At 40.5% G+C, this 52,046-nt stretch overlaps 3 protein-coding genes across 17 annotated transcripts; 1 reads left to right on the forward strand and 2 right to left on the reverse strand.

Annotated features, from left to right (window-relative positions):
• Positions 1-354: 354 nt before the first annotated feature.
• Positions 355-14,158, forward strand: fhl1a (four and a half LIM domains 1a). Of its 2 annotated transcripts, none has more exons than XM_069171737.1 (6): positions 355-451; positions 10,006-10,187; positions 11,169-11,346; positions 11,897-12,066; positions 12,274-12,460; positions 13,316-14,158. In XM_069171737.1, the coding sequence occupies exons 2-6, from the start codon at positions 10,032-10,034 to the stop codon at positions 13,468-13,470; spliced, it is 846 nt and encodes a 281-aa protein (XP_069027838.1). In that variant the 5' UTR covers positions 355-451; positions 10,006-10,031; the 3' UTR covers positions 13,471-14,158. The 2 variants fall into 2 exon arrangements, with proteins under 2 accessions (XP_069027838.1, XP_069027837.1); XM_069171736.1 differs by lacking the exon at positions 355-451 and adding an exon at positions 6,540-6,683.
• Positions 14,159-14,203: 45 nt separating this feature from the next.
• On the reverse strand, positions 14,204-41,184 carry map7d3 (MAP7 domain containing 3). Of its 14 annotated transcripts, none has more exons than XM_069171734.1 (20): positions 41,057-41,184; positions 32,966-33,067; positions 32,548-32,628; positions 31,797-31,960; positions 31,470-31,581; positions 30,803-30,886; positions 29,171-29,278; positions 28,602-28,697; positions 28,096-28,194; positions 26,175-26,300; positions 24,063-24,202; positions 21,791-21,921; positions 21,441-21,661; positions 20,042-20,171; positions 19,332-19,617; positions 19,059-19,112; positions 18,904-18,973; positions 18,552-18,720; positions 17,212-17,504; positions 14,204-17,126 (listed from the first exon to the last, which is right to left on the reverse strand). In XM_069171734.1, exons 1-20 carry the CDS (start codon positions 41,100-41,102, stop codon positions 17,119-17,121), a joined length of 2,520 nt encoding a protein of 839 aa, XP_069027835.1. In that variant the 5' UTR covers positions 41,103-41,184; the 3' UTR covers positions 14,204-17,118. The 14 variants fall into 14 exon arrangements, with proteins under 14 accessions (XP_069027835.1, XP_069027822.1, XP_069027836.1 ...); XM_069171721.1 differs by having other exon boundaries at positions 24,063-24,178; positions 41,057-41,159; XM_069171735.1 differs by lacking the exon at positions 41,057-41,184 and adding an exon at positions 34,336-34,354.
• Positions 41,185-43,590: 2,406 nt separating this feature from the next.
• On the reverse strand, positions 43,591-46,440 carry LOC138211597 (uncharacterized). The gene is given in 10 exon segments (XM_069171566.1): positions 43,591-43,818; positions 43,985-44,056; positions 44,960-45,050; positions 45,052-45,093; positions 45,202-45,340; positions 45,439-45,549; positions 45,628-45,678; positions 45,831-45,898; positions 45,993-46,109; positions 46,358-46,440. Coding segments are annotated over 10 exon segments (1,002 nt in total).
• Between the last annotated feature and the right edge of the window lie 5,606 nt (positions 46,441-52,046).

The raw sequence follows: 52,046 nt of genomic DNA on the forward strand, positions 1-52,046 counted from the left end.
TAATTCTTCCATTCGTTACCAAAGAAGGAGAGGAGTGAGGCCAGAACAGAAGTAGGACTAAAATGTGTCCAGTTCACAAGTCAGTCACTCTTTAGTAAACTGCTGACATAAAGGATAAATAATATTATTTTCAGGGATTTCTGCACAGCAGTCTTACACAAACTGTTCATTGTTGTCTCCATGCTCGTTGATGCAGAAAAATTATGACTTTATTATTCTCACGAATGAGAAGTTAACAAAGAGAGCTTGCAAATTCCTGGCTGAGGTCATTGTTTATGAGATCTTACAGGGGTTTGGCTCATGTCCTGCAATCTTTTTTCTTTTTTTTCCCCCCTCTGCTCAGTCTGTCTTTTAAAGCTGGGTTGCCTCCGCAGATTTTACTTCTCGGCCAAACCCACCGGACACACTGCCGGTGTCGAGTGAAAGGCGCTCATCTTTACGTTCCTCAGAGGTGAGTCCAAACCACAGCTGTGTTTAACCGGGATTATCAAGCAGCTGGTCACTAGAAGTTTATCAAACGGAAGTCGTTTGCTCCATTTAACACCGGTTATGTCAGATGCATAATTGCAGCTCTTCTCCGATCTGATGGACATAATTTGGATTGATTGCAGAGAGGGTCGAAACGAAAACGTATGCGAGACAAGTATGCTTCACCTGACACAGTTTGACTGACCAGTTTAGGCACGCTGGTGTGACCGCGCAACAGGTGATGGCGAGTTTGGCGCGGCAGCATACAGCTCTGTATTTTAGTCCCGTATGTTAAGGATTTGTATATGAACTAAGTTAAGTTTTCAGTTTGTAATATTTTAGCAGTAAGATCGCTTCAGGGAGGGATTCTTATTACCAGAAAATTAAAACACCGGTGTAAATAAGCACATTCACTACCTGGAGTAGCCTACAGTTTTAGGGTGTTTGTACTTTTCAAGAGAACATGAACAAAAGGAAAAAGAAGAAAGTGAAAATGAAACATGTCAAGGAACACTCTCTTTACGTTTGACATACCTGTCCTGTCTGTAATGTAGCCTATATTAATATAGGAAGTATGAGTTGTTGAGTATAAGTTGAACAGTATAAGTACTTTTAATGTTCAGTTTAGTTTACAGTTTATCAGCGAGGTGTTCATGAACCCCAATGTTATTTCTGAGGACATATGAGTAGATGATTGAATTGTGCCTTATATTGAACTGTACCTAGTATTTTGACAACCTCCCACTTATACATGACATAATGTCTGGAGGTAACCCACACAAAGCACTCCAGTACAAACAGTTAATAATAGCTCCAGGACTGTTTAATTTAATTGCCTCAGATTGGTTATTTATCTTGTATATGGTGTGGTCTGGTGTTAAGATGTTTTTGTCTGCATAATGAACAGTAGAGTTCAAAGATGTGTAACTGTAATCTGTTAAAACATACATCTTAAAACAAACTTAGAATCTCCTCCCTTCTGGTTTGTGCAGCTGCCAAACCAAATGCATGATGTCATTATTAGAGACCTGAACATTACGTTTTTTTGTTTTGTTTCTCTCTCTCTGGCACACTGGTCCTCTTTGTGGCTCCACTATGACTTCACCACCCTTCAAAAGTCATAAAAACTTTTTACTGTGCTGAGTAATAAAGTAACCCACTTTTAACTTGGAACAGCTTTTTCATAAGAGTTTTTTTACAGTAATTTATAAATCACTTTTTAGACTATAATATGTATCTCATGTATAAGTTCTTTTACTTTAAAATTCAAATGTAATGTCACCACAAAAGCAGTGTACGAATCCAACTGAACAGTTACAGATTATTAATTCTTAAAGGCTGGTATATGGTGTATTATTTATATCCCTCTTCAGTGGAGTTGTTTTATGTCAGTGTGTGAGGTTGCCTCTCCATGAGGCCAGCAGCAGGACATCTGCCACACTGAGGAGCTTTGGTGCCAGCAGTTTATTCAGGCAGAGCTTTTGTTGAAAGGACAGTTTCATCATGTCTTTTATTGTTGCAAATGGAGCAGAGAGACCCAGAAAAAGGAAGAGAGGAAGAGGGTGTGCCTGAGTGCAGATGAACAAGTTGATGAAATACATGAAACAGCGCTCTCACCAGCTCACCACAAGACTCCAAAATAGGCAATGCTGCATGTTTGTCTGTGTGGGCAATATCCTCCGGATGTATCGCCGTCCTTCTTCTTTCCCCTCTTCAGCCACAGAAAAACCTGTCTTTGAATAGCACATGATTACTTTGTGAATAAAAGAGGGAGAATGTGTCAAAGAAATGAGGAAAAAAAAAAAGAAGAAACACAATAAAAGAAAGAAAATGGGATGTAAGATGTTTTAAAAGAGAAGAAAGCAGTGTGTTCATGATTTTATGCAGTGGTGGAAGAAGTAGCCAGATCCTTTACTTAAGTAAAACACTAATAACTACTAATGTCTCTGCTATCCTTCATTATGTAGCTGGCTGAGCTCATTTTAACTACTTCATAAATGAAATAAAAAGTTCAATATTTCCTTATGAAATAGGAGTATGATTCTATTCCATATTCAAACTGGCCAAGCCCATAGTCTAACACGGATAATGGTTATGCAACCAAGGCTCGATGCCATCTTTTGGCCTGCAGTGGGAGGATAAAGGCAGTGAAATAAAAAAAAAAAAAGAATGGTTTTCCTCTGCCTTTTGCCTATAGCTTAATGAATGTAAACTTTGTGTGTGCTTTGACTCCCTGATGGTTTAGGAAAAACATCATGTGACAGGCACTTTAATACTGTTTTCTGTGGATCATTATTGAAATATTCAAGTTCACAACTGGATTTCTTCTTCTCTAAGCTCTATAGCCTATAGGTCAGCAGAGGGAACTGACTCTTCCTATGTTTAGAGGCTTCAGTCATGTGAAACCAAAGAGAGCTGAAGCACTCACCGATCTACAGTGAGGGCTTTATCTGTAAATTCTTGTTTGTGACTGTGGATCTGTGTCTAAGCAACACTCCTCTCCAAGCCACATCCATTGGACAGGAGTGTTACTGAGTTGATAAGAGCTTCCCTCGTGTCCTTTTGTCCACACACGTTTGGCCTCAGCGTGTCTGGGTCTTGCTGCCACATCGTGACCTTATGTCCGTGTTGTAATGCAGCTCTGTGTGTGTGTACAAATGAGCGGTGTGCCTTGTCGCTGTGTTTTTCTGTATGAGGATGGTGAGTCAACTTTCCCCTGATGGAGATAGTGTGGCTCACTCTGGTCTGTCTGCCCGCTAAACTGATTTGGAGGATGACTGAGACGCATGGATGTCCAGGGCAAGAGGTCAGGTTGAGAAATGAGCTCTCAGACACACAGACAAGGCTTTTGTTGCTGTTGGTAACAGCACAATGAGGGTGGCTCTTTATTTCTGTCACCCTAGAGTGATTTGCTCTTATTTATTCAGGAAGCACAGGCCAGATTTCCTGTTTCTCACTGCTGCCAAGCCCCAGGGGTGATAGGTAATGGGCTCTAAAAACTAATGATATGCATTCATAACACAAAGAGTATGCATCATGTATGAGATAGCTTACTACTGTCTTTTTTTTTCATTTATGGTGAGGACAACTTTAAAGGCCTTATGGTCCTTTTTTTCTCCAAATATAGAAATTTAAAAAAAAATGGTTATCACATCACCAGCTACGTATTTAACCAGGATTCTCTTATTTGGAAGAATATATTTATAGTTTTGTTTATTGTTCCAGATGATCAGGAGTTATTTGTGTTCCGTAATAAGCGGGGCTTTGCAGTTGGCAGGTGGAGAAGTGGGCTCTGCATTCCTGCTTTCATTGTCTATCAGGACAGCAGACTGAGGGTAGAGTTAACATGATCACTGCAGAAGAGACTCAGTGTGAATGTGTGAATATACTTTACAATAGCGCTGTCAGAAATATCCAAGCAGGAAGACAAACATTAAACAAACATGTCCTGCTCCTTAAAAAATGAATTTAACAAATTTGATTTAAATATGTGTTAGTTAAAGTAGGCAGTCTGGCAAACACGTGATAAATACTGTGTGTACAATGCGATTCGTTATCCTCGTTGTATAAAGAAAGTTGGAAAAAGTATCATCAAAAGTTGTTGTTTTTTTTCACTTCATGATGCCTTCACTGGACTTTTGATGGGGTTTAAATTTTAAAAAATGAGCCTTTTTCTGGCAAAGACAGGACCCTGACATGTTTCCCTATTTTTATATTTCATATGTATGATGTTTACAATATGTTTCACCTCACATTTCCTCAGAAAACACTTGAGAAAACACCCTCAGTAATTGTTGTCAAAAATATGGCCATACTGTACACATAATGTTTTTTCAGATTCAATGGCATGGGGTTTTAACAAGCCATTTCTGTTGTTAATGCTAATTAGGCCATTGGTTCCAACTGTACTTTGTCAATTTACATTACATACAATTGTTAAGGATGGAATTATGATAGAATTTATGTTCTTCATGCTGCATTATACACTCTTTATTTATTTGCTGAATGTTGCTGCGCAGTAATATTGGAACTCTGTCATGCTGGCAAGATGTGCACCCATTTTTTCATAATTATCCTCATCATAATTTTTCTGTTCACCCCCACCATCATCATTATTCCATTTGTCAACTATTAGATGAGAAGAACTCTGTGAGCCATTATGTTTTTCCACAGAGTACTTCACCCCATCTCTTACTGTAAAAATAACCCAATTAAGTCCTGCAAATAATAGAACCAGAGAGCAATGCATCGTGGAGAAGGTCCAGAGATGAAGAGATTAGGAGAGAATAGTAAAAAAAAAATGGTTATAGATAAAAAAAAAAAAAAAAAAAAAAAAAAAAAAAAAAAATTCAAACAAGAATAATTCAAATTTTAATGTGGAAATAAACTGAGGAGGAAGAACAGATTTCCTGATGTGACAGAGAGTAGATGATCTACTCAGGAGAGATTTTTGCCATAGACTGGGAGTTGTGGCGCCTCCCTGCACATTAATTAGACTTTGTGGGTTTAAGGTAATTGGGTGACAGATTATAAAAAGGGACAAACGTAATGTTGTGTTCTTTTGGTAATGGAGCAAATCAAATCTGTAATTACAGCCAGATGCCCTTTAAACCACGGAGCACAAACACACAGACGCACACATACACAAGCAGCTCACTGCTTTGATGTGTTTTGTCTCTAATATATGAAGAAGGTTATTTAAGAAATTAGTCTTTTCTTTTTAAATGGAAAGTAGTGTGGTTCCTAACCAAGATCTGTGAGCTCATCACAAGTCTTTATTTCTCCGAGTAGGGCTCTCAGTCTCCTCTCATTCTCATTATGGTGCTATATTTCTGTATTTAAGCTGGTCTGACTGTAAAAGCCCAAACACATCAGAGTTAAAAGCCATCTGTGGTGCTACATTTTCAATGCTGCACAGTAGATGATGATTGTGATGGTCATGGTGCTTTTGATCATTGATTGTTGTTGGCAGATGTAGAAATAGTAATATTAAAATGTATTTAAAGCAGCTGTAATCCTGATTGGGTCTGCCACTCGTTACACATATGCAGCTTGTTTCATCTCATTGTTTAAATTTTTCTGCCCCACATCTTTTTCATTCACTCTCACTGCTCTTACGGCATCATTTTTAGGCTGCAGCCAACCCAGTGTCATGCCAAAGCGTCAGCCCACACTAAAGGATAGCATTTGGGTGTCACATTTTGCCTCAACAAGGCGTGAAAATTAAGGTGCCTTACATTTAGGCACCAAAAACCACGTGGTTAGGTTTAGGAAAAGATCATAGTCGGAGTTACATGTGACACAATTGCAATTTGGTCAGCTTTAGGCTCCAAATCTTCTAGGTTAGGGTCAGAAAAAGATCAGGGTTTGGGTTACGTAAGTAATGTTACGTACATCACGTAAAATAATGATGTTACTTTGAGTAAGTAATATACTTGTTATCGAAAAGAAATCCAAATGGATTTCTTCAGGCGACGGTCTTGTGTTTGTTCATCCAACCACCCCCATCCTCCCTACGTGGACCTTATCACTCTTTGTCACATGACCTCCTTCTTCGACCCGGACAGAGGCTGTTTCTTATGAATTTAAATAAAATAGTCTATCTTGAAATTTTAATCTGAAAGATAACAGAGAACAATTCAACACTGACAGTATTTACACAGACAGTCCTGAAGATACAAGAAGGGAAGCTTATAAAACACTTCAGCACATATTGTCTCGCCTCACCTCAGTCAACAATATAAACTTGCTCCTCCTGTGAGTCATCCCTTTGAGTTATGATGTGAAGTGATCCAACACGTCATCTGTACATGTTCTGAACATTGTGAAAAAACATTTATGTCCAGGCTGTGGGAGTATCTGTTCTCCCTCATGGCCTCCAGGCTGTGTTTTCTCTTTTTTTACCTTCTAATGTTACAGCAGTGGAATCCAATCTGGATCACCTAATCTATCCTCGCTGATTCATACTCACTCATCCGCTCTATTCTCTAATGCATACCCTAAAAAGGACTGGAGGGGTGAAGGTTGGATTTGGGTCGGGGGTCGGGGGTGTGTGTGGGTCACAGAGGAGTATATACAGCCCCCCATAACATAAAGAGGCACATGGTCTCTGGGTTTGACCCTCTGTGGATGCTGCTGTGCCCGTGTTGTCTTTCTTTTCTCCTTCTTCCTCTCTACCCGACTGGAATCAAACATGACTTTCTACAAACACTCAGGTAAAATTAAAAAAAAAAAAAAAAAAAAAAAAAAACCGTCTCAGTACTGGATGCTAAACACGTTTTTGAATGTATGACTTTTTGTAGTCAGGTGAAAAATGTAAAACCAATTGACAAGCTTTCAAAGAGTCAGCTTTTTAAGAGCTGTGAAAAACAGGCCTGTTTTCAGCATTGTGATGATGCATTTTCAGATAATTGCGTTGGATTTTAAATCGTTTATGTGGCTTGAGGAATAGGAGAATTTTCCATATCCATAAAGCAACCCTTTATCCTTCAGTTAATTTATTACAGAATCATTCAATTTTAAAGATGTTTTCCACTGACAGCAAAGGTCCACTACATTGTTCAAACAACTGTCCCTGCAAAACAAACAGGTGGAAATCTGTCAATGCATAATTTTAATATCTAAAATCATCCCTTTTAGGTAAACCTATTAAATCATTGTATCTTAAATTATATTTAATCATACTGTTTGACAATGGAGTTTTGATACAGATGATCACTTTTTCATTAACCAAAAACTAATTTTGTTTCTCAGATGAAGGTCTTCATCACGAAGGTGGAATTTTTCATTTTAGAAGGTGCAAAATTTAATTAACAATAATTTAATAATCTAAGATCAAAAGTCCCATCATCTTTTGTTTGACTTTTAGTGAAGTGTAAACAACAATGGGAGCAACGCTTGACTGTCCAAGTCTAAAATCTAAAATCTTCCCCTCCTCTGGTGGTGCAGAATTATTAAATTACTGAATTCATTTTCATTCATTGTATTGTGTTATAGCTAGCTCGCTGAAACAATGCAACGGTCCTGCTTTAAATCTTACCCTGAAGTAGGTTCTAATGTTCAGTCTTTGTTGAAACTGTTTTAGAGAGGCCTCGATCAAAATGATCTCTGAACATTTTGGAGAGTGTAGGTTATATTGCTATTGAACTGCATTGCATATGCAGAGAGGTGTTTCTAATATTTAGACTCTATTAAATAAATCAATTGAAAGTTATTATAATGTAATACAATTCAACAGCTCCAGGACTGTATTAAACTCCATTATGAACTTGGATTTTGGACTGCATTATGAATTGGTAACTGCAAGTGCTGCACTGAAACACTAACTAACAATAACTACACAGTGGTATTTTATCAGATTTTTCCTTTTTGATATTATTAATATTTAAACATGTAGAGCCTAAAAGTTCATGAATGCCCTTTTAAGTCATGCAGTGTATGATGAATTGTGAAATGATGTCAATATGGGCAATTTTTACTTTTTTCTGTAGTCAAATGAATTATATTGAACCAATGATTTGTAATTACATTGTATCATCATAAAAGGACCACTGTGTGGTAAAAAATGTTGCTTTGATTGGAAGTAGGAGGGATTTTTTTTGTTTTTTTTAGAGCTCTCATTGTATTTTGAAAAGTGTAAGATCAGTCTGTTCCAGGGTTTGTGTCGTACCTTTTTGAAAATGTATTTTTTTTCTGTACAGCGCAATGATATCAAGGTCAAGATGTGATTATGTTGAGGAGGTCATCTCTCAAGAGTATCATCATCATCCAAGGAGTCAGAGAACAAAGTTTCAGTAATGTAGCTGTTGATTTGGCTGTTATGCCGTCTGGGTCAGGCTGTTTTTGAACGGCTATTTCCAGTCTTTGAGTCACCTCTCAAACTCGTGGCAGTGTGACCTTTCCCACTAAACAGGAATTCTCCCCAAAGGGGCCACAGTGGTACTCCTCTTCCACCACAGTTGCCTGTCAGTGCATACCATGCCTGTTTGACGGGTGGGGGGTGGGGGGGGGGGGGGGCAGCAGCTGTCACACTGTCTGCAAGAAAAGATTAAAGTACTGGACATGTTTCAGCCGGCACCACAATAGCTGCACAGTCCCAGTAGTCATCACTCTGCATCCCTCTCCATTTGTCCCCTCAGGAAGGTCAACACACTTTAAATAGATAATTCAAGTCAAAAAATAGATCTCTGGGCTGGCTGGGCTCCGTAATAAGTACTCTGTGTGTGTGTGTGTGTGATTTGACAAGGTTGACAGTGTTGGACTGGTTGGGTTTTTATCTATTCCACTGCTCTGTGATGTTACAAGGGGGAGAGTATAGGTGGGCGTGTCACTGCTCAATCCTCAGTCCGGTCTTTATCCCTGGAGCACAGCTGCAGAAAACCCCCTCGCTCCAAACCCTCTCCCATCTGTTCAACCCACATACACACACACCAGGGGTACATACCACACTCTCCTCTCTTTCACGTGTCTGTTTACCACATCCCACTTAAATAGCTACAGTCCCCCTTCATAAATATTTCCCCTGTTCCTATGGTTACCAGGACAATTGCCATTCCTCCCATTGTTTGCTCCATAGCTCCTGTTGTACTGGATTAAAATGATACCTGCTGCGCCGAATAAATCAATTTTGCTAAAGTTCACGCGGTGATCTGTTACCCTGCGTGAGAGAAGACATTTAAGTGATGTAGATAAACCTTCTACTGATGTCCAGACTCTACTCCCACCCACCCACGGTTATTACAGGAAACTATTCCCAGTGGCCTCTGATGAGAGGGAATGCAGGAGTGTTGATGAGTGAAGAAGCAAGGCAAACTTGAGTTTAATTTGTTTACACCCGTATCTAATAAAACAACCTGGCCCAAACTCAGACAAAAGGGAGTGTGTGGACCGGGCTCAGGGGAGGTGAGTTTCAAGGTGGGAGGTGCAGAGGAATGAGCCAGACGGTCTAAAAATATGACCTAAGCTTTCCAGGGAGAGCATGATAAAAAGTCTGCAGGCCAGGAAGCATGTGGGCTGTTTTTTTTTTTTTTTTTAACCTCACTCACACTTATGTCATCAGTTTGGTATGCCGCTGGTAGAGCCGCATCTCGCAGTTTTTTTGGATGGGAAAACACAGAAAAGCATGTCATCCATTGTAAATTTATTCTGATTTCTGAAAGTATTTTAAGGCTCAGAGGTCAAATGTACTGAAATGTCTTGAGAATCACTGCGCTTTTCAACAAACTCCACTTTTTGAGTTTTAGATGGGCTTTATAGTTTCTTATATTCAGCATCTGAATATATTCAATATTCAATATATTCTTTTCTTTCTTTGTTATTTTGAGCTTAAACTGTTAAAAAAAAAAAGTGCCAGAAGAGAAAACTGTTATTGCTGAAGTTGGACCTTCCTCTTCTGACCAGCATTGCTCCGTTGAGTCCTGGCTGTGTTAGAAAAGGCAACACTGTCCCCATCTGGTGTTTAAAGGAACAATTCTGTCGTGTCAGGAGAGCAGCAGCTCTGAATGCCCAGTGACGCTCTCCTCTCCCGTGTTCTCTCAGGTCCCAGGAGTTATCTGACCTCCACCATGACCGATCGCTTCGACTGCTACTACTGCCGTGACAACCTGCACGGGAAGAAGTACGTGAAGAAGGATGACAAGCATGTGTGCACCAAATGCTTCGATAAGCTCTGCGCCAACAACTGCGCAGAGTGCAGACGCCCCATTGGAGCTGACTCCAAGGTACAAATACAGAGTGCGCGCGAGTGAAAAGAAGCATCAGAAATAAACAACAACAAAATGACCACAGATATAATCTTTTTGGACATGTGAATACGATATGCACATTTGTTTTTTGAAATGAATTACATTCATTTGAATTAAAAAGAGACAATGCTGTAAATGTTTATTACTCTTAATGTGGTAGTTGGGAGGAAACCACATTTATTGTTAGTTTCCGCTGCATTCTACAGATTCTTGGCAGATTCCAAGGAAGACATTAAAATAGATCAAAGTTCAATGTCACATTCACACATGAATCGAAAGTATTTAACAATTCATCTGAAACTAGTATGTTTATGACAGCTGGTTGTTCCATTCAATGTCTCAAAAAGCCGTGACGGCGAGGCTGCATTAATAATACCAGGACCCTAAATGAAATCCAGCTATTGTTAGTTTTATTATTTACACCTGTGCTTTCATGTCTTCTGTTAAAAAAAAAAAAAAAGACCTTGCCGTTTTGAATTCAAACATGTCTACTATGAATGTTACTGTGATATTACACACAGATTAGAAGAGAGCGAGAAAAGGAAATACTCACATATGCATGTAATGTATATTCAGAGAGCTCGGCGGCTTTAGCTTGCGGTCTGTCTGTCTGTCTGTCTGTCTGTCATCCAGCACGCTTCCAAAATACTCTCACCACTCAGTCACAGGCAGTTAAATCTGTGAAAAGACGTGTCATTACTACTAATGGGGCTTAAATACTTTAATACCCATTTGAACCGTCTAAGTCCCCTAACTCCTTCATGGCCCACCACATCCCAGTTCACCTCATCTCTAGTTTAATGCTTGCCACATGGGCTTGTTCTGTTTTCTGGCCCTGACCGTCAGTCCACATGATGAGTAAACAAACCCCACTGTAATGAGGTCTGGATGAGCACTTAGTGAGGGGGCACATCTGCTCACCCTGCGCTTCCTTTTTTTTTTTTTTTTTTTGCTCAGGAGCTGCACCATAAGAACCGCTACTGGCACGAGGACTGCTTCCGCTGTGCCAAGTGCTACAAGCCACTGGCCAGTGAGCAGTTCAGCGCTCGGGATGATGGCAAGATAATGTGTGGCAAGTGTGGCTCCCGGGAGGATGGAAACCGGTGCCAGGGCTGCTATAAGGTGGTCATGCCAGGTGGGTTTGATGCTATCGCTTCTTCTTTTGAAGGGATAACTTTTTATTTTACGCAATCACTTACAAAAGTTTAAAAAAAAGAAAAGAAAAGAAAATGTCATGCCACATACAGATGTATGCAAAAGTTTGCGCAAATTACATAGTGTGAAGGGGGGGGGGGGAGTAAACGCAGCACATGCAGCATAAAACAAAAACTTTAACATCGGCCTTTCTATAAATGTTCATGGATGAGCTTAAATTTTGAGAAATGTGTAAAAGATTTACACTGTATATGTGGAATATTCTATGTAAAGGTGCAACCATATAACAAATTTCAAGCAGTAAAAGCAACATAAAGCTTCAGAGCAGAGGTAGAGCGAACTGATACAAAATATTATTTGACAGAGTGGAATTGAAAGACATATAAAAAAAAAAAAAACTAAAAAAAAACACAACTCTGCCTCTAAGGGAACAAAAAGGGAAAATAGTGTGGCTCCCGGCTAAATAAATTAGTGGCTAAATACCATTAACTTTCAGTCTAAAGGATTGTTTTTCACAATTCTTTTTGTAGGATCCCAGAACGTGGAGTACAAGAACAAGGTGTGGCACGAGGAATGCTTCACCTGCTTTGAATGCAAGCAGCCAATCCACACGCAGAGTTTCTTGACCAAGGGCGATGACATCTACTGTGCTCCCTGCCACGACAAGAAGTTTGCCAAGAAATGCTTCAACTGCAAGCAGGTACAAGCCGTGATCGCGTCATGTTTTGTGATCATTGTTGCAATTGTTTGCTGGAAGAGCTCATGTATAGCGTGATGTCCCGTCCATGCAAAATGTACCCCGTAGTGCCGACGGTTCACTTTGCCACATTCGAGCAGAATTAATGATATTTCAGCCCTTGCGTGTTTGGCGTCATGATCGAAGTCCCTCTCTCCTCTCTCTTTTAAGCCCATCACCTCTGGAGGGATCAGCTACCAGGACCAGCCGTGGCACTCCGAGTGTTTCGTTTGCCAAACCTGCCGTAAACCTCTGGCAGGAGCTCGCTTCACTTCCCATGAGGACAAAGCTTACTGCGTGGACTGCTACAAGACCGATGTGGCCAAGAAGTGCCATGGCTGCAAGAACCCAATTACAGGTCAGGACGGCATCAACGTTTGTTGAAACGAACACTGGGGTTTTCTTGAACGTGTACAGAATGCATGGTGGGATGTTTTCTGCATTGTAACAGAGTTTAAGAGCAGATAAGGCAAAGATGCCACGTTTTCTACTGACAGATGACTCACAGGACACTGCAGTAGAGTTTTATGTTTGGTGTCAGAGTTAGATGTAAAGTTCTGAAAAGAACTTCACTGTCAGTATGCAATTTACAAACACGGTATTGAATTGAAAGAATTATTTCCATTTAACTACCATCATACTCTCGATTCCTTTAAGGTAGTCAGCAACGGGTCATCTGAACATGCAAACATTTTTTTAATTTGTTTTTAAGCATACAGTGTGTGGGGTATGAAGTTTCCAATAATACATTTCAAATACATTAAAATATTGTTTGGGTTCATGTGGAGATTTTCTTTCAAGAAAATCTTTATCTTAACTTGAATTAGCACTAAATGACCTGTAATTTAAAAAAGAAAAAACTCCGGTGAAATTATCAGCAGGATAGAGAACTTGAAAGTCAAGAGTTACTGTAGTTTTGTTTTCTCATTCACGACATTCACATCAAAATCTAAAAAGTATCCAATTTAACATACAAGTACATTACATAATAAAACAAAGTGCAGGAGTATTTCGCACATTAGAATTTAAACTTTTTTTTTTTTAAATGTGCCCACGAAGTCTTAAGAAAGCATAAATTTCACAAATACATTCCCCCTTTTTGAATTATCTGTGCTGGATGCGAGACCACACGACAGATGAATTTTAAAGACGTGGTCCTCCGTTATCTAAAACTATGATTACCTGACTGACAGACGTGGTTCTACCTCTGCAGGGTTCGGCCATGGCACCAACGTGGTGAACTACGAAGGATACTCCTGGCACGAGTACTGCTTCAACTGCAAGAAGTGCTCCCTCTCGTTGGCCAACAAGCGCTTTGTCATCAACGGAGATCACATTCACTGCCCCGACTGCGCCAAGAAGCTGTAAACTTCACTGTTTGAAGTAGAATTACACCAAAACTGACTTTTAGACTGTTACTGAGAAAAGAAAAAGAAAAAAAAAAAATCCACTTTTAAGGATTTTTTTTTGGGGGGGGGGGGCGGCATTAATATTGAATCTTAAAAAAAACACAAAAAAAACGAAATGGAATTCTAAATTAAGTTTAAAAATGCCATCAGTCAATTTTGGTGAAACTTCTCTTTGCAAAGTGAACAGACCTGAAGTTATTTCAACTAAACGTGCTTTCATTTATCTACATATACATTATTGCAGCTTGTTTCAGTGTTTGATTTTAACGAGGCGACAGAATTTCCTTTGTAGGATTGTGACGTGCACTATCAGTCTAATCTAATCCAGGATTCTGCGCCGCTTTACGAGGCAAAAGTCTTTTCAGTGCCTTACTGGAATCGTTCAGAGAATAAGATGTTTTCTCCGTGCCCGCTGCTGCTGCTGCTGCTGCTGCTGCTCATACAAACCAGCTTTGATGAATAATCTGTTACATCTCTGAATGTTTGAATGGATTATGGGGGTTTTAAAAAAAAAAAAAAGTTAGAGTGAATTTTAAATTCACAAATTAGGTCGTTGAGATTGATGCTGAAATATAAACTACTCGTGTATTCAAAACGTTGTGAGTGAAGTTCAATGCAAAACGAGAATAAAAAGGAAGTGATGCGAAGCCTTGTTTTTCTTTAGAGTGGCAAATTAAATCACGGCGAAGGAATATTTTTGCAAGACTTTATTGTTTTAACAGTCATCTCAGTACACTTTAGATATATTTACAGTACAAATTATATTTGTGGTCAGGGCGTTGTTAGTAAATCTTCAGAGAAATATTCATATTCACAAAGTTGCCCTGGTTGGGTAGACTGATTGTCGAGGCCGAGGTAAGGGCAAGCTTTCGTAGTTGACTGTGATACAATAAAAATACTAAATCTCATCCTAAGGCACCGTTCTATACTATCATTATAGACGTCTTTGAGGACTAAAGAGCCGTCAGCTCAAGCTCTCAAAGATGCAGCAGGACCTGGAATAGATACAATATCTGTTCAAGCAGCAACTACAACAGCCCCGAAAACAGAGGCTACTCATGAGGATGAGGAGCGGGAAAGATTTGGAGGGGGAGTTTGAGGGTCACGAATGAGACCCCTAAAACAGCTGGCTGAGAACAAGTCGCAGAACCACAGATAAATTACTTTCTTCTTCCAGAAATGTCACACAGCTCTCCTACCAGTCTGCACAGTAAAGCAACTCCTCAGTAACCCTTCTTTAAAACACAGAAAGTCATTTGCGACAGTGCAAAGAGTCTGGTGTTTCCTAGGTGAATAATGTATGAAAGCTAAAAGCCAGCCGATCCGAGAGACTTGGTAAATAATGCAGGACGGTTTGTGGAGTCTGTTACATTCTTTGAGCTTCTTAATCAAAGCTGAGATCCAAAAGCCCGGAGTCTTTATGTACAGAGAGATTTTAGTGAGCCAGCAGAGAACAAGGCAAAAATCAAGGTCCCCAAACCTTGTGCTTGAACTATTCAAGCAAAGGGAATTTCAAGATCTCATTACAGTTAATGCAAAATCAAGAACAGACAGAAGACAATATGGAAACAAAAGTCTGACCCATGTCATATTTTGTTTGGTGGATGTGCCCTCCTCAGATTACAGTAGAACGGTTGAAACCTGAGCTGATATGCCTACCAAGACTTTTCAACAACAACCTCACATCCTTTGACATAATATAAAACATGTTTTGATGATATTAAAAGCACCCTGAGGCACAGCCGTGACTCGCATCACGGGTCAGACATGTTGCTACGGACTGAAACGGCTTTTCTCGCCATCCAAATGTCAACTTCTTTGAGAGGCAGTATTTAGAATTAGGGCCGAAAGCTCAGTCAACACGCACAGTTACAGCCTCCGCATCTTGGGGAAACGTATGACGGGAGCCCCACACGGCCTCTCGTTTTACAGAGCTCTTGTTGAAGAGGGCTTTATGTAAATTCGGGGTTTCCAGACCGCCCAATCCAAACCTGCCTCCCCTGTAACAGGGCACCAGTCAAATTGAAACCTAACACACAGACAGAGACTTCAACTATCCACATCCTGAGCCGCTCCATTCAAAACATGGCTTCCTTTGCCTAATACTGATTATATACACAATACAATAACACTTAAATATATGTAGAAATGTATTTTCATATATAAACAAACAGCCAGATTTTATACTATCAAAAATAATTGAAATGCTTTTTGTCAGACGTAGCAGCTAGTGTGACGAGAACTTTAGAAGGTTAGCGGGAGAGGCGAAGCCACACTGACAGAAGAACGGTCGACAAAGAGGGCACCGATGTTTCAGCGAAGCTCGAGTTCAAACCAGATTTCTAGTTTCAGCAGAGGTGAAATCCAGACATCAAACGTTCAAGTTCAGTTCAGTAACGAGACCCAAGAACTTCAGAAGCAGCCATGGCCGAAACCAACGGGTTGCGTTAGCATGTTACAGCTGTGGTTATTCAAACAGTCGTGTGGTGCAGATACAGCCGAGTCAGCATTTACACGAGACCAGAACCGAATCCATTTCAGACTCTCATGTGAATTACAATGATGTTAGTAAACATAAATTCTATATACATATGTAAAAAGAAAAAAACAACAACAACAACCACACACCTAAATAGACCATGAGCCCCAGATGAACACGCTGCTGAAACTGAATTCACCACAGTTTTGTCACGAATCTCAACACTCATCACCTTCGAATGAAACCGCTGCGCTCCTGAATCCCTCTAGTGGTCAAACAAGGAAACACAACACAAAAAATTAGGGCCACCGTCATGAAAATTGGGGCTGAAGGGGTCAAAGCTCTTGTCGAGTTAAGAGCAGCATAAATACAGAATCAGCACATGATGGGAGATTGCCAGACTATGCGTGTATGAGCACTTAAAAATCAGAAGTTGGGGGTGTGGGGAAAATGGTAAGGCCATATTGCTGGATGCTGCCAAAAGCAGCCGGTCAAGTAAATTTTGATGAATCACATGTAACACCTCAGATGCAATCCCCACCCAAACCCCGAGAACAGAATGTGTTAACGTTTCTTCCATTAATTCACAATATAATTCACACAGCTTAATGTGCATGTGTCCTGGAATATTCTCGTATGAGAAAGAAAAAAAAAAAAGAAAAAAAAAAAAAAGAGACTAAACATATGATAACAATAATTACAATAACAAAGAAGCCAAAATTAATAAATTACAACAATGCACCCCTGACAAAGACAAAACTCTTAAAAAACATCATCAAAATTGGACACGACATTGAGAAGAAAAAAAAATCTAAACACAAGAGGAAGAGGAAAGACACCTGGAGCAAGCATGCTGAAGGAATAGAAGGATTTTCCCTGAAGCACAACATTTTTTTTATATATATAAATTTTATATATTTGTTTCCTCATCATGTAGGGTGCAAATGTAGCACTTAGGGTGGTCTTTCCGCTTCACCTTGTGCCCCTCCCTCTGGAGGAAGAGGAGGAGACAGAGGAAGAAGGTGTTTGGAAACGATTTTTCTTTTTCTTTTTTTTTTTAAGGAGCTCAGCTGGACAGGAACTTTGGGAGTGCAACAGTAAAGAGGCTTCTGAGCGACGGCCGCAGCATCAAATCTCTACAGAGACACAAGAGAAAAGACTTATAGTTTACCGCGGAGGTAAATATTGACAGGACGTGAAGAAGAGTAAGTGATTCCTCACCTGACATGGCTTCTATGGGTTGATTAGAGGAATGCAGGGTGTTGATGGGGGTTCCATTGTCCTCGAAGGCTACCCTGGTCCCATCTGAGCTCCCGTCACAGTTGATCAAGACCTGGTTACAGTCCTCCGCCTCAATGAGGGGTCGAGTCTTGGCGTGGACGTTGAGGTCAATGAGCTCCTCAAAGCTCCACTGGTTGGACTTACCGTTGAGACCCGGGCCCAAACCCACCTTGGTGGAGTCCTCCTCATTCAGGAACTCGGAGCCCTCAACAAGGCGGCCCTTAGGGACTGGACTGGAGAGGAGGAGGAAGAGGAGGAGGTGGAGGAGAGTTGATGGGAGGAGGTGAGAAAAGTGATTCAGTTAATCTCATTTCTAAATGAATGCAATTTCAAACAAACAAGTGTCACATGAAGGTCAAACCCACGATGCGTTAGATCCCTTTCAAGCCCAATCATTATTTCAAACTGAAAAAGAAAATCCTTGCGGATCTTCCAGACATGTATTAAGACGTATAAAAATACACTGCCAGGAACAATAATGTCTGTCTGATGTGGTTTTCCCACAAAAAAAAAAAAAAAAAATGTTCAATGATCTGAGGAAACTGCTTAAAATGACATTGACTTCATCTCATTAAAAATGAAAAATAAATCCTGAATCTATGAACATGAAAATATATTTAGCTTCAGAAGTTCACCTGCTGGATTCAGGATGTCTCATACTTCTCTGTAAAAGTCTATTTTCAGTTTTTGTGCACTAGAGGCTTAAAGTTTCCATATCACATCTGTATGAACTGAATATTGGAGCAGGATTGGACTTCAAATTGGATTTGTGACATCACAAATCATGCTCGTAGGCCCGTCCTTTAAAACCAGATTTTCAGTGAGCACAGATAAATGTGAAAACAGCCTCGTCGATTGAATCTCAGAACGTACATCATTCTGCACAGTGAAGCTCAAACATTCAAGTGTTCGGTGGAGGGGGACTTTCAAAAAACAGGTCACGAAAATGTATTTTTTTTGAAAAGTGCTTGACCGCTGGGCGTTAGTTGTTGGTTAGTATTTTACACAAACTGGTGCTTTTCAGGAGAGTTGACCTGCGGTTGCTGGCGGGTGAGATTTTGACACGCAAACCGGTAGCAGAGGGTGTTTTGACGTGGATCGAAAGAAAATCTCTGATCTCCCAGTAATTAACTCGGGTGTCACGTTCTTCGTTCAGACTTGCACATTTCACCCTACCACTCTCCATCCCGGAGGAAACTACTCTCAGCGGTTTAACGATGCTGTGGGTTCAGCTCCGAGCAGCCTCTGTGTGGGTTTTATTCTCTTCTCTGCAGTCGTACCTTCCTGCCTCAGTCTCATCCGTGTTCGTGCCGTTGTTATTCTCCTTGTCGTCCGTCTCCGATTTCCCGTTGACGCTGCCCAGAGGATCCTCTCGCCGTGCTGCAGGCTCGTCGACGGACAAAGCACACTCTTCTTTGTCGGCCTCCATGGCGAAGTCATCTGTGTCGGCTACGGCGTCAAAGGAAAGAGAATTCGACGACACGGGTCACAGGTTACGACGGAGCACAGTCACACAGGCAAGCCATTTCTCTGAGAAAACACCAAATTAGAAAATGCCGCTACGCAAATCTCAATGCACGTCGATATCTGAAAGTAAACTTGCTGTCGGGGCGAGAACGGGGGAACGCTTACATTTGGCTTCACAATTTATCTGGTCCTCTTCCTCATCGTCATTGTCCTGTGTGCATTTGTCGTCGTCTCTCTACACAGGAGACGTGATCGAGATGTTAACCGACAGTCCTTGAAAATAATTTGTACACGCGTGTGCTGAATGAATGCAAGTTCACCTTTAAGTCACTTTGGTCCCCTTTTCTGGTTCTCTTCATTATTTCTTCAATTCTCTGAAATGGAAAGAGAAGAGAACCTTTTTCATTACCGATTTTTTTTTTTTTTTTTTTTCCCATCGATCTCACACTACACATCTATTTACGATAACTGTGAATTCAAGATGAGCAGGATTCTGGTTAACGATAAAACACAAGTGACTTGTAGAAAACGACTAATAGATAAAGAAAGACCCAAATAAAGGGAATGTTCTCTCCCTCATCCGTCCACCATACCTTCTTCCTCTCCATACGTTCTTGCTGGTTCTGCTGCATGATGCGTTCTCTCTCCTGGCGGACTCTCTCTGCCTCCTCCAGGGCCTTCACCTCGGCCTCCTCCCGTTCCTTCTGGAGCTCGGCCTGTTTTAGTGCTTCTTCCTCTGCCAGTCTCAACTTCTCCTCCTCTGCCAGGCGAGATTCTTCTTCTTCTTTAATTTTTCTCACCTCCGCAAGTATCTTCTCTTCTTCTTCTCGTTTCAGTCGAGCCTCCTCCTCTAAACGTTCCTCTTCTTCTTTTCTCAGCCTGGGATAGATCAAGAAAGAGCAGCTCTTGCTTTAAATACGGACACATACAAGTCATGGCTCCTCGTTAACAGTTTGAATACTTCAAGGCTACAAGTCTTATTCGCTGAAAAATGCTTATTGTACTTTTAATGCTCATAAAATATAACCAATTGTGTACTATTGGGTCCAAACTAGTGATCTTTCTTCTTTTTCACACACGTGCAAGTATATACGATACGACTACTTTTTCGACAGTGCTTGTGGTTTGATTGTACTTCATAACTAGTAAGTTTGCAGTAATTTCAACGCCGTCGTCAATGATACTTTTCTGTTATATCTGATGCATTTGCTGTCAGAAAAAAAGGACAAAATAATAAAAAGATTGGTTTTTTTTTTTGGTAGACAGGACTAAGAAATTCACCCAACAGTTACAACAAACTCACTTATCCTCTTCCTCCTTCTGTATCCTAAGCTGCTCCTCTTTCTCCTTCTGCTCTCGCATCAGTCTGCGGTTTTCTGCCAGGATCTTTGCCGCCTCAGCAGCAGAGTTAGTGCCTGGCGCGGCCTTCGAGTCTGGAAAGACGAGCACGGAAGATTCTTTAGCACTTTCTGCCACCGTGTCACCCATTTCGCAATGTAGTGCCGACCTGAGGGCACAGCATGCGGCCCTTCGTGGGACGCTCGATGAGCGATGATTTGTGGAGGAGGCAAGCCGTGACAGAGAAAGACGGAAGCAGAATAAGAGAACGGTCCGATGCGGAGTTATGCAACTTTCACACGATCATCTCTGTGGTCTCGGAGAGAAGTCAAATTTCTCCTCAGGAATTCACATACCGTGGAGCATACAGGGTGGGATAATAAGATAATACATACCAAAAGATGCAATAAATTTGTCTATTGTCAGAGATTTAGACATTACACTTATTCATTTAATATTTATACCTGTATGAAGCTATGATGCGCAATATTGCAAATCTCTGAGCTGGACTGTTGAATACATTGTGTTTTATAATAAACATACACTGACACTCCTCAACATAAATATGCCAACCTAAACATACCCACACTGTCCCATGAACAACACTTTTGCTTTTACACCTTCTTAATGCACAGCAGACAGCAGTCTATTCTTGGTCCCACGTAGTGTCAAACCAATATTAAAGCCACTTTATCTTGCAGAGCACGGTTCTGTCCAGCAGAGGGCAGAAGCAGGACATCTCTAACAGGATGTGACTCCAGCTGGGACTTAATAGGTCTCCTGGTCCACTGAGATTTATCCCAACTCGAGCTGCTGCCATGTTACTTTGCAGCTTACACACAAACGCAATTCTGTTTTAAAAGGTCTTTCTATGAAAACAGATAATAATAATCTTTAAATTGTACTGACTTCTCCTTCCAGCAAGTTCACATGAACAAGTATGTGAAAAAAAAAATGCTAATCTTATATATGAGGTTTATAATGTTAAAAAGGTTTTCACCAGATGAAACAGTTTGGTTTACAAAAGGGTGTTTTTTTTAACTTTTTTTTATGAAATTACCAATTTATCAATGTACATTGCTATTTTATTTCCTTATTTTATTCCTGTTTGCACACACTTAATGGCATATAAATCATGGTGCCTGAACAATGACAACATGGAGGAAATCAGCAAGAAGCCTTTGTGCACTGACAACCTGAAATTGACTGCATGCCTGAATGAACCAGTGCAAACATCCTGGTTACCGAAATGACAATCAGTTTTGGCAAATATTATTACCGACTGTCAGCTGACTGTGTGTTATGGAACAATATATCATGCATTTATGCTTTGGGCTGCTTTCTTATCACGGTTAACTACTCGCCATCTTTCTCTTTGGACTTGCTGCCATCAGAGGACTGTGGAGCCACAGCTTGGACAGGACATAGATCCTTGGACTTGGAGTCCCTCTTTCGCAGGGTTGGGGGCCCCGTCGGAGTGAGAGATGCTTTCTGGATGGGCGGGGGCTTGGTTGATGCAGGCTGGGGAGATGGGGGACGTTGTTTCATTCCACCTGGTGAGGGTGGGCGCATCTTAGGACTTTGCCTGCAAAGGGGAAAGATGCTTTGTGTTCATTTTTGATATATAATAAAATCAAAAAAGAAAGGCTGCAACCATCCTCTCCAATGACTTAAATGGAAACATGAAATAAGTGAAGCTGTGTAGGAGTCTTACTTAGCTGCTCCTGGGGATGGGGTCCTCTTTGGAGCTGGATCGGGGGCTGGGGATGGTGAGCGGTTGCGTCCCAGGGAGGTGGATGGGGAGGGAGGACGTTGCCTCCCAGGCGATGTTAACTGCTTGTCTTTCTGTAGTTTCACACAAAAAGGACAGAATTGGGGAGGGAATTCATTGAACTGGGATTGTCTCAAGAACACAAAACTAAATGTACAGACCTACTGAGGACATAAATTGTAAGCACTAAAGCCAAACAGTGATTTTTGTCTTCTCAGTTTGTTTCATTTTTAGAGGCCACAATGAGATACAATTATTCGGTATTTGAGAAGAAAAAGACAAAAGGTAAAGAAAAAGAAAAAAGATATCAATTACTGTGTATTTCTCCAAATCCTGAGACCCCTAAAAAGGACTGGTGCCCCATATTGGAAAGGACTCATGCATGCAACTAAAATATCCCTATATTTGGACAGAATCAGAAGTCCGAGTGCTGAAAGAACGGTGCTAAAACACATGATTCCAGAACTCTGCCTCAGATTTTACTGGCACATGACACTGATACAAGACTCAGGTTTCAATTAATCTATTTTGAATGCCCGTGGGCTATTTTCAGCACAGTAAACATGATGACAGAGGGTGGAGCGAGGTCACCAATGTGACTCTGACCGACACTTCTGTAGCGTATTGAACGCCATTTGTTCTGAATGCTGAGTAAGCAAAAAAGATCCATGTAATAAGCTGTTATTATAAGAAACTGTTTTAGCTCTGGTCACACAGCTTGATTATCATCCTCTTTATCAGAGCAGGAAAAAAAATGATTGGAACAATAAACAGGCAGCTGTGCAGTTTCATAACGGGGTAGGAATTAATTCCCTATTCAGGTCAATTTACCACAGCAGCAAGAAAAGGAAACAGACAGTCTCCCTGTATAAAGGAGATAACTGATACCAAAAACACACAAGCAGACATTTTGTTTCACATTACGACCATCAATTTCTAACAATACCCTTTCTTAGGCAATAAATAGGTTAAAAGGTTTCATGCTCGAGACCTAAACAGTTATTTTTTTTGCACCAACTAATGATTCAAATTATTTGTTTAAAACCATTTCATTGCCTTGAGGTGTCATAGCCAGGCAGCCTGACTCAGCTGACAGAATCTACAATACCCCACCCAAGTGTCACGCAACATCTGAGTGACGTGCACGAGGCTCTGAAATCAACTATGTCCACACCAGTATGTGTATGTGGAGGAGCGAAGAGAATGAGATGGTGAAAAAAGTCAAAGGCTTTTGATATTATGCCCCAGGGACTGGGTGGGGTCTGCTTTGCATGGCCTGATCTGTCCATAATCGTGCCACTGTGGATCCCTTTGTCTCATGCTATGACAATGAAGCCCTTCACAACCACAGAGGGAGAGGAGGAGAGGCAGGTTAAGAGACAGAGAGAGACAGGCACTACTGGCCACCAAGTGAGAACACAGTGCGATATGACTTATGAGTAGCAGTAGGATCAAATTCTGCCCGAGCATGATAGAGCTCAAAACACGAGTGACCAGCAAAGGTCAAAGAACAGCTGGAGGAAAGATATTTCCCTGTGGTTACATCAGGTATTTTGACAGGCAAATGTAGCCGGGTATGTGCATATAAATCAGTCTCGGGTGCTTGTTTCTCTGAGAAATGTCATTTCAATGTAGCTAAGCAGTCACTTGTTGTCTATATTTAAACACCAGTGTGCTGTCAACTCCATCCTGGTTTCCAGGAAAATTCTGTAAAAGGAATCCCTCTCTTCCAGTGCGACTAAAAGATAACGCATATGTCAATTCTGAAAAATGTTTTCAAAATCTTTCAATTTTTCTCAAGTGAAATTCTATGATTCTCCCACAGAAATAAAACCACACCGTCACTGCTAACAAATTCTACCTCGTGCTGATTTTGTCTTTCAAAAACCTTTTCGATAATATTGTTAACCCATTTCCACAAGCAGTTAGGCCTATTGCTTCTTCTCACGGTCCTACACGTGTACTAACTTGAATGTGTCTCTTATCACTCCGTAGTTTGGATATGATACGATGACAGGTGCCATCTAACGCCATGAATCCAGGTTACTCCATCAGTAAATGCAAATTGACTGACAGACACGGGGATGTAAACTAATCCGACGTTATCTTTCGGACCACAGCTGTATTTAAATGAATTAATACAATTGGAAGTCCGTCAGCAAACATACATTTCTTTCAGGCCTGTTGTGTTAGTATCGTAAAGAGGTATCCTCACCAGTGAAGGGTCAAGGGCTCCGTCGGCCGACACAGATGTGGTCATGCCGCTCTTCTGTCGGTCAATGCTGCGGCTGCGCACGGGTCCACGCGGTGGGTGCAGGGGGCTGCCAGAGGCTGAGCGAGGACACAGGTGACACTCTGGTAAAGGACACAGTCATCGCAGGACCAGGGGGGAGCACAACCAATGGGAGGCGTGATAAGCGACCAAGTTGGGCAGCAAAGCAGCAAAGAGCAAAAGGGGGAGAATAATGAAGAGAATGAGGGAGAAAGGCAGAGGGAAAGATGGGAGAGAGAGGGAGGGCAGATGATGGTTGAAAGAAAAAATGTTTTGTGTGGGGACAAGAGCACAAAAAAAAAAAAGGGGGAAAAAAAAAGCGATTTGTTAGATGTAGCATTTTATGCAGGCAATAGATTGATTTTTGAAGCTTTGGCTGGGCATTACTGGAGTCATGATGGGCAGAGAGCAAGAACCTTGCAACCCCCCCCCCCCCCCCCAAAAAAAAATAAAAATAAAATAAAATTAAAAAAAAACCATACCCAGCAGGTGCTGAAGATTCTGGACACAACATAAACAAAGCTGAACACCAAGCACTACAGCACAGTGCACACTACATAAAACCTACCACCAACATAGTACAACAAACACGGCACAGATTTATTAGTACACTAAACAGACAATTATTGTTGATATTGTCACTTGTTGTGTTCTGCTGTAGTAACTAAACCACGAGAGCAATATGCAGTGTTTTGAGTTCTTCCTGCCATCACGTTCCAGATCGGACAGAAACGTAACATTTATTCTGGTTTCTGGTCGTCGCTGAATTTAAATTGAATGTTAACAATAATCTAAAATGCAAATTCTGAGCTGCAGAATAACTAATTTAATGGCAACGGCTGAAAAGCACCGTCCTGAGCAGTGAGTTTAAGTGTAGCCTGTAGTTCGTTAGGAGAAGGGAATAGTGTTGTCCATTGGCTTGCTGTGTCAGATTGAGGGATTAGCCATCATAATCCCGCGACCTCAAGAACTCTCCCTGCCACAGCCAGGCCACAAATGTGTTCTGTAATTCATGCTGAGAGCATACTGAGCAGCAGCGGTGACTATGAAATTTACTCTGTCGTGAGCTACCGCTGCTGCCGGGGATGAGTCATGTTTCTACCGGGGCTATACTTAGCAGAGGATCTATAGCTGCTAATGGGTTTGTAATGGCCGATCAATAAACGACACAACCTAAAACCACTCGGGATGCGGCTGCAGCTTTGAAGGGAGCCAGTGCTTTACAGAATGATTCTTTCTGTCTGTAAAAACACACCGTCGACAAGACAAACGCACTTTTCATCTGTATTTGTGGGTGATTCATTACAGGATATAACCAGTGTCCTATGTACTGCAGATCATTCCCGTCAAAGTACTACTCATTAAGAAACGGTGTATATACACCTTTTTAGAGCATATTTGACTACATAACGGCGGCACAAAATTTAATGAGTGTTTCTTTGCGGGCCTAAGGAGTCCTCCGCACTCTGGTCTCGCTACAAGACATGGAATAGCACAACGGTCTCATATGACGTAACAAGAACCAATAGGTAAGCAGCTTAGAGTAAATCTCCCAGAATGGACCCTGAGGCTCCTCAGATGCAGATAAATGCTTCTGGCCAAATCTGCCCTGCACGGCTCAGCTCAGCACACAACAGGCAATTGTGTCAGATTTGAGAGTGCATGTGAGTTGAACCTGTGCGTTTGTAAATATTTACTGAGTAACTATGCTCTCTCACAGGAGTGTACTTTGCTGCAAAATAATTACTGTACATGCATAAGAAACAGCTGATCGCTACAATTGTGGCTTTTGAACACAAGGAGCTGCAGACAGACTTCTGTACCATCACCAACAGGGCACCATTCACTTTGAAAGGGTTGCTCCAAAAGCATGATGGTCTGCAGGGCACCGGGGGGGGGGGGGGGATTGGGGGGGGGGGGCAACTCATCTCGTGAGGTAATGCTGGGAGTGACTGGGCTGACTTTTTACTGATAAAATGATAGTTCAATCTGGAGGACCAGCATCTGTGTCTAGCCATCCTTGTTCTCTATCAGGATCTCCTAAGCGGAGGTTACCTGGAGCATCTGTTCCTTCAGCGGACAGGGCGGCGGCACTCTTGCTCCTAGCTAGTGAGGCCTGGGTGGGGGTGAGCAGGCGACTAAGGACCTCTCCATCCACAGTACTGGCCGGTGGCCTGCGAGCTACACGGCCGAAAAATCACCGAAAAACAGCAGAAGAGAACAAAAAAGGCCGAGAAGAAAAGAATGGGGAATGAAGGCAAAAGAAAGAAAGGTCACCATGTGATTTAACAGGAGAGAATCAACATAAGGATCCAAAGGTTGAGTGTCCATAATGTTACATGGGTTCCTCATCAACTGTCTTCATCCTTTTCACATCCAGTGATATTCAATGAAACAAGGATAGTGAATAAAAGACAGCGATTAAAGGACACCATGTAAAAGTAGAGACAGATTAAAGACTGATTGTCTGATAACTGAAGATCAGTTAAAACAGAAGTCAAATTAGACAATGAGGTCAAATCAATGGTTCCTTGAGGTAGAGGAAGGTGTGCTGATGGGAAAAACAAACCATTAATGAATTTCAAAGACAGCAGTGGAGTATTATTGGGGAGGAAGTTGAGAAGTGAAACCGATCAAAGACTAAGTGATCTGGTGAAGTTACTGTGACTGTGCAAAAGTTCTTTGGCTTCTGCCGTGCGATGTTTTTTTTATGGTTGAGATAAAGAAGGAGCCACATTTAAATCATCCAGATAAGGAGACTGACTGAAGCTCTTTTAGTTCAGCCGTTTAGGCTGTTGTTGCTACCTAAGCTACAAAGCAGGAATCATACCAGAAGAGGTTTTTTTTAATGTGTTGACGGGTTGATTTTCCCACATGTCCCTGAACGCTAGCTTTTCAAAAGGAGATTGAAGATTCTCACTTCCTTTCGGAGCCCCTTACTGAGATGACATCTGTTGTCGACAGACTTGATTTTTTTTTTTTTTTTTTTTTAACTGTTGAGTGCCAGACCACGGCAGCGTACCTTTCTGCTCCGCATCCAGGTGAGAATCACGGTTATTAGTCAGTGATGATGTTATAAGTCATGAAGAAAATGATGTGCAGGAGACAAAACCTTTTTAAATGCTAATTCGTTATGAATGATGGTTACTGTGTTGGATTATAGCTCGGGTTAAACACACAGAACACAACACGAGCACGGGACATGAACATTTCCACAACTTCATCAGCACAAACAGGACGATATGGCTAAAAGACAAACAAAAGCATTAGTGGTTATTAGCAACACACAGACTGCAGTGAGTTGCTGTGGTCATTTCAGTGCTCTGGGGCTGCTCCGGTGGGATGGCACTGACATACACCATACTGAAGCACGAGCCACTTAAATCCAGCTGTGACGTCATCTCAGAGGGAGAAAACAATCAACACATTGTGACAACAAAACAATACACTGTGTTAGTGCAGACAGGCCACACAACAAAACCACTGCTGTGTTGACACTTGAAAAGAAAACAATGAAAACGGATTTAAACACAATCAGTCAGCTGGTGAGAAACATGGCACATGACAGGATCTGCTAGCCAGCAGAGAAGTTAAAGGATTCGTAGAACGAGCACAGTGTTCCCAGTAAATCACAGTAAAGAGAAAATGTGCATCTGCCAAGGGGGGTAATTAAGCAGTCAGTCGGGAGGCTTCCAGGTGGAGGGGAATGTGGATGAAAGATGGTGTATGTAGCAAGAAGAGCTGCACGTTGAAAAGCCCTCCAGCTCCTTGAAACTGAACTGAGATTAAAAAAAAAAATTAAAAAAAAAAAAAAAAGGAGAATTTTATCCCGAAAAGCTCTTTGTGGCAGAAAGTGTTGTTAAGGACCTAAAAACAAGTGGATTTAGAATGAGGAAGCGTTTAACATCAGAGCCGCATGCTTGTTATTCAAAGAGCAAGACCTGAGTGATGCATACTGATTGTTCATGCTAGCCACCTTGATCATCCGTTGTCCCCTTATCAGGCTTGGCAGGGGTCTGTGCTCTGCCCACACTTACACGTGTGAGAGACGAACTCCTCTTCTTCAAGGAACGGCCTACGGACATGAGAGTGGGGTTATAGCCGAGCCGGCACTGGAGGGAGTCAACAAGGAAACCCGAAAAGAAGTTTACAAGTCATGTGCACTTCATTTGGCTTTATGTGAGTCACCGGGTTAGCGCTGACAGCAGCTGATGCCCCAGTTTAAGAGGGGATGCCAAATTACGCAGACAAGAGTTTGAACTATCACGCTACCTGATTACCCCTAAATCAGCTTCCTATTTGAATATTAATCTTCGCAGCTGTCAGTGTCCAAACCCAATAACAAACAGCAAGCCACTGTGATATGCGGTTGTCATAGCAGTGACAGACCTGAATATATAATGTAGAGGTTTGACAAATCGTGTAATGTGCATCATCTGTTATGAGAGCATGATGTGGGATGGAGAGGGGATATTTTTGCACCTGTCTGTTCCACCTTTTTGCCGTCTTCCTTACTGGCCTGAGCAGCATTGCCATTGCTAGGCAACCGGTTACAAGATGAACTCCTTGGCTTAACACCTGGGAGACAATGATGAAACACCCAATGGTGAATTCACATAACACTATCTTATACATGGTTCAAAAGTCTTTCAGACTATTTAAGAAAATGTTCATGTTATATTCAAGATTGCATAACTATAAGAAAGTTGAGAAGTAAAGAAGAATCATGTATGTCAAAGAGGGAAAATGGCACAGGCAGTCCAAACAAGCTGTGGAGGGATATTAAACACCCGACTGGGTTGATTATTTTGTCTGCAGAAGTAAACCCCGGGTATGAACGAGAACACGGGTCAGAGTTCACTTTAGGCTTAGCGTTCCAGATCGTCTACAGTGAGTCACCTGGAAAAACTCGTACACAAAATTATTTACATGGCTGAGAAAGAGACTGTTTGGAATACATGATGTTGGTTAAGATGCAGCACTGGAATGCAGGGAGGGTAGGAGGGAAGTAAGGGAGACAGGGAGGGAGGGAGGGAAGAGAGGAGACTTACGTTTCTCAGGTGATTTGATGAGGGTGGCAGAGGAGGAGGATAAGCGTTTGCTGATGGCAGCCTCAGATGGCTGTTTCAGGTTCAGACTGGATGTGGAGCGCTTGTCCACTAAGAGGGAGGAGGAAAGACAGACAAGGGAGGAGGGGTTTACACGGGAGGTTAGCTGACAGGGGAGGGAATTTGGGTGCACACAGGGGAGTACAAGGTTCTGCTAGATTGTGATACCTCTAACAGGCAAAGGGTAATAAGTTCTTTATTAAGTGCTCCATCATATACCTAAAGTCCACAGAAACTCTACTGTTTAAAGTGATATAATTTCCCCCATTAACCCAATTATCGTCTTCTTATGCAATGCACAGTTAGCGAAATGGAATGAATTAAATGTGTTTACATGACATGAGTGCATACTATGACTGTAAATACCACAACATAGTCATTGTGTTTTCAGAGCCAGGCGTTGAGGCTACTAAACAACAGATGCTTAAGTTCAGACCGTCGACATTATATCGCCCGTGCCAGATATAATATTAGTCCTTAGTTGATTACCATTTAAATACTGAATACCATGCTTAGGTCCCATGTGACCAGGAAGTGCACGACAGTAGAGCTGGGCAATATGTAACACAATTAACTGACATTGGTAACGATTAAAACGACACTTTTTTTGTTTTGTTTTTGTGTGTGTGCATAAAATCACTCTTTACAGTGGGCGTTCTTTAATTATTTGCACTGCTCTACAATATTCAGAACATCATGAATTTGGACTTCTTGTAAAAATGTATTTCACAGTGAGTAGTCTTGTTTCACATCTCTTGTTATTAAGGAAGACCAAAATTAAAATAACTTAACAGCATTTGGATTTCTTAAAAAAGGTCTTCTCAAACTAAATAGTTCCAGGATATGGAGTAGTGTTGGCTAACACTATGTAATGGACTTACTGTTATCTTTTTCTCGGGACACGTCCTCAGGTTGTAGTTAAGATGTTGAAACAAATTGGGTGTGTTTCATCTCTTTTTTTCAGTATTTGGATATAAATTAGTTTTCTTTTGTATTGTTTACTGAAGCCAAAGTATGCCCTAATGACTGACATGGTTTATTTTCTCTGTACCCGTGACTGCTTCCGTTTCTCCAGCATTGGGCTGATTTTCACCCCATCCTCGTGGTCTGTCCTAGTTCATGCACTCTTTGTGCGAGCATGAGCATTAACAAATATTACGAGCACACTCTAACTGACAGCTGCTGGTTGTTTCTTCTTGTTGTTGTTTCAAAGTGAGCTTTGATTCCTTGTCGAAGCCAGTCGAGGCAGCTCCAGAGCATTAAAGGCACACTGACTGCCCGTATAATAGAATTAATGTGTCGATTATTTTTGCCCAGCCCTACTCAACAGTGTGAGTGAGTGAAAAGTCGAAAGCTATACTTCCAGCTAATAACCACACCTAAAGCACTTTCAGAACAAATGCCCCATACAAAAAAATGTTAGTGAAAAACGGCCAGTTAGAGAGCAGGTGGAGGATGGTGGGATGAGGAGTGTTGGCGGAAGGGATAGTAGGAAACCAAGCTATCTGAGTGCCAGTGTCAGTCCATGCTTTGCTGTGCTGCTATAATGCTGAGTAAATGATCAACAAACGAAACCTTGTTGACTCCTTGGTGGCTTTTCTGGCGAGGCAGAAGTGATAACTATAGTTACTGGGGATGAGACGCTGCCATCAGAATCTCCTGTGGGAAAAGACAGCTCTCAGGGAGGAGCGATAAAACACATGAAGACAACGCACATCCTTCATACAAGGAAAGGGATGGAGTGAAACATGGCAGCCTCTGCTTAACACCCACCTCCTAAAGCAATAAATACACTGGCTAGATAGATGATGTGGTGGTCATACATTTGTCATTATTTCTGATCAACACATATAAAAATACTCATCCCTACATAGCAATGTTTGACTGAGTGTCGTGCATATTAATATCAGTTTGAGATCGCTTTTACAAGATGACAGGGTAGTTTTGTAATTTAGCGAACCTAATTAATGACCAACACCTCAAATCATCAGTTTCATCAGCATCTGGCAAAAAAAACTATTTTGATTTGCTTTCAAGCACATTGCTGCTGGATATTACCCTAACTGTGGTGCAACATGATCAAACTTTGAACCCTACCAGTTGCATGTCTTGTTGAGAAGCACTGCAGTGCTCTTGGTGTATCCTAACAGGCTCTGTATTGTGCCATGGCAAGTTGACGGTGTATTTAAATTGAACAGTGAACGCAGAAAGGAGAGGATGATGGTGGTGAAATGGGCTCTACCTGTTCGTCCATCTGAGTCTGTGGAAAGTCCTCCCCAAGACCATCTTTTCTGCCTCTGCTCCACTCGCTGACTACGCTCCAATGTCCGCCTCATCACTGCCTCATAGTGCTCCTGCCGCATAACAAGGGCAGAGGAGGAGTCAGATGCAAGTCAATTACCACAGAGTAACATTTGGCCCTAAAATAGAAACAGAGGTGGCCACATCTGCAGTGTCACAACTGTACTACAGTCTAAATTTAATTTGTTTAGTCACAAGAATCAACTGAGCAACAGTGAGTGCTGCTCAAATGCTCTAACAGCTCTGCCTCTGCTCGTGTTGCAGCTACCTTTTCCTCTTCCTGTTTCTGCTTCCTCTTCTCCTCCACAGCCAATCGTTTCTGCTCCTCCTTCTTTCGCTGTTCCTCAACCTTTTTCTGACGCTCCTCCAGCTGACGCTCCACTTGCATCTTGGACTTGCGTTCCCGCTCCATGATCTGAGACTCTCGCAAAACTGACCACACGTACAATAAGTGCATGCATGGACAGTGAGTGCATGCAGGACAAAAGTGACTAATTAGTATGTTGTCGTTTTCTGTGAGGAAAAAAAACCTTTATAAAAGAGCCACCAAGGCAGAGTAAGGACTTGCTTTTGCAAAACTAAAAACGATGTTAATTATTGATTAATCTAACAATCATTTCCCATGATTATTCAATCAATAGTTTTTGAAGAGAATGTAAAAAAAAAAAACCTACAAAAAGGCCCTTTATAATTTACCACAACCCAAGGTGATGTCTTTAAATGTTCAATGTCAGTCCGGAAATCAAAATATTATTAAATTACTATTATATATGACAAAGAAAAGTGTAAAATCCTAAAAATAATAATAATAATAATTAAAAAAAAAATGCTGGAACCAACTAGCTTAAAAATGAAAAAAAAAAAAAAATAAAAAAAAAATCAGCTATTCAGTTATCAAAAGATGTGCAGAATTATTTTCTCACAATAGACTAATTGAATAATCGACTAATTCATTGCAGGTCTATTTTTTTGACGGGGCAAAAAGCATTTCACCACAGATTCTGGGCCCACGCTCTTACCCTGTTGTCTCTCTGCCTCCTCTCGCCTCTCTTTTGCCACTCGCAGTCGGTCGTCTATTCTAAGTGTGGCACCGTCAATGACTGCAAACATACACGCGTATATGTGGTTAAATGGTTAAACATGTGCAGCAATACATACACAAAGAACATGCGGGCGGATTACAATGCAGCACAGTGCTATGGAGGCTTTGTATCAGGCAGGCAGATGTGCGCATGTGACTGTCATTAATGAGCTTTGTGAACTGTTGCAGTAATAAGATGATGACTAAGGTTAACCTGCAGTAAGCCACACTGAGAGGACGGTGGAAGTGGATTGAGTTACACCTAATGGTTTAGATTATGGAGGAGAATAACGCGGTGGCAGGGCACCGTCGGTGAGAACCAAGCTGTATCTATGTCAAGGTGTGGTGTCATTTACCTGGCTTACACCCCTGAGGTTTAGGTGGTGTGTTAGTTGTAGGTCCTGGACTGTTTCCTGACAAGCTGCGCCGCTCCTCGGCTTGTGCCTGTGCAGATGCAGCTGTAAGTAAGAGATCACACAGACACCCACAGTTTACACACAAAGAACTACAGTCACACTGTTTCACGTCTGACAAATTAAGTATATCAAACAATAACATTAAAAAACGTTTTTTTGTTTTTTTTTAAAAAGAGCACTATTTCGTGTAGTCCAAACCAATGAAGTTTAAATCAGCTGTTTTTCTCTGAGTTGTTTGCTTTCTGTAGGAATGTCAGTCCTAGAGACATCCAACTGATTTGAAGCTACATAACAATCCAGCTATTCAGCCTTCAGACATAACGCTCTGCTCATGGACAAGCCTGTAGCCAGCCGTACACTGCTTTCTGTGACGAGCTGGGAGGAATGGGCTGCTGTGAGAAACATATCTAGAATCAAGCCCTTGTGAGTGCCCTGGTATACAGCCAATAAGCCCCGGGGATGCACACCATTTTAGACCTAACTATCCTCAAACACAAATTAGACTACCAGAGAGTCATTAGCACATCCTTCAGCCAAAACTACTCACGTGAGAATCAGGACTAAAGGATACAAGGTCAGGAAGGAAGGAAATAGTGAGGATATGATCGAGCTTTAAGAGTCCTGACATCAGTCCTCAGTTTCCGCCCTTCTTTTGCTGTGTGATCAGCATTACAGAACAGCTGACAAAAGGCGAAATGACCATCAGTCATCAGGAATAACACTTCGAAATTCTGCACGTCTCCCACTCTTTCCATTGCTGACACAGAATCCTATTGGGTTGATGCTATAATCCTTAAACAATAATAATTTCCGTTTCACAAAAAAAAAAACCATCTGTACACAGGGCAGTGCTACTGTAGTTGCACTGCTACTTGCAGTGTCTGCAAAATGATTGTTTCAAGTATGGGTGAAAACACCAGCAACATGTCGCTCCTCTTTGACATTCTATGCATGAATGCAAATGCTTAGAAACCGAGCAGCACGTCTATTACCAAAGGTAATTATCCTATTATATTCGTTTTGCAAATTATATTCTTTTAAGAAGAGCGGCAAGACGAGTTTTTTTTTTTTTTTTTTTTTTTTTTTCAATTGAAATGTTATTAAACAGGCGTTCTATACCGTGTTCAGACTCGGAGATTATAAAACAGCCGTGCTGATCTGATAACCTGGAGCCCTACTTTTTTGCCCACATAGAAAATGGATCAGGAATCAATTAGGGAAGTGATTAAGAATTGGACAGATGAGCAGCATCCATAATAACATTAGAATCACAAAAATCCTTGTCACTTTGCCTCCCTATCAGTCGCGCACCATTTGGGCAACCAATAGTGTAAGTTCGATCACTCCGAGCCAGACGCTCTGTGGGGAAGCCCGGACAAATACAAAGACTGCATTTGCTTGTCAACACTAAAAGCCCGAGGACCTGTCTGATGTGGTGTCACGAAGGAGTCGGACCAATGTTGAACAACAGCATGTGAAGCACAATGATACCACCTTTCCCTCATCATGCGGAAGGCAAACAAGATTAGAAATGCTCCATTTCCACAGACTTAGTTTGGCACGGCTGCAGCATTGTTTGCCAAGTTATGGTCATATGCGAGCAGGGGACAGCAACGCTGACTCGTTTCTACTTGGACGCAAGAGTAAATCGGGACAATTTCTGTTTACGCTCAACGAGAGCTGGTTACTGCAAAAGACTTCAATATTTTTTGGGAAACATAAGCCGAGCTAAACACGTACCACCAACCGGACCTTTATTTTTTTAAGGTCTTAATAATACGAAAATAGTATAATGAGGCTTCTTAAGCTCCTTTATAACAAGAACTCTCCAGTACTCCTGTTTAGTAACATCAAACATTTTCACTAGTAAATCAGTGGAAGACTTTTTTTTCCTTCTTATTATTATAAAAGCATTTGGCATATAGACAGTTGTCTTCTACAGGAATGGTTATACAAAGGCAACCATGATCTGTGTCTGTGGTGGGCACAGATCACGGTTGCTCAGTGTGGCGTCCACGTCCTGTCTGTATAGAATCCACTCAACACTCTCCTACTTTACTCTTTGGAAAGCAGAGAGGACAACAGGACCTTCTCAAATGAAGTGATGCTGGCAAATTGAGCGGTAAGCTTTGTTTACTCAGCTGAACCAAAGGAAAATGTAGAAATAATAAACTCAATCAGGTAACTATAAAGTAACTAGGACAGATTTTGAGAAAACAATCCTCCTGAAGTAGCTTTGACAAACCAGATATCAGCGTGACGAGGACCTGGACAGAGCAAAGAGACCTGACAGGTTAAGCACCCATGCACCGATTATCTGTATTATACGGTAGCATCAATGCTCTCCAGTCAAAGAAGCTTATAAAGGGTCAAAGTCTGCAGCTAATTCTCAATGGAAGTGTACAGGTCACGTCCCTGTTGCTCTCAGACTCCCTCCTTCAATCCCACTGGTGAGTAGACCAACAGTCAATAAATGGCAAAGCATTTTACTGCACTTTAAACAGTTTTGTTGATACACGAGCAGAACTAATTACTATTAAATACACGCCGTTGAATCATGAATATTTCCTCATTCACCTATTCTGTGCCATTACATTGCATATGTTTGGGAATCATACAAAGCCTCAAGGAACACACTGACCTCAAATTACACTGACTGTAATTAGCACAGAGTCAACTTAGCATATGGATTTTGGGTCATGCTGAAAATGCTATTAACCCAATAACAACACATTCTCCTTTGTTCAAGAGAAAAGACAGGAAAAACAGATGGGGCACACTGTAGAAAAGGGTAGCTGTTGCTAAGTGATACGCAGAGCAGCCTGGAATACATGAAGTGCTTTTCAGCCGTGATTAGGCCTGTAACAAGGAAGATATGGACTCAGAGATGAGATGATTCATGGCTAAATAAAGAGAACAGATCGGTAAGGCTTTGAAGGTTTACTCATCCGATTAAGTGTTCATTTACAAGAGACAATTACTTTACATTTGGGATGTAAAATATGTCATATTTGTAACAGCAGTATAACCTTGTGAATGAAATGATGCTAATATTGCAAATTGTAATAGATTCAGGATCAAATCAATAAATGGGCTGCACAAGCGGCATCGACCTGGATAAAATGATGTAAGCAATTTAGCTGAGAAGCCAAATATTGAGTTTCAGTGGTATGGCAGTCAAAACTTTGTAGACTTTAAACTTCAAGCTAAGCAATGTCAACAAACTGCATTCTCTACCTTTTAGAGGGAAGTAAAAGCAGACAGGAAAGCAAAGGGTGTGAGTAGGTAGCAGCTGTTACGCTAAACAATGCCGACTACTAAAGCATATCGTCGCCAGCTGCAATATCCAGATTTATAGGTCTTGTGGTGACAAACGTTGATTTTTGAGAACATTGAATTTCTGGGTGGTGATTTTGTAGTGTTGAGAAAGAAGCAAATTTTATGCAAAACAAGGCCGAGTCAGAAACAGCATGCTGGAAATAAAATGCACAGACTCTCTACCGACACACACGTTCAAATGTTGATTTAAGTGCACTAATGAGTCGGCTGGAGAGACATCGCTTTCCCAACAGACCTCAAGAGAGCCAGGTGTGCTCTTAGAAATTAAAAGAGCCAATCAGAGGAGCCGTCTCCCATCGCTATGGAGATTTGCACAAATTAACATACATCATTGCTGCTGCGTTGACAGACTGAGCTGAGTCTTGAAGACATTAGATGGACAAAACCCGCTGGCTGCTGATTATACACCGGACTGATCAATGGCATCATCTGAGCAACATAATCAAGTGTTTACGTGAATGTAGCTGATTGTGTTGGGCAAAAATATTGAGTTCCAATCTGCAACAGATAACATGCCATTTACACTGTCGCCATGAGGTCATCAACAGAGTCACTATGTAGTTTAATGTGATGCATTTTAGCCTGTGATTAATTAGCTATTGTGATATTGATTTCAGCCAATATCAAGCAGTCTTATGTTGTAGGAGATGCCCCCAAAAAAAAATACAAATTGAAAAAAAACATTCTGAGTGGAGCATGTATTGGTATTGATTAGATGTAGTTCACCCTTCTGGGCTGCTGGGTTATTATGGCAGCAGTAAAGACCACCAGGGGGCTGGTGATGGACCCGCTCTGCCGGCCAGACAAAACACTGAACAGGAAACAGACCAGTCTGCATTACATCATAACGGACCCGGTCACATACTAAACCTCCAAATAACAAGCAAGAACATCAGACGTATGTTTGACAGCCTGTCGTATAGACAGCGTTTGGACACAGCATGAGAAAAAAGAAACAGTTAGATCAATGGGTCAGTTCTCTTTACTATCCCTCCGAATTGCACTCTTTATTGTGCCCTGCAGCGTGGCGCAGCTAAATGGCTTGTTGCACAGGAAGTGTCTGCACTGCTAAATATACGTGTTGAGTACTGGAAGTATACAGAGACTTTTAACTCCAAATAAACACTACCAGAGTAGGATACACCGTCAGAACAACTTATATGACCAATTAGTTCCTTTTCTTGTATTATTTTATCCAGAATCAGTGAAATTATCTTCTGTAATATTTGGTTAAAATTAACTCGTCGACATGTTATCGCTGCTGTTGTACGCTCAAAAACATGCGCGCGCGCGCACACACACACACACACACGCACAAACACTAAATCTTCTGTGGGATTATCGGGACCTGTCCATGCAAAGGTAAGCCTTGGCTATTTGCAGTACTAGCAGGGTAATGATAACACATCCCGGGGAATCTCCTCCTCCAGTTGGACCAATTTCTCTGTTGAGCCTCAACAGGATGTAACCATTTCCAAATCCACTATCATTCATGATTATCTGTCCAGCCCTTGCATGACTCTTTTCTCCATTGTTTTATGCTACCAATTTAGTGGCTAAAACAGTGTAAAGTGTTTAACTATCTCTGAAAACAGCCGACACTACCACTCTATACAAAATTTGAAGGTTTCAAAAAGCAATATTATGAATACTCTGGAATTACTGGTTTGCATGCCAAGACGTAGACCGTGATCAGGCCTCCTACTCCATTGCCTGTGTGATTAATTAGTTTATAGGCCTCATTGAACCAAAGCAAGTTAGAGACAATATTCTGGAATCAAACATCCTGTTAGGGCTGCACAATTAATCGTATTAAAAGTGCGCTCTATGGTGATCTCATTTCTAAATAACAACGATTCGAACAAATCTTTACTAGGCATTTCAGCTGCATCGAAACAAGCGCTCCTACTTTCTTCATCAACAAATGACAACGCTGCGTTAAACCATGTGATGCACAGTGCCAGAAACTGGCAGTATGGAAATCAAACCCAGTGAGAGTGACACTGGCAAAAAAAAAAAAAAAACATACAAACAAATGTGTAAGGAACAGGATAAGGGAACTAAAGCTGTCTGTTCTAATGTTCAGTATCAGCTTCATGAAGCTGGTGTATTTAAATGAAAAACAAATGTGTTTCCTATCTGTTGTCCAAAGTTGATGTGCCGGTTGTTTATCAGGCACCATCATATTTTCTGTTACATCTTCTTCAGTATGAGTAAATGAGGGCAATAAATATTTAGACAAAAAAAAAATAATAATTGTGAGAGAAATGGGATCTCAATTCCAAGCTAGAAAATTGTGATTTCGTTTTATCCATATAACCATGCAGCCTCCACATCCTGCTCCTACAATTTGTGACAAACACTTTTTTCTTGTTACATCTCTTGCACCCCTCATTCGCACATCTGATTGGTGTATGTAGGCGAAGTACCATCTCAAATAGAACCATGCCTCAGACAGAAATCGACCATCAAGATGTGGACAATTTTGAACTGTTTCTAAATGGTAATTTATCCTTAAACTATCCCAAATCTCCAGACAAATCTGACAGGGGAAGTGTGTATGAGCATGCTGATTTGTTAAATGTGAGTGTAAGATGATGTAAAATGGAAGAAAAACAAAAACAATTCAGAAAAGAAACTGTGAATAATTATCTACATACCAAATGATGCCTTACAAACAAAACTATTCTTATGATGGTTTGACGTTAGCTACAGTCTATACAAATGTTTTGCTATTCAAATCTTTGGTGCGTGCGTGTACACATGTGCACACAGACCGTAATACACACTTTCAGTGAAATTAAAATGTAAAATCAAAACAGCGATGGGACATTTTTGCGAGAAGAAGTGGACAGATCCAAGAAACTAAACAGTGAAATTGAGGCTAGTTCATTTCCTCTTTTGGTCAAATCCCAGCAGTTGAGAAATATTTCTCATGCTTTTAATTCTGCAGCAGCATTTGCTGAGCCAGGATCCGGATAACCTTGCAGTGTGACTTGCAGTTGCGTGATCTCCCGTCATAATAGCAGGGTACGTTCTCTCCTTCCTCACATTCTTGTGGAAATTACCACGGACGTGAGCTAGATTCCTAACATTACTTTATTATTGTCAGTCCTCTGCTGCGACTGAAGGTCGAGCAAACCTTTGCTTCGGGACATCACTTCACTCCTCACAGAGCCAGGATTTCAACACATAACTCTGAACCCGGTGGATATTTTCATAAAACCACAGAACTGGGTGGACGTAAATTCCAGATTGAAAATCCTGAATGGAAAAGTTAAGTGAAACGGGAAGATCAGCACTAAATATGGCCCAGTTGTTGCCAGAAGTAAAACATACCTACACCCAATCTGGGTATGCAGAAAACTCCCTCTCACCCTAAAAAAAAAAAAAAAACAAGACGAAAAACAGCCCAAATGCCGCAACAGCCGTGCATTGATGCCCGCGGATGCAAACACAGTAAACATTCATGTCTGGGTCCGGATGGGGCCACGGACAGAGACTTTGCTGCTTCAGTTGGCCTACATAGTACTATTTCCAGAAAGGAAAAAAAAACAAAAAACAAGAGAAAACTGCGAGTCAAACAAAAACCATGTTATCACTGCATCTAGACGTTTCAAGAAAAGCAACCATCGAGTCTCATTCTCCCAACAGAGCTCTGTTCATCCAAGCTTCATGTGAAATTCAGGTCAGACATTGTTATAGTCCCTGGAGAATGAAGGAGGAGGAGGGGGGTTAATACCATATGTCAACAAATAAGCATAACTGTCGGGTGGGATAAAGGAGAAGGGGAACATGACTTTTCGTATAAGATTAAGAAAGGAGTTTCAAGCGAGCAACCAAAACTGCTGAGGCGCAGTGACGAAACAAGTTGTGTTGGTTTTTCTCCTCTTGGGGCATCAGGCTCAAGACTGTCTGTCTGTCAACTTCAACACAAAAAAACAAAAACAAAAAAGACACGGCATGAGCAGAAAAGCTTCCCTGAACTCTTCCTGTGACAAGGAGACGCGGCACACGATCACTTTTGACCAGAAACCCTCCCCACGTCAGAGAGAAAGAGAAAGAGAGCAAACGGTGTTTGAACTGTCGGGGTTTGGTTTGGTGGCCATTTAGAAAGCAGCCATTTAGCTTCGTCTGCTTTAGCATATCACAACAAGCACTTCGTTACACAACGTGATTTAAAAAAAAGAAAAAAAGAAAAAAAGAAATGTAGTAAAGCTGAAGCAACGTGCTCCGCCTGAAGTCGCGATATGTCACCCGGCTCCCGGAGCTGCAAAATACAACACCTATCGGCTAGCGCTAACTGCTAACACTTTGAACTTTTCAGCGACTTAAAATAAAAGCTCGTTGTTGTTGTTTGTTTTTTTTTGGAGGCCTTTCTCTAAGAAATGAACAGACGCGGCTGTCGGAAAGCAATTCAATCCGACGTTAAGAACTTTGGCAGATTATTATTTTTATTTTTTTTCCGCGTCCATTGTCAAGCAGATAAACCGGGACAAGCGAGCTAAACGTTTACTAGCCCGACTGAAAGGATTCACCGCGTTACAAAAAAAAAAAAAAAACCAAAAAAAGGGCGTTTAAATAAACCGGTTAGCGGCGGCAGTTGACCGCAAACACGATCAAGTGACTAACAACGCTGTCAGACGCAACTTGAGGTCCGAAAACACACACGAGTACCGATATTTATCTCACCCATTTGGGCTCGCAAGCCTTTGAGAGTCGTAGTGCCCTCCGCCATTTCTCTGAAGTTTTCCCTTCTCTGTTTTTTTTTTTTTTTTTTTTTTTCTTGTGTTTTTTTTTTGTTTTTTCTAAAGCTGGGGCGCGTAACACATCTCAGCCGGTTGGTCGGACTCAGACACCACGGGGACGTGGACGCCGAAGAGAGGCCTTGAAAGGTCGACGATGTCTCACTCTGACCCGTTTCCGGGGAACGAACTAAAACAGCTGCGGTGGTGGTTAGTAGTGGAGCTGGTGGTGTTCAACATCCTGCTGCGTGAATGAAACGACGTGCGTTTGTTTTTAAGAAGTATTACTTTCGGTACAATTTGAAATACTTGCACTTTACTTGAATATTTACATTTTATGTTACTTTATACTTTCACTCCACTACATTTCTGAGGGAATTATTGCCGGCTGTACGTTCTACTCAACGGCATTTAGCTTTATTTGATTTGATTTGATTAATTTGCTTTCTCTTTATTGTCAGAATATTTTTTTTTTCCCAAATTTGTCATGCACCGAAAGCCTTATAACTGTTTCACGTAAACAACAAACACATAACATTTAACCCGACAACCAAAACAAATACTGTAACTTATATTACATCATGCATTACAAATACAAATAAGTGGCTGCAGTGCACCAATTTCTTTACTCAGTAATTAGTTACGAGTTACTTTTCAGTTAAAGATTTGACCCAGTGGATAATACAACACACTATTAAAATACAACACATTGTTATCTCATGAAAAATATAAGATTAGATGGGGAAAAAAACTATAAGTAAATTTGTGAATCAGAAATGTTTTGACTTCTCTCCCCTTAATCATCTCACTGCCCCTCAGATTTATCTAGTGACCCTTTAAAGGGCCTTAGGCCGTAGTTTGGCAACTGCTGATATAAACTGGCTACATCTGCAGCAGCTGCAACAATAACAAGCCGTCACACTGATACTTCAGTATTAGTAATCTAATGATGTCATAAATAACAATATAGGCTATCAGTCAGAGGGACTAAACCAGTACTTTTATTTGAATACTTTAACTTACATTTTGCTGCTAATACATCCTTGTACATTTATTTGAATATATTTTTTTATGCAGGACTTTTACTTGTAATTGAGTATTTTTTACAACGCCATACTTCTGTGAAGGATTTGAATAGCCTATATCTTCCACCACTGAATTTTGAGATTTGTCAACTGGAGAAATTCTGCATTAAAACTTTTATAGATCATTTTCAAAAGCATCTGCAGACAATCTAAAATGAGAATAAATTGTACTTTAATGTGAAATCAGCTTTCCACATCTTGTGCTTAAAAATAAACTATTTGTCTGTGGAGATTGTAGCAAACAGTTTTTATGAGCTCAAGTAGGCTACTCAAAGTTAGAGTAGAGACTGCGGCAGTTTGAAGCTTCTTTGTGTTTGTGTGACGCCTTTAACCATAAACTACAAGATGTGCAAACCCCAAAATGTGGCAATTTTTTTTTTTAGCGAGTACTGATTCATCTTTCTAATAGACGATCGAGGACTGACGTGGGAATAGGAAAATACTGGTTACATTTGGCGTGACATCCAGGAGCGCCCCCTAGCGCTTATTAGGTAGTTATTGAAAAAGTAATACAAGTAAAGTTGATCAAGATATGTTGACAAATCAAGCCATTAAGTTTTGGAGCTATTTAATAAAACAACCACGATACTTTAATAGAAGAAGAAGGTTCACTCAAGTAAACAGAATATATCCAGAATATGAAATATTTTTCAGTACGGTTCTGATATTCAGAGAGTTTTCACAGTATAAGGAAGAAAGACAGTAAACTTGACTGAGAATTTATTTATCATTTGCTTTAAAGACGAATTTTAAAAGTAATTGATGGGAAAAAAAAAATTGAAGCCTTACCAGATTAGAGGTGTTGAAGAATCGTCAGAGCTGCAGATCAAGGAAAATGGTCAGTTGGCAAACTTCTCCCAATGACAGAATAACACATTTTCCCAGCACTCAAGGTTTCTTCCCTTGCCATGAACACTACATCCTCTGTCCTGCTCTGTCTCACATGCTTTAGCCAGCGGGCCTCTCATCTATTTTACATGGTAAACAGGAAATAACACCGCATGTAGGGTTCAGTTGCAATGACCTGGATATTGTATTATTTAACACTTAGAGCACACAAAAGCACTTTTCTCACTGTCCTGCCGCATGACGTGATCTATCAAAAATAATCAATTTATTTAGATGAAACTTGCTGAGCATTCTTCATACTAAGTACAATAATGGACAAAGAAAAGGTGGGAAAGTCAGTCTGTTGGTATTATTTAATGTTATTTTAACTTACAGTGATCAAATTTTCATTCAAAATTTAATTGTTTCGGTCAAAAGGATATCTTTGTGTCCCAGCAGTAAGTATCAGGTTTCCTGGGTGATGTGGTGTCAGTGTCATCATGCAAAGTCGGTCGGGAAGTCTGTATAACAGTTAAAGACAGAGCAACACATCCCCTGGGCCTAGTGGTCACTTGTTCACCACGGCTTTGTGTATCCTAGCAGAATTAGGGAGGGGCGCAGCAGTCTGGGCCAGCTGGGGCAGGACGGTGTAAGTGGAGGTGTGCAGGTACTGAAAGAGGTCCTGAAAGCCTCGGAGATGAGCGATGACCTGAGGTGGGACACCCAAAGACCGTCCCAGTCTTCTCAACATGTGGATGTTGTCAGCAGAGTCCAGCAGCAGCGACAAGTCCTGGACCTCGGTCATAGTCGAGGATCTCAACATTCTGATCTGAGTCAGAACCGCAAAAATACAAACATTAATATACACTTTAAATATGAGTTCAACTCATCCAGATAGAAAAATGTATGTAACTGAAATGTGTAGCTACTTTCCATTAAAATCCTGACTGTGTGTGTAACACAGGTGCTATGGCTGGTTTTGAAACATATTTACCTTGAGCGATCTCCCATATTGCCTGCAGTTTTTGATCCATCTGATTTCACATATAAAAAAGACAGGGTAAGAAATAGGTACCACTGATTCTTAGGTCATTCTTTCAGGAGCAAAATAAATCAATATATAATGAGTTTTAGTATGGTAAATCATTTAAATGATTTTAAAAGATGCATCAATGACAATCGGTGACTTAATTATCAAGTAAGATACAAAGTATGTTCTGGTTACATTGTCTGAAATGTGCAGATATGTTCAGTTTGATATAAATATAAATTAAATAACTTGGATTACATCAGCAAATTTCAGTCAGAGTTAAACGTCAGTCATAACGTTAAGAGCATTTATCTTTATTTCTAACATTTTTAGATTTATTTTAAATTATACAGACAGGCAAGTGATTAACTGACAGGTAATAATGTGGAGTGATAACAATGATACCATGCATTGCCACGTAACTACTGATTGTAATTTCTGAATCTATTTAGCTTGTCACACTGAACCTGTTAGTATGAAGATAGTTTTGTTTTTCACCACATGAACATCTATTCATTTCAGTTGTTCTAGGGTGATGTCAAAAATTTCAGCAGCAAACATTTCAAAACCTCTGAATACAAAACCAAAATTATGTTCAGAGCGAGATGCCACTCCAGGTATTCCAAATTGTGTTTTTATATATAAAATATGTGAATGATTTGGGTAATTCGTCACTTTGATAGTCCTTTAGGCCATTTCTTAATAAGTTGTGTTTTATATGACCAATTTTTAAACTTTGTACATACTCTTTCGAAAATATTTTCAACACATTAAATTCCAATTGAAAGTTTTAATAAACTTGTAAAGTTTTATATGTGTTCTTGAAAAGCACTATTATCAAAAACAGATATACCTTTGTGGTTGAGTTTGGCATTGACTAACAACATGACACATTGAGGCAGAATACCTCCTCTGTACTGAAGTTTCGTTGTTCCTCGTGTGTGTTGTTGTCTTGAGTCTGGCTGGAGGGCTTGATGTTGGTGGCGACATTAATCACAAGTAGGATGCACATCATTCTCATGGCTGAGTGAGTTTGGGCCTCTAGGGAGGTAATCAGTGGAGTAAATAAGTATTTAGGAGATTAATATAGATAAAATAAGAGCATAGAAGTAATGAAAGCTGCTCTGGGAAGCAGTATTCACATAGTACCTTGTGTGATCCTCAGCTGTCTGTGAAAGGGCTTCTGTTGGTGTTGTTGTTCCCTCTCTTTGGTCGGACAGAGGTGTGTACTGAAGGTCTGCTGAAGACAATAGTCCTTCAGGCCTTGGACTGCACTCAGAAACCTGCTCTGAGCATTGTTGAAAATGTATATGATCACAATTTAGTCAAGCAAACATAAGAACTATGGGGAGAAATAGCAGAAATATAAAATATGCTGTAATTCACTGAATCTGTCTGTAGTCTGGAGGGAAGTCCAAAGCAGCAGGGCGATGAGGAAAAGCAAGAAGGCTGTTGCTGAACCAATCAGGACCACAGAACATTTTTCTTCTTTTACTCCTAAGTAAACAGAAAGTGTGTCAAGTCAAAATAAAGAAAAAAAAAGAAAATTTCATAAAAATCCACAGAGTTACTCACGCTTTTCTTCAGGCTCTTTGAAATTTCCTTTGGGCAAAGTGATGGCACTCTCTGTCAGAGGACAACAGTTATAACGTTTCCTCAACGACATCTTACAAAAAGCTATTTTTACAAGGTTATTAATACTGTGCTTTACATGCAGTCCACGGTAATATTTCTGGATCTCACGTGCTTTAGCGTGTTGAGCTGTCAAAAGCAAACACTCTTTATGGAAAGTGTCATGGTAGGAACAGGGCACACTTCCCCAGTCATTCTCCTCAGTTCGTAATACCTGAACACCCAGTCACATATAGTGCTATATATTTATGCTATACACAAAAACTAATGGGATTGGTGTTTATGTTGGCATTGTGGACTTAACTCACCCTGAGACACACTGGCCACACTGAGCATCACCGGTGGGCGAGCATGCTGTCTCCACCAGGCGGTTCAGCAGATTGCAACGAGTGCATCTTCTGCAGGGAGCCACACCCGTATCTGTACTGAACAAATGATCAAATGATCAATATGATTCAGTAGGCAGTATATCTGTCATTGACTAATCAGTGCTTTACAGCTTCCATTAGCGTGGTTTACTTCTCTACAAGGTTCTACCAAATTCAGTGGTTGGATAGATCTTTGGGGAATCCCCCTCATTCTACATCACAAGTGACGCAGATGAGGTTCCAACCAGACTACCAGCCATTGACCAATGAATACAAGTTCCCCACCTGGGCACCTCACGTCACACCTTAACTTCTCATATTCCCTCTGGGGAACCCGCTTTCTTGGCTCTGGCTTCTCAGACGAGGAGGGAAGGGAATTGAAATGCATGAATGAGACCCCTGTTAACAAATCTGTTTACAACAAAGACGCTTTCTTTGTGTGACTGTGGTTGTAGGCTGGAATAAAATCTTTAATAATAGTTCCTTATACAACCCTAGTGAAGGTAAAAAAGTATAAAAGGGTTCATTAACTAAGACAAAAAATACACAAATACAATATACTGTTTGATCACTTGGTGGTAGTATAAAGCCCAAAAAACTGACAAAATTACTTCAAGTCCCCTTTCTCCCCCCCAATTTCACCACCCTGTCAGGATATTATGGCATACAAAGGAGGCACTGTTGCTATACATTGATTTTTTTTAATTGTTTTGGCTTAAAGGAAGCCTGTACTATTGACTAGTCCTGTACTTCAGGTCTGTACAGCTGAGAGCAAAACAGACAGTCATCAAATGTCACAAGGAAAAAGCAATTAGATTTGTTTGAGCAGTTATCACTTGACGATTGTAAAGCACAAAAGTAGTGCGAGAATATTACTTTGACTCATGGCATATAAAACATACACTATGTGCACACACATTTATACTCTCGTACAAACACACTCACACAATCCTGTTGTCTCAGGTAGAGGCATGAACATATTTGACCCAGAAATATTCCGGTTTAAATAAGCATCAGTAAAAGCAATTATAAACTAAGCAGATGCTGTTTTATGTTTATATGACTTCTGATTGAAGCTATAATATTCTGTAAATACAATGCCATAAATATAATATCATTTTACTATTCACAGAACCATCCATCCTCATGAAAGGAAGCGTGTTACAACCCTAAAGATGAAGCTTGTTGTAAACTGACAGAAATTGTTCTGATAATGTCACACACACACACACACACAAGCGCACAAAAGGCTATGCATGGTTTACAACAGCCTTCAGTCTTTCTTTAAAATTTTGTTGGGAGAAATGTTCATAAAACTGTCATAAATCTATCACTAAAACCAGGTGATCTAATACTGAACACTGAGGGTAACGGGAGAATTTCGATAATTAGCTTATCAATGGTTTAATGAAATCATGGGTCCAACATTATCGTCCTTGTTAGTTATGTTTATTGCCATTGATTAATGACTAACTTGGGGAACTAAAGGCAGAGGGTGTGGATGTCGTCGTATAGAGTAATAAAGTGTTTTTTGCCTGCAGTCTTATGTCTCAGGCAGCTTCTTATGGACCGATATTGATTGCTTAATTTCAGACAAACGCAATTCAACTTTAGAGAGGACAAGGGTAAATCTTTGTTACGTTTGGTCACACAAATATAAGTTAATTATTGTTATGTAATTTTTTTTTTCAAGGTAAATGAAAATGACATTTTTTTTTTATCGTCGCCTTCCAGCTGATGACCACTGGACCGGAACACAAAGCCTTTGTTTCTTGTTGCTGTCATGAACTCCAACAGAAGTCTGTTTTCACTGACCATCTGCTTCTGCATTCTGGTGTCAGTGTTTCCTCTGGCTGAAAGTAAGATTTAATGATTTTAAAGCCCTTAACAATGTCTAAAGTCGAAGCTACAGGATAGCTTATTAAATAATACTTTTACTTTTTTTACTTTTAATGTCTTCAATTGTGTTGTTTTTTGCTTCTTCCTATGGGATAGTTGAGATCTGAATTTAAGTGAAAGAAACTGTGAACAATTGATTGTGTTAAGCCTCTGTTTTTAGTTTAATCTCATGTCATCTTAATGGTTAATAAACTGTAGCTCAAATCTTTATCGACCAGTGTTTTTTTTTTAATTCATGTGGATCATTTTCTCAGCCTCTGCCAGTACCAGCCTATGGGGTAAGAAGGTGAAGTTTCGGGGGATTCCGTGTTTGTGGCAGCTCCAACCGGAGACTCGGATCCCAGCCCTGCCGGAGCTGACTGCATGCGTGCTTTTACGCCGCACCACTTCAACAAAATGGACAGGTTTTGTCTACAAATCTCCAAGAAATAATTGGATAGAGCTGGGACTTAGAGGCTCAGCTGGTGATCTGGAAGTATGGCTGTTTGGAGAAAAGTGGAACGTGCAAATTAGTTCGACATTAAATGAATGGAACTCTGTCTGTGTAACCTGGTCGGGACAAGGTCGACGGCTGAGGATCTACATCAATGGAACTAGTCTGAAAGAGATCCCTCTAAATCCAATCCTGCCCCAGCAATTGTCTGAAAATGGCACTCTCTCTCTGGGGGTGTCTCATTTTATAAACGGTGCAGGTAAAGTGCAGCAAGAGAGCGGTACCAACCTCATTGGTGAGATCGGTCTGTTCAGGATATGGGCCAGAGAATGGAGTGCTGAGGAGCTGAGGATGCGGGGCTGTGCAGATGGGGATGTGTTGAGCTGGGACCTGCGGCATTGGCAATACGACTGTGATCCTGAGCCTGACAACAATAGACGCTGTGGTAAATACAGCATGGCCTTTTTTCTATTCCATTTCATGCTCATCAAGTTTGAGCTGTCTATATTTATTAAAAAAAAAAAAACAAAAAAAAAAAACTTACTCTCAGAGTTCCCTCACCTACAATATGGACCTCACAAGGTAATCTGCTGGAGGGGAGCTTTGAATGAGTGGGCTGATACTTTGTTGTTCAGTATCTACAGTTTAAGGTCAAAGAAAAGTAAACCACACATTCCTGAATTCAGCAATTGTTTTATAAAACTATTGATAGGACATTTTCTTTGAAAATATCATATACTTTTTATAGCAGTTATTTTCATTGTCTTCCTTCTGTTTATTTCTCAGAATGGGCACTCTACAAAATCAAAATGTGGACATTCGTAGTTCACTCTACAAACTCTGGGAATTGTTCAATGTCATTGGAGGATATCACAAGGAACTGGGTATGAAGAATGTACCCTAAATACAAAGAGTCCAATTGGACTGTAAGCATTACTGACCTTCTTTGTTATCTTATATCAGTTGCAGAGCATTTTCCCTCAAAACATTTCTGTCCAAGACATCGTTCTGTCATCGCCAAGGTAAAAGATTTTTCTTTTAGCAGAGTAGCCCTCGCAGCAGGCAGTGATGCACAAAGTAATCAAGACCTTTACTTAAGTAAAAGTAGAAATACTGCAATGATTACCTAAATATTTAAGTAGTCTACTCAGTAAAAAGTATCTCAAATTTGTGCTGAAGTATAATACTTGAGTAAATGTACTTGGTAGTGTTTATTATGCGAGTTGGTTCGTAAATGATAGAGTTGATTGGTTCACTATAATTCTAAACATAATCATAACAGCGATCCTGAGGGGAAAAAAAACCTGTCTGTAATAGCTCTTATCTGTGTTTCCACAGCCATACCTGCCATGTGGTCAATAATTCTGTTGCTCAACATGCTCAACAGCCTCAGGTACATTATACTGTTAAGAGTCCTCAGTTTGACTTTCCATGGAAAGAAGCAGCAGTGTCCTCAAAGACTATCTGATTAGAAGAGACATAAAAGGCTTTTTAAGATTGTAAAAATATTATTTTCTGAAGAAGTGAACGTCATATGCGAGCACTGAGGTCAGGTCTGAGGCAAAAGTGGGTGTAAATTATATTAAGTACAATGAGCTGTAAGTAAGTAATATCGAACAACATTTAAAAAAAAAAAAAGATATGACAAAAAAAATCTGTGTTTTCAGGGATTCGGAGCATTACCAGAGCCCACCTGTCACAAGTGGTAAGATTAATTCAATGCCTACAAAATAAAAGATGAATAATTACACCGAGGCTGCATGGCCCAAGCCACATACTAGTCAAACCAGTTTATATAGACTTAATACATGTTGTTTTGGTTTACTTCCAGTTTCAGCTGTGAAGTCATTGTAAACGTGGATCCTCCTGCTAATGTGGAAGTGGTTCAGGTAGATATTGCTGCGTTGCTGAGTTTGACTTTCTCCAACAACTTCCTCAACCTGAGAGTCGACCCTAAAAGCATCAGCATACTTCCCGTAGGTGAGTATGCTCTTTGCAGTACCCTTCAATCCTCTCACAGACACATAACCTACTTTACATGTCAGATGTACTCATTGTTATATTTTAGTGCAATAACAGATCAATCAAAGATGAACCAAACACAAACGTTATTATTAATCCCTTAAAAAATGATGTATGAATTTGGGTACATAATTGTGAATGTTTAGTTTTTGTGTTTTAATGGCATGAAGCAGATGCTGGGTTTGCTTGGAAATGTTCACTGGAGATATGAACATTAACAATGTGATGAAATTATTGTGCACATTCACATTATTAAGTGGCTGCATTAAAAGGATGCTGCTTTGATACACCAATTAAAACAGGAATAAATATACCTCACACCTGCAGAAACACATTAGAAGCAGAGAGCACATTTCTGCATTTCTAAAAATACCTGCATGATTTGACGTGTGACTATTCATTATAGGAACATTTTTATTTGCATAATTTGATTTCCGACACATTATGCAATTTTTTATTTAATTTTTTTTTGAACTTTTGGATTTAATGCTTTAATCTTTTTTTTCTTTCAGAGTTATCTGCAGTGACAGAACATCCACCAACTGTCAGCAGTAGTGTAACTCCATCAGGTCAGCATGTCAGTAAAAATAAACCAAGAGTAGTTCATCGCCTAAATTTATCATAGGAATATTATTTTTCAATCAGTGGGAGCAATGTCTGCAAGACAGTCTGTTCTGTTATACTTTACAGAAACAGGTTCAACTCAAACTCGGCCAGCTCGACCCACTAATATGTCAACGACTGGAGAGCCTTTAGATTTCAATGAAACTGCCGGCCAGTTTACTAAACTACTCACATACAGTAAATCATCTGTTTATGTTGCTTATGTATGCTCTTCATTTTTGTGTCTGCTTCCGTTCAGTTCAGATCTTTACTGTCCCACAAAAAAAACCAACTATTTTTTGACAGTAAGGCAGCCTGTAAAAACAACATTAAAACAAAAACGGTCCTTTTCAGAAGGTGGTGGTGAATCACCGACCGCAGGCACATGTGATAACTCACTTCAATTTCTGAGAATTTAATAATGAGTCTGTCCTATTACAGGCTTCTACAATGAAGTTGTTGGTGTAGAGAATAAATAGTAGCCCCTGTGGAAAAAGTTAAGGACAAATGCTATTTAGATCTTTGTTTTTGTTTGACCAATGTTAGACTTTTACAAATACTGAGTTCGCGCTAATGTAATATCTGTCTTTTCACCCCTGCAGTTGGAGCTGATAAATTCTTTAGAGTCAATTTGAACTCGAGTATAAGTGGCAGCCCAATAAAACCAGAGGATGTCATTGAGAAATGGGTATGAAAGTAACAGAAGTGAACTCATAAGCTACTTTCTCTACAAAGACTGTTTGCAGTAAATTGTTGTATTTTCGGCAACAGGTGAAAGAACAGCTGGAAGTGCGTCACACCATTATTGTGCTGAATGTCATAATAAAAGAGCATGTTGGCAGGTGGGATTAATTTACTGCTACATAACTATCAACTTAGTTTAGACATTTGTCAAATAACAGCTCCGGTTGGTTCATCTGTTGTATCTTATAGTAACATGGAGCAACATACTGGTTTGATGGTGAGTATTCATTTTAGTAGCAGGACAGGTAAAAATGAATGTGCCCTTCATTTAGCAGTAAATGAAGACTAACCCT

Source organism: Embiotoca jacksoni, unplaced genomic scaffold (assembly GCF_022577435.1).
Source record: "Embiotoca jacksoni isolate LCO1_2020_lvr unplaced genomic scaffold, fEmbJac1.0.p SCAF_5, whole genome shotgun sequence".
Taxonomy (NCBI): Eukaryota; Metazoa; Chordata; class Actinopteri; family Embiotocidae; genus Embiotoca; species Embiotoca jacksoni.

Bases quoted from the DNA above. Each gene is read 5' to 3' on its own strand.
- fhl1a (XM_069171736.1), top strand. From the start codon at position 6,662: ATGACTTTCTACAAACACTCAG. The intron at 6,684-10,005 runs GTAAAATTAAAA...GTGTTCTCTCAG, and splicing joins GACTTTCTACAAACACTCAG to GTCCCAGGAGTTATCTGACC. The intron at 12,067-12,273 runs GTACAAGCCGTG...CTCTCTTTTAAG, and splicing joins AATGCTTCAACTGCAAGCAG to CCCATCACCTCTGGAGGGAT.
- map7d3 (XM_069171734.1), bottom strand. From the start codon at position 41,102: ATGGCGGAGGGCACTACGACTCTCAAAGGCTTGCGAGCCCAAATGG. The intron at 21,922-24,062 runs GTGAGGATACCT...GTGAAACTACAG, and splicing joins GAGCCCTTGACCCTTCACTG to AAAGACAAGCAGTTAACATC. The intron at 18,974-19,058 runs GTGAACTTGCAT...TCTCCTGTGTAG, and splicing joins GGGACCAAAGTGACTTAAAG to AGAGACGACGACAAATGCAC.